The sequence below is a fragment of the Myotis nattereri genome, assembly GCF_964212035.1.
Source record: "Myotis nattereri genome assembly, chromosome: 3".
Classification (NCBI taxonomy): Eukaryota; Metazoa; Chordata; class Mammalia; order Chiroptera; family Vespertilionidae; genus Myotis; species Myotis nattereri.
In genome coordinates this window covers 31,052,135-31,105,397 of record NC_138077.1, presented here as the reverse complement: position 1 = coordinate 31,105,397, position 53,263 = coordinate 31,052,135, and the positions used below count along the sequence as shown (strand labels likewise).

Sequence of the window (53,263 nt, the reverse complement as noted above, 5' to 3'; positions counted from 1 at the left end):
AAAGGGTAGTATGAGGATTAAATGAAATCATGTGTGACATATGCTTTGTACTATACCTGGCCCAAAGGGAGGACCTAGTTAATGTTAGCTGTTGTTTTGTTTTTACTGTTGTTTTTTGGTTAATCCTCACCCAGGGATATTTCTCCACTGATTTTTAGAGAGAGTGGAAGGAGGGGGAGAGACACAGAGAGAAACATTGATGTGAGAGAGACACATTGAAATTGGTTGCCTCCCACATGAGCCCCAACTCCTCTGCTCCGCCCTTGCAGGGTCCTTGCACAGCAGCTGCTCCCTGTAGTTAGACCAGGGATCAAGCCTGCAACTGAGGTATGTGCCCTTGACTGGAATCGAACCTGGGATGCTTCGTCTTCAGGACTACACTTTATCCACTGAGCCAAACCAGCTAGGGCTTAGCTGTTGTTTTTACAGCAAACTCCTGTTTATTCTCTGGCTAATTAAATATTCTAACCTCTCTATATAATATGTGAAAAATTACCAATTTTCAAATAATTAGATGACTGGCTTTTCCACTAGACTCAGCTCTGTGAGGAAGGATCTGTGTATTATGTCAGTATCTAGCATAATGCAGCTCATACCCTTTTTTAAAAGTCATATTGAATGAAACAAAATACTCTTAATTTAAAGGTCTGAACATTGTCTGGTGGTTATAAAAGCCTGAGGACACTGTTTATCTGCAGTTCACAACATGAAATGGATGTAGCTTTTGGGTTTACTTTTCTTGGGGACCTCATTCAACAGATATTTATTATTTATTTAAATATATTTTATAGATTTCAGAGAGGAAGGGAGAGGGAGAGAGAGATAGAAACATCAATGATGAGAATCATTGACCGGCTGCCTCCTGCTTGCCCCCCACAAGGGATCAAGGCTGAAATCCGGGCATGTGCCCTTGACTGGAATCGAACCTGGGACCCATCAGTCCTCAGGCCGGTGCTCTATCCACTGAGCCAAACCAGCTAGGGCAACAAATATTTATTAAGTGCCTCCTGTAAGGAAGGTATTGAACTGTGTGCTGGGTGCCTCATCGGGGAATAAGACAAACACAGTTCTTATGCCCACAGAGTTTAATTTTAACAGGGGAGACTACTTGCATGACTACTTACAAAATCATGTGTGTGCAATTGGAGAAGGGCAGGGTACAGAGAGACCTGTGTTAGGGGCCTCTGGAGCAGTGGTGTGCAGGGTGACAGCAGAAGCAGGAGTAGCTGAAGCTGAGCAAAGAAGGTGAAAGAGGTTAAAGGTCAGGCTTTCTGGGCACTAGACATAATCCAGCCTGAAGGCCTCCGGACCATAAGGAGACAACATAAGATGATGGAGGAACGGAGAGATGGCTGCTTTGACTGGGTCTGCACGGGGATGGTGGGGCGGGGGGGGGGGTGAGGGGGGGGGTTGGGGAAAGCCAACTTTGATCTGTAGTTGGAGAAGTCAACAGGGATTAGATCATGGCAAGCCATGGGAAGCATTTAGAATTTTACTCCGAATGCGTGAAAAGATCCCCTGGAAAGCTATGACTTCTGGAATTTGCTTCAAATAATCTGAGAACATAGGAGAAAGTGGGTGGGGTACACATGAAACTAAATTGGCCAATCACTGATCATTGTTGAAGCCGTGTAATGGGTACATGGAAGTTGATTATACTTTTCCTTTTTGTGACTATTTAAAATGTTTCATAATTAAAAAAAGAGAAAAAGAAAAAATCATTCTGGCTACAATGTAGAGGAAGGATTACAGAGGAGTAAGAACACACGTGAGGAGATTTAACTTTGCTATAGGCCAAATGGAAGAGAAGGTCGTTTTGAACTAAGGGGGTAGCAGTAGGATTTGAGGAAACTGAATAGACAGACTTTGGTGATTGATTAGAGGTGAGGAGGAGGAAGAGGTGATGTCTCAAATGGGATTTGTTTTCTGGCTGGAGCAGTTAGCTAGAGAAGCTCTCCTGAGGAAGAGTGAAGTGCAAAGGGGAGGATTGTGGTATAATCTTAATTCTCCCTCCCACTGACTCCATCTATCACCTCAAGGTTGAATGTAAGTCAACAAACAATTGTTGCATTCTTTCTATATGTGTAGGCACTATACTGGGAGATACGGAGTGGGGTAAGGAGGCATATGCAATTATGAATACAACAGCTATTGCCTTCTCTAGCAGACAACTAGACAACTGCCTATTGTCTTCTCTAGCAGAGAGGTGTGGACAAGGAGCCCGGAATGCTGGTGACCCTTGCGCCCTGGCAAAGGTCAGAGACAATGGTAGCTGAAGCAACTTCCCCACCAGATAGTCATGTAAATCCTTACTGATAAGATAGTTTGTTACTGGAACTTGTCTGCCTAAGGGCTAGAGGCGTATCCCAAACTGAATAAAAGGATGGCAAGGCCTGAGCACAAGTGGAGTTCTCCCTCTTGGGATGGGCTCCCGCCTGGCCTCCCAATTTCCAAATTTTTTCTTGTCCCATCTTTCATTTGCATGCGGCCCCTCTTCCAGAGCCCGAACCCTGAACCACTCAGGACGTGGGATCATTCACAACAAGCTACCATGAATTGTCTGTGATGTAAGAGGCATTTTGCCTATACTATCCATAATCCTCATCACACCCCTGCAAAGTAGATATTTATAGGCCCATTTTATAGATGAAGAAACTGAGATAATGTGTCTTGCCCAAAGTCACACAGCAGCTGACTAAGAAGTCAAGTTTCTTGGCACCAAAGGCTGTGGTCTTTCTGGTACATAATACTGCCTCACAGGAGTGCAGAAAGAGCAGGTGAAATCGATCCAAAGAAAATTCTCTCCATTTCACAGTTGTTGTTCTCAGATTTGTACTGAGATGAAAAACCACAGTTTTCGCCGAAACCGGTTTGGCTCAGTGGATAGAGCATCGGCCTGCGGACTCAAGGGTCCCGGGTTCGATTCTGGTCGAGGGCATGTACCTGGGTTGCGGGCACATCCCCAGTGGGGGATGTGCAGGAGGCAGCTGATCGATGTTTCTCTCTCATCGATGTTTCTAACTCTCTATCTCTCTCCCTTCCTCTCTGTAAAAAATCAATAAAATATATTAAAAAAAATAAAAATTAAAAAAAAAACAAAACCACAGTTTTATGATCCAAAGGGATTTGAATGCTAATAGGCTGCCTGGAAATTAGTGTATGAAAATTCTGATATAGGCCAAGCCAGTTCATCATGTCCATCATACAGAACCATAATTATCTCTTAATCAAGTTAAACTATCTTTTTCCAGATGATATCTTTAGCCCTCTGAATCCAATTACTGGATAGCATGCCAGTGTTTCTGTGCTTCCTCCCTGGAGGACTGTACTGTTGGTGTTTCGAGGTGAGCAGCAGGCAAGCCATCTAGCACTGTCTCTTCCCTGCTGTGACTCCAGTGACTGTAGAAAATGACTGCTTTGTCACATATCTGCATGCCTGCATTTATTTCCGTTTAAAATCTAGGCAGTTATTAAACAGCAAAATATACTAAATGTTAAGTTTGCTTCAGTGATATAAGGTGAAATATGGGAACTTTCTTTCTCCAAACCTTTTGTTTTTATTTTAAATTTGCAAAAACAAATAGACATGAATAGAAGAGTATATAACAAGCCCCCATGTTCCCATTGCCCAACTTCTGCAATTATTAACTCATGGCCAGGCTTCTTTCACCTGTACCCACCCACCTCCTCCCACAGGTTTTGTTCAGAAGTAAATCCCAGACTCCGCGTCATGTCATCCGTGCATATTTCAGTGTGTATCTCTAAGAGATCAGGACGCTGGGGGCCGAGTGCTCTGCCAAGCATTTCCTGAGACTGGTTTGTGGGAACATTTGCCAAGGAAAGGCTCAGGGTCTCCCAGAAAGCTGCCCCGGAGAGGCAGGGAGAGAGGTCAGAGATGATGGCTGGGCGCGGTGAGTGTGTGAGGGGCCACGGCAGCACCAGCGCCCGCTCAGGGAGAGTCAGTCCCACCCTTGGTGTAACCCACGCCTTCAGACCTTGGCCCCTGCTCTGCACCGTTAGCGCTCTCCTTTTTCTGGAGCATCCGTTGAGGCTTCGAGGGTGTTTTGCCGACCCCAGCGGTAGAGTCAGCCGGGGTGGCAATGTGGTGACTGCCATCAGGAGGGACTGCCTTTTGGAGCGGCTGCCTCCTTTGCAGGGTCCTTGCACAGCAGCCGCTCCCTGTAGTTGAACCAGTGACAAGGCTCCCCAGGAAAGGGGACAGGCGACCCTGAAGGTAGAGTCTGGAAACATATCTGTCTCCCCATTGTGCCTGGCAGAGTGCTGAGCATGTGGCATAATCTTTGCATAGAAAATGCTTGATGAATAAAGGAAGGGAAGAAGGAAGGAATGATCAACAAGTGGAAAAAAAATGCTAGAGCTTTAGAAATGATTACATGTGACAGTAAGGAAAGTAAGAAGGACATAAAAATCTATAGAGAGTGTGGTCGGCAGAATAATGGCCCCCTCAAAGGGCGGGGGCGGGGATCCCCACAACCTGTGACTATGTTGCTTTAAGCCGCAAAAGGGGCGGTGCAGTGTGAAAAAGTTAAGAATCTGGCCCAGCAGGCGTGGCTCAGTGGTTGAGCATCGACCCATGAACCAGGAAGTCACAGTTCAATTCTTGATCAGGCACATGCCTGGGTTGCAGGCTCCATCCCCAGTGTGGGGTGTGCAGGAGGCAGCGGATTAGAGATTTTTTTTTTTATTATTGATGTTTCTTTCTATCTCTCACTCTCTCTCCCTTCCTCTCTGAAATCAATAAAATCTATCTATTTTTTAAAAGTGAAGGATCTGGAGGTGGGGAGGTTACCTGGGATTATCCGATGGCCCATGCAGTCACCAGGGTCTGTGTAAGCGAAAGAGGGAGGCGGGCGACCCAGGGAGGAGAGGTAAGGACAGAAACAGAAGCAGGGGTGATGCCAGTGCTGGCTTTGAAGATGCAGCAATATAGGCAGCCCCTGAGGCGGAAAAGCAAGAGCCTCCAGAAACCAAGCCGGCTGACACCTGACGTCAGCTCCCCCTCACTCCCCCCCCCTCCCCCCGCCCGCTTCACTTCAAACTTCACCTCCAGAGCTGTAAGAGGAGACACATCCTCTGTAACTAAATTGGAGGTGATTTGTCACAGCAGCCCGAGGAGACTAACTACTAGTACATTTGGAAACTCTGGGCCTCAGTTGCAAGGTAAGAGATGAAGCCGTTGCAACTGAAGGCTCAGAAGACTCTAGGGAAGGTGTTCCGTGCTCCTAAGGCTGGCAGACCTGTGGTCCCTGCGGTAAACGCCCATCCTGGCCTGCCTCCTCCCTGTCTCCACGCTGTCCTCTGATGCACGCGCTCCTCTCTCCTGCCAGCGCCTCCTGACTTGAGCCACTCTTTCCACGGAGCACCGGACTCCTCTGCTCCAAGCCTCCCCTCCGCCCCGGCACACGAAGCCCTTGGTGCTCTGCCCCTGTGGCCCCCTCACTCACAGGCCCTGCCTGAGGGCCTTGGCTCTCCCTGCCCCCTGCCCGTGGGCCATTTCCCGGGATCTTTGTGTGACTGGACCCTTCTTCTCCGTCGTTGCCATCTGTTTAAATGTCACCTCCTCTCAGAGGCCTCCCCGAGGCCTGGTCCGCGGTACTGGCCTCACCCTTCCCTTGCTCTCTGGGCCACTGGAATGTATTCAAGAACACATCACTCTCTGAAATCATCTTGTTTATTGTCTGTTTCACCTCGTTGGAAAACAGGCGTGCCAAGGCCGGGGGGCCTCGCCTGTTGTACCAGCTGAATCCTCAGTTCTCAGGACTGCCTGCCTCATTTACATGGATCAGCGATTTGTATTTACTGAGCAGTGAACGGATGGGTGGATGGGTGGATGCCTGGCTAGCAGTGCTGAAGCTGGGCCACAACTGGGTCATTGCTACCACTCCTTAGCTTCAGGGGGTCCCTGATGATGGAGCAGATCACCCACACAATACCTGGTGGGCACCCGTGTGCCGGGAGAGTGCTGTGTGCATCCCTGGCGGTGCTGCTCACCTCACCTTCCCGCCCAACCCACCAGGTGCCTGGCCTCACATTCCTGGAAGAGAGGGAGACGCTTCATGAGGCAGAGTCCGTCAGTGACAATGGATGGACCCAGAGAGCAGGAGGCTCCGGGGGGCAAAGCAGTGACCACTGGAGCCAGGCAGAGGGCGGCTAGGACCAGACAACAGGACATCGAGTGGGCAATGACAGGGACAGCAGCTATGCCGGGAAGGGAGACCGCAGCAGAGCAGGGAAGGGTGGGTCTCGAGAGCGGGGCTTCTTGAGCAGGGCGAGGGGCCAGGAGCAGGCTGGCATCACAGAACGACCATTGTGGCTGCTGGAGAGCACTTCAGCTACCACTGGGACTTCCTGAACAAGTCGGAGGGATTTGGGGGTTGGCGTCCAGGTTATTTTGGGGATTGAGTCTGTATCAGACCACCTTGTCCCTCCCTATCGACACTGTTTTTGTATTTCAGCCCTGGAAAGAAGAATGGAGTAGAAGAGGGGTCCAAAACCCAGTAGGAAGCCTTTGGTAGAGGGGCTGAGCGTCATGACAGAGTGCTGTCTGGTTCTGAGTGCCCGGTTTCCGAGGTGGATGCTGTGGTTCTGAGCCAGGCCTTTATATCAGGAGCTCGGTGACCTCCGATGGCTCAGAGGAGAGAGATGGTGACTTAAAAACAACAAACCCATCCACACGGCACATGTCATAGCTGTTTTCCAAATGAACACCCAAACTCTTAAAGGTGATTATGTGATTTTCACCCCCCAAAAGACAGGAAAGTTACTATTTCAGAGCAAGAAACCCAGCCCTTTAAATCTCCTAGCTCTGCAGAAATTCAATAAAATACGGTGGCTTAGGGCAACAGCAGTTCATCCAAGTCACATGTAGGATGCTTGTTCTTGCTGGCAGCAACTCTGGAGGAATCGCCTCTGACTTGCAAGAAACCAGTTTACTTGAGATCTGAGCTGTGAAGGCATGAAGGGGGCTGATGCAGACCTACTAAGCTTGAGTCCTGTATGAAGGAGGCGCCTCAAACACTTCTCTTTCCCTGCAGAGAAGCCTCACAGCTGTGCTCTCAGACCTGAGTTGAGCGGCAGGCCCTGTGAGGATCAATCATTTCTTCATTACTGGGCACTTCCCATGTGCTGAGCAGTGTCCTGGATGCTTGGGGGTAGACAAAGCACTGGATGGGAGTTGGGAGACCTGGGTTTTATCCCTCCGGCTCCACCATAAGCAGCAGCAGGACCTTTGCAATGGCCTTAAACCTGTCTTTGCAAATGATTCTTCATCTGTAACACGAGAGGGGCAGACTCTGAAGGTTTAACATCTCCTCAAGTTCCAAAATCCTAGATTCTAAGAAGTAAAAAATCATACCTAGAGATTTTTTAAACTGCACATCCACTGTAGTAAGCGCAAGACACTGTAACGATGTTAGATTCCCCACGTTCCTTGGTTAAAACATTAGGAAATCTAGGCTTGAGGTTATAATAGGAAAGGAACTTGGAAGATGAGGCTAATTAACCAAGTGCTCTACCCAGAAAAGACCTGACATAGGAGGTCAGGTTTGGTGTCATTCTAGGCCCTCTGCTGTGGGGAGGAGGAGGGCTGCCCTGCCCATGCCTTGGAAGTTGCGTCTCATGGACGATCCAGTCTTAGATCTCTGGATTCATTTCCAAAAAGCAATAGCCAATTGAAATTGAGTTAAATAAAAAAGCGAAATACATTGGCACAGGACACTGAAATGGCAAGGGATTGGCAGGGTGTGGCATAGTTTGATCCAGGAATTCAATGATGTCCCCAATACTGGGCTTCTCTCCACCTCTTCGGTCTGCTCATCTCCATGTTAACTTCATCTCAGGCTCCATCTGGTGGCAAGACAGCTGCCAGGAGCTCCAGGCCTCCAGCCCTGTCAGGGCTGATGGCTGCCACACAGGTCTTGGAATTTACTCTGATTAGGTTAAGTTGGGAATCACTTAAAATAACAGCATCCATACCCAATCTCCATGGTTTCTTAAAAAATATTTTTATTGATTCCAGAGATGAATGAAGAGCAAGCGAGAGAGGAACATCAATGATGAGAAAGAATCTTTGGTTGGCTGCCTCCTGCACACCCCACATTGGGGATCGAGCCTAAATCTGGGCATGTGCCCTGACTGGGAATCAAACCGTATCTCCGGGTCCATAGGTCCATGCTCAACCACTGAACCCTGCCGGCTGGGCCAATCTCCATGACTTTGACAAAAACCTTTCCTTCTACTCTACCTACCTTGTTTGATATGAGTTGAAAATATCACCAAATATACTGCAAAAGCTTGATTAACAGAGTCTCCCACCCCCAGAATTACCAAGTTATATTAAGTTCTTAGGAAAAGTAGCCAAGGACTTAATAGGTCCAGTCCAAGCCCTTGGTCCTCTCAGCGAGGGTGAATGTCACTGGAAGTTTCCATCCTGTGGGAAGGGGGTGATTGGAGGACCTGGGATGATGTGTGCCTTTTAATCTAGTCAGGCCCTGCTTGTTTGCCTCTCCTGGCTCTGGCTGCCCTGGAAGCAGGCCCTGAGATAAGGATTTGGTACACGTTGTATACTGGGCAGTGCTCTCAGGAAACATTAATTGGGGAACAGGAAAGTGAAACAAGGAAGATGTTATGGGTTGAACTGTGTCCCCTGCCCACCACCAAATTCATATGTTGAATTCCTAGCCCTCAGTACCTCAACATGTGTCCTTCTTTGGGGATGGGATATTAAACATGCTATTGGTTAAGTGAGAATGAGGTCATATGGAGAAGGGTGGGCCCTAAGCAATACCACTGATGTCTGTCCAAAAGGGGAAATTCAGACACAGACTTGAACACCAATGTGAACATGAAGGCAGAGATTTGAGTGGGTGCTTCTACCAAAGGTTTCAAATAAGGCACCAGAAGCGAGGTTAGAGGAATGAAAGAGGTATTTTTTCTCACAGCCTTCTGAAGGAACCAACATTGCTGACATCTTCATCTGGGACGTTTAGCCTCCAGAGTTATGAGACAATGAATCTCTGTCATTTAAGCCACCCAGTCTGTGGGACTTCGTTACAGCAGTCCTAGCAAACTAATACAGAAGAAGGTGCCACTGAAGCACATACCATCAAGCAAGTTGCCAATGTGACCAAAAGGACCTTTATCCCCGTGGAGAATTCTGTAGACGGTGTAGAACAAGCATGTGTAACTCAAAGGCTAACAGGGCCAAATAAACAAGGTGTAAGTTGATGTGGGCCACAAAAAACCAAAATCTTCGATTTTCATAGAAATGTATGTTTATTTCGATAGAGACATGCTGAATACAAAGGGCTGAAATAAATGACTAATCGTTAACATAAAATAATAGAACATTTTAATAAAAATTAATATTTTTTCTTGAACATCAACTTATCAGACACTGAATAACTGCACAAATTAATAAGCATAAGCAAATAAACCTATTTTTCTTGTTCTCCAAAAGCGAAACATTTCCTGTTGCGCACACCAAACAAGTCAGTACAAGACTAATGACGAGGCAATTGGCTGCTAAAATATTCGTTGCTAGTATTAGTGGAAAGAAATGGTGCACCTGCACGTAAGGAACGTAAGGGAAATGAATGCAACACGATTATAGTTATCAGTCATTAGCGAACGTTGTAGTTCATTATTAATAATTATGTATAACAGGATACTATAAAAATTAAGTTAGAAAATTTTTATTAAAACATTTCTTACATACTGTTATATTGGCTGGGCCGCAAAAATATTCATTGTGAGCCACATGTGGCCCACGGGCCGCGACTTTGACATGCTTGGTGTAGAACATGCACCTCAAAATTATCCTGCCATTTACAACTCAGCAGTAAAAAGACCAAATTTAAAAAATGGATGAGGATAGATATTTCTCCAAAGAATATATGCAAATGGTCAGTAAGTACAAGAAAAGATGTTTAACATCTGTCTTAACCTGTTTGAGCCGCTATAACAGAATACCATAGACTGGGTGGCGTAAACAACAAACCGTTATTTTTCTAGAGGCAGGAAGTCCAGAAGCAGGTGCCAGCATGGTCCAATTCTTGGAGAAGACCCTCTTTTTGGTTTGGCGATGGCTGTCTTCTCATTGGAGGAGAGAGAGGGAGGATCACTCCCTCTTCTAAACAGGACATTAACCCCACCATGGGCTCCACCCTCATGACCTAGTTAACACCCAAAACCTCACCTGCAAATACCATAATATTCAGGCTTCAACTTAGGAATTTGGGAGCTCACAGTCAGTTGTAGCAACATCATCAGTCATTAGGGAAATGCAAATCAAAACCATAATAAGATACCACTTCACACTCTCAAGAACGGCTCATAATGAAAAAGATGCACAATAGCAAATGTTAGAGAGGATGTGGTGAATTGGAATCCTCGTTTATTGCTATACTAGAGGTCTGGTGCACAAATTCGTGCATGGGCGGAAACCTCCAGTCCAACACCCCCTGCGGCTCCTGCTCATCTTGTCCCTGCTGCGCCTGCCCTGGGCTTGCGCTTAGTCAGTTGCAATTGGTAGAGTCTCACGCCACCACAGCGGCGCTTGCCAGCTGTGAGCCCTGCAACTGGTGCCAGTCCCGAAGGGGATGTGTGGGGGGGCAGGATGCAATTGGCCCTCCCGGTTGGTGGTGGGATACCCTTGCCGGCCTGGGATCCAGATCCGTCTCACTGACGTTCACACCGGTTGTTGGGAGCCACCTGGCGGCCGCTTTTATATCATTTCTTCCTTGCAGAGCGTCTAGGGAGGGGAAGTGGCTGCAGTGCTCGAGGCTGACTTCCAGGAGACAGCGGTGCAGATCCATCAGTGCCTGGCCCGTTCTCTGGAGATTGGACCTGCAGGACTAGATTGGACCTGCAGGACTATAGCGGGAGTTGAGTGGCTGCCGACCGGCTGGTGGGCTGCTGGGACGGGCTGGTCAGCTGAGCAGCGCTCCCGCTGTGGGAGCACACTGACCACCAGGGGGCAGCTCCTGCATTGAGCATCTGCCCCCTGGTGGTCAGTGCGCATCATAGGAACTGGTTGACTGGTCATTCAATCGTTCAGTTGCTTAGGCTTTTAATATATAGATAAAGAAGCGAAGGTATTTAGTTAATGTCTGAGTGGCTCTGAGGCTTATTGGAGAAGCTGGAGACTTGGGCCCCAACCCTGGGCTGGTGCAGGAGAAGCCACACTGTCAGAGCCAAAGCCAGAGTAACAGCACTTTCACATCCAAAACGAGCACCTGCAGAGTGCACGCTTGCAGTGGATGAGCTTCCACATGGCAATTTCTAGACGGAGGCAGGGTTAGGCAGGATTCTGAGTCCAGGGCTACCTGAATCCAAAGTCCACGCCCTTTCTTCTGCAAGTTTGCAATTTCCTTCTAAGTAACATGGACACATGGTGGCAGAAAGGTAACCACGAATGACAATGCCACCAGGAACTTGGACGGTGTCTCTGTGTGCCCGATGCAGTTTCCGTGGTGTTATTCTCAAATGCAGCCATACTCTGCAACCGTATCTGTCTCAAACAATCACGGAGGTTGCCGGGCAATTACACTTGCCAGGCACAACTGGTCTGCAGTGAGCAGGTAAATGATTTACACCCCTGAGTCAATCTCCTCAAAGCTTTTGCCCCTCCTCCATTTTGTATAAGCCTCCAGATTAAGATACTCTGGTCCTATTCTGTCTGCTTCCATTTCTAAAGCCCTGCCTTCATCTTTTTAAAATTTTAACCACATGGCTCTGGATCACAAAACCGTCCTTATTCCAGTCATCCATGTCCAAGGCCTTTAAATGCTGAGCTGCTCCGAACGGCAGCGTCGCACTTTCTGGTCTCAGGACTCCTTAAAGCAGCAGTTCTCAACCTGTGGGTCGCGACCCCTTTGGCAGTCGAACGACCCTTTCACAGGGGTCGCCTAAGACCATCCTGCATAGCAGATATTTACATTATGATTCATAGCAGTAGCAACATTACAGTTATGAAGTAGCAACGAAAATCATTTTATGGTTGGGTCACAACATGAGGAACTGTATTTAAAGGGCCAGAAGGTTGAGAGCCACTGCAGAGTCTTATAAATTATGGAGGATGCTGAAAAGCTTCTGTTTCTGTGGATTATTGCTATCAATATTTACTGTATTAGACATTTTAAAGCAGAAAAAGTTTAAATATTTATGGTAACCAGTAATTTCTTTCATTGTTATTTTAAAAATTACCATAAATAACATAATATGAAAAATACATTTTCAAAACAAAAAAATTATCAGAAGAGTAGCACTGTTTTACTTAAAAAAATTGATTTCAGAGAGAGCAAGGGAGAGGGAGAGAGGAACATCGATGATGAGAGAGAATCTTTGGCTGCTTCCTGCACGCCCCACACTGGGGTTGAGCCTGCAACCTGGGTATGTGCCCTGACCAGGAATTGAACTGTGACCTCCTGGTTCATGGGTTGATGCTCAACCACTGAGCCATACTCACTGGGTTGTTTTAGATTTTTAACCAATCTCTTGAATGTCTGGCTTAAGAGAAGAAAGCTAGATCCTCAGATCTTCCCCTGCATTGATCCCGCTGCCATGTCACACTGGAAAACTCCACTGCAGGTGTGAGAGAATGAGCATGGTAAGGCAATGCCATCTCAGCATTATTAGGAAAGTAATTTGCCCTTGCAGAGCTCCTGGAAGGGGCCAGCGGAGTTCCCAGACCATGTGTTGAGCACTGCTGCCATTTTTGGTGCAATTCATTCCTTTGTGTAGATCCATACTTCCATTTGGCATCGTTCTCCTCCTGTATGGATAATTTCCTATTACATTTTTTTGCAATGTGGGTCTATTGGCAATGAATTATTTCAGCTTTTGTATGGTTGAAAAGCCTTTATTTTTGAAATATATTTTCATTGGTATAGTAGAATTCTAGGTTGACAAGTATTTTATTTCAGTATTTTATTTTATTTTTATTTTTTTAAAATATATTTTATTGATTTTTTACAGAGAGGAAGGGAGAGGGATAGAGAGTTAGAAACATCGATGAGAGAGAAACATCGATCAGCTGCCTCCTGCACAACCCCTACTGGGAATGTGCCCGCAACCAAGGTACATGCCCCTGACCGGAATCGAACCTGGGACCCTTCAGTCCGCAGGCCTACGCTCTATCCACTGAGCCAAACCAGTCAGGGCTATTTCAGTATTTTAGAGTGTGGCTCCACTGTCTTTTCACTTGTATTGTGTTGTTTTTTAATTGAGATATTATTGACATATGTGAAACCTGAGAAAGAATATGGGGTGTATATTTATCAAGGGTACAGACAGGAGAATAATGTGTTTGTTGACCACTTAACAGAGGGGATACCCAAAAAGAGACTGTCTCTGTGGGTTAGAATTGGAATTATTGGTTCCAATTCTTCAGGCCTCCTTATATCTATGCCGTTTGTCATGTGACACGACTCTGGCCTCCCTCCACTAGAGAGAGTGAATGCTTGCCACCCCTTCGCTCTGGCCAGTGGGGTTCCAGGGATGTGGCCTGACCGGCACTTGACTGCCTGGCTTACTCGCTTGCGCTTTTGCCATCACCATGGGAAGTCAGCCCTACCTGGCTGCTACCCCTTTGGCCTGGGCCCCTATTTTTAAAAATATTTTTTTTATTGTTGATAGTATTTACAGGTATCTCCCATTCCCCCACCCCCTTCCTTCCAGCCCAAATCATCCTATGGATTCCACATCCTATTGACCTTCCACGGCTCAAACACCATCTCAAAGCCTTCTTCTGATCCCACAAATGAGAGATTTCCTGACTTTAAATTCCCAGAAGCACCTTGTGTCTCCCTTACCATCTCTAGTCAGAATGTGCCTTTGAATGAGAGTTGTCTGGGTACCAGTCTCATTGCTCCTTCTTTTCAGTGCAAGCTTCCTGGCTGGGGTTGTTATCTCTGCAGCGCTCACCCAGCACAAGGATTTACACATAGGAAGTGCTCAGCAAACACTAGTTGGAGTCGCAATGACAGTGGTCAGAGAGTTCTCCGGGAAGACTCTTCTAACCATGAATCCATTCTCAGTGGAGATCGGCAGTTCTGCTCGTTCAGGGTTAGGCTGGGGAGATAAGGACATGGAGCTAACTGCACTCAGAGTCCCAGTTTAAGGGAAACCTCACTCATCTGTGTTAGTTCTCTCTCTCATCCGGATGTTATTAATCATCCTGCAAGGAAAATGAAGGAAATGCTGCTGCAGACCACATGGATCCCACAATGTTGAAAAGTCCAGCGCAAAAGCGCACATAGGATGATTCCATTGGCAGGAAGTTAAAAAACAGGCAATACTAATCCACAGCATCAAAAGCGACCCTGGGGAAGAGGGGCGGAGCCAGGTGGCTGAGAGGAGCACGGGCCTGTAGGTGCTGTGTTCTGCTTCTCGGTCTGACCGATGTTGCATGAATGTGTTCACCGTGTGGTAATCCACAGAGCCATGCACGTACGATGCGCACTTTTCTTTAGGCATGCTACATTTTATTTTAAAATGGTTGTGGTGCATGTGTGCATTTGTAAGTTAATGATCCAATTAAGCTGTTCTAGTAACAGGACAGAAGACAGCAGCAAGTTGACCATACACGACCTCAAAGCAAGCAAGCCACCATCTCTAAATGCACAGTTCTTGACCACCTTGATGTGTGCGTGTGTGTGTGTGTGTGTGTGTGTGTGTGTGTGGGCGGGGGTGGGGGTGGGGATCTTATGTTGCTTCAGGAGGGATGGAATTTTATAGTACAAATCTGTTTCTATAATTATTTGTATCAAGAAAAAAACAGAAAGGAAATGGAATTGTTCTCAGCTGCACAGAACAATGTCTTGCGCTGCTTCCTCTTTGTAATGTGGCAGGTGGGGTTGGAGGAAACAGCAACGAGCATCTTGATGGATCTTATTTTCAGCAGGTTTAACGTGAACTAGGATAAACACAAGATTCTTACGAGATGTTGTCGCAGATGTGGAGGCTCCGTGCTGGAAGCCTCTGTCCCAAAGCGGAGCAAGATGTGTTCTTCGGTGCCCTTCCTTTCTACTCCAAACAGTTGGCTTTGTAAACTCCTGGAGGCCAATATTCCCAATTTTGGAATTTATTTGTTGATGATAAAAAGGAAACAGGGAGGAGTGATGGCAGTGGTCAAATCCTTGCTTGTTGGTGCATGCTCTGTCTTCTCGCCGCCCCAGTCTCTCCCTCAGGATCCCTCTCAAAGCCCCACAGCGCCAGTTTGGTCTCCATGGCACACAGGGCTCTGCTTTGCTGTATTCCCGCCAGGCTGGCAGCCTGCAGGTGGCAGAGACTGCAGCTCCTGGGGTAGACGGATCTCCTTCTGCATCATGTTTTTTCTTGGGTGGGAAGAGCTGGCCGCTTGCTCCTACCCGGCACTGTGAGGACTGATTGCTCATGTTTGTATGTCATTGTTTGGTGCACAGTAGGGACTCAGGTAGTGTGGGCTGCATGAAGAAAAGAAGGGATGGTGGGTCAAATCTCCCAGTTTCAAGATTCTTCGGATGACCTGCCTCCTGAGTGCTGCGGAAAACTGAAATTGCCTTTTGAAAAATCAGCCTGTGGTCTATATTGTGAATGTAAATGTCATTCCTTTCATCCTTACTGATCACCACACTCCTCTCAATATGTATGGGGGTGGGGTGGGGGGGTGGGGGGGGGGTGAAGAATGTGAGGTAGCAATGGGCTGAAAACTTCAGCTTATTTCGCAGGAATTGGTTCCCCGGTTAGGGAAATTACGTGTTTGTAATTGTGGCTCTGCATTGACGGAAACTTTAAAACAACATTCCATGCTCCCCTCCAGTGCTGTTATTTAATAAGTCACTTTGGTTAGAGACAGAGGGAAGCACTAGACATCCTCAGAGTCCTTGCAGCATGCTGTTTTAGGAAATCAAATTTGCAATCCACCCTTTGGAAAGAGACTAAATTGGGGGTAGGCAGGATGGAAGGGGAGGTAGAAGAAAGTGTATAGGGATTTGAGAAGTGGAGAACTCTGAGGCTTCTTTTATTAAAGATCAATCTTGTAAATCTTGCAGAGTAGAGTACATGCAGCTAGAGAATAGGGATGGAGAGGTGATGTGTTACTTTGTGCAGCATCCCAACAGCTCTTTACAGCCATGAACTGTGACAGGTATTATAGAGACTCTGTATAAATGCAGACCAGTTTCTACACACTCATTGCTCTTTTCCTCAGCTACAGACTAATTTGCTTGTCAGTGATCTTTATTTTTCCTTTGCAGTGGGAAGTGCCACTATTGTAAGAGGTTGAAGATGTATATTTGAAGATATGGGGATATTAATAATAAAATCTTCCTTTTCTAACCCCTCTTCTGTTGATTATCAAACACACTGTAATGTGAAATCTCTGTAATATGCATTTGGCATATTCTTAGCCTAGGGCTAACATCAATTTACATTTCGAAGCTTTAAGTTGATGAGCAGAAATACAATCCTATATAATAAAAGCCCAGCAACTGAAATGGCAGAATGACCAGAATGAACAGTATAACCAGAACAACTGCAGCCCCTCGCTCCTGCTGGCCCTGCCCCCCAGAGGGACCCCAACCCTGATCAGGGGTGGGGCTGGCCGACAAACTGCCCGTGGCCTCTCGCCCTGGCCAGCCCCACCCCAAACGGGGGCCCCCATCAGGGCAGGCTGGCCAGCCCCCACCCATGCACCAGGCCTCTATCCTATATAATAAAAGGCTAATATGCAAATCGACCAAACCACAGAATGACTGGTCGCTATAATGTGCACTGACCACCAGAGGGCAGTTGTTCAATGCAGGAGCTGCCCCCTGGTGGTCAGTGAGCTCCCACAGGGGGAGCACCACTCAGCCAGAAGCCGGGCTCACGGCTGGCAAGCGCACGGCAGTGGCGGAAGCCTCTCCTGCCTCCACGGCAGTGCTAAGGATGTCCGACTGCCGGCTTAGGCCCACTCCCCGTGGGAAGTGGGCCTAAGCCGTTAGTCGGACATCTCCCAAGGGCTCCTGGACTGTGAGAGGGTGTAGGCAGAGTTGAGACCCTGCCCCCGCCCCCCCCCCCCCCCCGAGTGCACACATTTCTTCCACCAGGCCTCTAGTCTATGAATATAAAAGCCAAAGTGACTGTTTGACCAGTCACTATGATGTGCACTGACCACCAGGGGGCAGACGCTCAATGCACAGGATCAGGCTCCCTCCTGTCTGGATCGGGCCTGCAGGGATCAGGCCAAAACTGGCTCTCCAACATCCCCCGAGGGGTCCTGGATTGCGAGAGGGCGCAGGCCAGGCTGAGGGACCCCCCACACCAGTGCGTGAATCTGTGCACCAGGCCTCCAGTTTAATATAATAAGCTGGTCAATGATTTGTTCTGCAAAATGCTTATACTATGGTTTCACAGAGCATGTTCTTTTTCCAGATCATCAATTCTTTCATATTCCAAGTGCAAGGTACATATGGTATAATCCCATTTATTTAATACCTTTTCCCGCCTCATTGAGTGCACAGTCACACATGTAAGGGTTTAGGAGGACACACACACACACACACACACACACACACACACACAGGCCCGTTGCAGGAAGATTCCTGCAAGAATAGGGCTTCCTGCGCCTGGAGCGAAGCAGAGAAGGGAGCTAAACCCGCGGGCTTCGCTCCCGCCCCGCCGCCCGGGTTTCCGCCTCCCGGGTTTCCGTCTCCCGCCTCCGCAGCCTTGGCTCTGTTCCTCTCTGCCGCCTCTACTTAGCTCCCTTCTGCAGCGCTTCGCTTCCACACTGGTTTCAGTCTTCGCTCCCAGCCGGTATATGCAAATTAACTGCCACCTGGTTGGGTTAATTTGCATATAGTCGCTCTGGTTGGCTGATGGGCATAGTGAAGGTACAGTCAATTAGCATATTTGTCTTTATTAGTCTAGATATGAGTTTTGACAGAGGTTGTTCCTGAAGGGTAGGTTTGGGGGTTTTCTGTTTCCTTATTTTTGCTTTTAAGTATTTTGAGTTGTAATAAGAAAAAAAATTAAAATTATTTGAAAACATTAAGAGGGGAGCTGTGGTTAGAATATGTAAATCTAATTACAATCAGAAATAGAGAATTTGATGGCCACTTCAATAGCCTCATTATTCTTCTTCCCTCTACACTTGCTCCTCATTTTAATGTGGTTAGTGTAGTCAAAGATGCAAATTTGATTATGGTGCTTCCCTGCTTTGAGTCAATTACCTCTAAAGGTACATCAGTGTCACTGTTTATACTTATTTTCTTGTATAAATCAGTCATATTTCAGTTCCAAATGACAGAAAGCTCACTGAAAATTTTATCTGGATGGGAAAGCCCTTGGATTTAAGTTCAAAGGGTCTCTGGGCTATGTTATAAGAGCAGACCAACTCAGAAACTCCCAACTAAATGCCACAGACATTGGCTTAAGGGCTTATCAAAGAAGACAAATTAATTTTTGTGTAGTTATCTACATAGATATGCACTAGAGCGGGATTTTGGCTATCAAAACTCTTAGGACATGCTCTATAATGAAGGTGGTGATTTTGGTGATATGACCCGTCAAAGAGATAAACAACTTATTGGAATTCCTGTTCTTTGGTTTATTGGCCTTGGTTCTAACAGGAAACAGATGGTTCTTATATTAAGATACTTTGAGGAGACACAAACAAAGATGTGGGGTAGGGGAGCCATAGGAGCTTCAGCAACTCCATGCTAGTAGCAGTAGAGCTGGAATCATCTCCAGGCCAGAAGGGAAGAGAACAGGAAGTGGTGAAGGGAAGTTTGGAAGTAGTGACCTCTGACTGCTGACGCAGCCCCACTGGGTGAGAGGCTAAAGAATAAATATACTGACCGTCCTCAGACCTCTGGTCATCCCTTGGCCAAACCCACCCAGAAGTCAGAAGGCAAAGGAGCTGTGGTTCATTCATCAGCCTCATGGGACAGGGCACAGAGAGGAGCTGGAGATTTAGAGATACCCAGCACATTTGGCAAATCCCCACCATAGCACTTACTACACTCTTTGATGGTCTAAAAGGGCAGAACTGTATTATTTATTCATGGCCATGCCTAGTAAAATTCTGGCACATGGTAAGTCAGTATTATTGAATGGATGAACAAAGAACTGAAATACTGTTGAAACAAAAAGTAAAAGCAAACTATCTGCCACACACAATTAGGAACTAAGTATTTACTTTCAGAGCAAATATTTACAATGTTCCAGAAATACTGGAGCATGACTGAGCAATAAATTCTATTCTGTAGATATGTCACAACTTTATAATAAAGTACAGTCGATTCTCATTACTCGTGGATTCGGATTTGCAAGTTTTCCCACTCTTTAAAATGTTTTGTGTGCTTTCATGGTCATGTGTAGTGGTGAAAAATATGACTTGTCCAATGCTTATGTTCCCAAGTTGAGGTTGGTAAGGTGACATACCCTTTTCTTGTTCCAGCTCTCATAATTTTAACAATGTCCTTAGCTCTATTTAGTGCGGGTGTTTGTGGTGGTGTTTTTTTTTTGCATTTTTGATGTCTTGCTGTTTAAAATGGCCCTTCAATGTAGTGCTGAAGTGCTGTTTAGTATTTCTAAGTGAATGAAGGCTGTGATATGCCTTATGCAGAAAATACATGAATTATATAATCTTTGTTCAGGCATGAAGTTATAGTGCTATTGACTATGAGCTCAACATTAGTAAATCAATAGAACAGAAAGACACCTCAAACAAGTTTATGTATTATTGGCTAATGAAAATGAGACCAGATGCTCAAAGGACAATAGCCTGGGGAAGTATTTGTTAATTGCATTTTGGCGGTGACTTTACAGAACTAAACTGCCCCTAATAATGACCATCAACTGTACTTGTTATTTTCCAGTTCCTAATAAAGATTAAAAGAAAATTCAATTTACAAAAGATAGAAGATGATTTTTCTATAGTTGGCAGTTAATTGGTACTTACTATGTAAAACCAGAAAGGGCGGAAACATTAAAAACCATCACCACTGCAAACTAAAGTAATCAATAGAGATAAGGAGAAAAACAATCTAATACATTAACTTTAACAACAGTCACAAAAGCACTATTCTTATGTAGACTCAGTTGGTGAAGTCAATCCCGCTTAGTTCGGCCTATTTATACTCACTCCACAACCAATCAATCCTACACGATCCCAAAGCTTCATTCGTAGGCTTTTCAGTAGTATGGCAAGCCTGAAGTTCTTTTTTTTAAAATCACCATTTCATTGGCTAATATAAACAGTTCTCCAGGCTCTGGCATAAGAATATTTAATATTAGCCAGCAAAGACAGCCACCTAAGCTGAGGGAGGGATATAATAGTGGCAGCCTTTTGATTTTTATGTTTGTTTAAAGTACACAACCTTACATAGTAAGACACTGAGGTGAAATTTCTAACTTGCTTTCTAACCAAGAATGATATTTCCCCCAGGAACCACAGGTATTTATAAAAATTGTACTAACATTTTGTAAGAACACATAAACATCAATAAGAAGCTGATTTTCCTGCCATGCAACAAAGGTTTTTTTTTGTTTTGTTTTGTTTTGTTTTTTTTTAATATATATTTTAATGATTTTTTACAGAGAGGAAGGGAGAAGGAGAGGGATAGAGAATTAGAAACATCCATGAGAGAGAAACATGGATTCAGCTGCTTCCTGCACACTCCCTCCTGGGGATGTGCCCGCAACCAAGGTACATGCCCTTGACCGGAATCGAACCTGGGACCCTTCAGTCCAAAGGCCGACACTCTATCCACTGAGCCAAACCAGTCAGGGCCAAAGGTTTTTAAGAGGAGATATAATATATATATATATATATATATATATATATATATATATATATATATATATATATATATTATAGAGAGCTGTAAGATAAATGTTGAGTATTGTCATAGTAGTTAAAGGTTATTTTTTTTTCTGAGAAACACTTTTGATACCATTACCATACCCCAAAATAGGTATTAATGCTACTGGTGGTTAGGAAGCTCAGGAGCTATAATTATGCATCTCTTTAACTGTGGAAATTATGCAGGAGAGCTCTGAAAATGTGAGGAGAAAACGCCTCACACTTAAATCAATAAATATTTACTAGGAGAAAACTTTTAAAATGACTGCAGCCTTGGTAGAGTTGCATTAATACCAAACAGCCACACTTCTGCCTACTTACAAGAAGTACTATTAAGAAGCAATAAAGCTAAAAAAAAAAAAAAAAAAAAAAAAAGCAATAAAGCTATCCTATATAATAAAAACCTAATATGCTAAGTGTCTGACCATTCAACTGTTCGGCCAGTCACTATGACGTGCGTGCACTGACCACCAGGGGGCAGACGCTCTGACCAGGTTAGCTTGCTGCTGGGGTCCAGTCAATTGGGACTGGGCAAGACAGGCCGGACACGCCCTGTAGCCCTCCCGTGGTCCTTCTCTGCCCCGATTGTGCACCTGTGGGTCCCTCGGCATGGCCTGCACCTTCTCGCAATCCGGGACTCTTCAGGGGATGTCAGAGAGTCAGTTTCAGCCTGATCCCTGCAAGCCAGGTCAAGGGACCCACTGGTGCACAAATCCATGCACCGGGCCTCTAGTGTGTAATAAAATGTGTCAGTTCACAGAAAGTATATTTTTTCACAATAGAAAAATTTAATATCTCTAGTTAAACACTTAGATGGGAAACAGCCTAAAGAAAAATGAAGACCTACAGACTCCATCTATTTCAACTACAAAGCAAAATGCTCTCACTGTGACTGAAGGAAAATAATTTAATATTCATTATCAGTTTATGGGTATAACTCCAAGGAATGATTATGCTTATAAATAAACTCAAGATTTTTCCAAAGATTTTTAACTAAAATATGCAAGATATAAAATCAAACTGCAAACCTAGTTCAAAGCAATTAGAGTCCAATGGTTTTCTCATGTTTTCTTGTATGCTCTTTATTTTAAATTGATATTTTAGAACAGTGAATTATCTTTCATAGCAGTGCCTCCAGGTCTGATAATACAGTACCCACTTCAGAATGTAGAGATTGAAGATAAATCAAACTGAACATTAAGGCGTACAAACAGCTAATTTAAGTCTGTTCTTATTTAATAAGGATCATTTTAACTCATTCAAATACATGGAATGTTGGCACAAAACTTGAAGCTGCTGTAGAAAGATCACAGATGTTCTGTGAGTTATTGGAACTTCCATTTCTCTAAAAACATACCCTTAAATGGTCTTAATTTTACAAATTTAAGTGTTAGGAAAATGTCTAAATAATAAGTAACAATTAAAATAAAATGTTTATTTGTAAATTATATACAGAATACATTTACTTTACGACAAGGAAATGGGAAGAAGAGTCATCCCCTCCCACTCAACGCGCTTGCTTTCTCTGTTGGAGATGACCACCCCTCTCTGAATCCGATGTACAAACCAGTTTGGATTTCCTAAGCTGGAGAAGGAGAATTTGTAGCTAAACTACAAGTGCTGTTTCAGTATACTAGTTGGCTCGTTTCCACAGAATGCTTTTGAACCCTGTTAACTTAGAATCTTAGAAATTTCCTGATATAATTTTATAATCAACAAAAGTTAACTGTCAAAAACAGTGAGTTTAAGCATTTCATCTCAAAGAAACTGTGAAATGGCTACATAACTGCACATAATCTGAAATTTTGTTGTTTCTTTTTATCCATTTAATTATTTTGATTAGTCTAACAGTAAAAAGCCATACAACATCAAAAATGCCATTAATCTCAATGTCATTGTGGAAAGTGCACCTTTGACAACTATTAAAATTAATGAGACCTATGTACTGTAAAATTATCAAATAGATAAAACTTATAAATGGCTTCTGACTGTACCAATAATAGTATTCTATGAAATGAAGGACTGAATAGTCCCTGGATGTCAAATACATTTCAGTAAGTGGACTTAAAGAATGCTACAAATGTCAGGTATGCTTTATGATGATCAGCCAACATAGAAATCCAACCTCTTGCACTTTTTTAGTCCCCAAATTAGGCAGATTATGATTTTTCATGTAAAGATTTAGTTGTTTCTCCATCATTGTCATCTTCTTCCTCCTCTTCACAATCACCATCTGTTTGTTGTTCCAATTCCTCTTTTGTGATCATTTCAAAATCATTCCCATTTCCACTACTGTGCTGGGATCGGTCATCTTCCCTCCTGTCACTGTCTGTGTCAGAATGCCGTTCTCCACCTGAGCCTTCTGTTCCATGATTTCCTGGTCCTACTTTTCCCTCCTCATCTTCCTTTTTCTCACTGTCTGACTTTTCCTCACTGTCAGACTTCTGCTGCTTTTTGGTTTCAGACTTTTCATCTTTCTTTAAGTCTGCTTTTGGTCCTTTATATTCATGTGTGTACAGAGGCCTGAAGGAGTCAATGAAGCCCACATCAGCAGTCAGATTTGGCAAGAACCAAAAGTGGTGCCTTCCTCCAGTTATGAGCCAAATGATGAGAAACAGAATGCAACGAGCTGTGGGAGAAAAATTTCTCTAATTAAATAATTCAAGCATTGACTCTGACAGCAGGGAAGAGTTATTAAGAAAAAATGAGAAGACATTCAGAGTGTTATTATTTGCACATTACATGCACCCTAAATTAAACAATTAAATCCTGATTAGTTTAGCAGCTATCACAGTATTCTAGGCACAGAGCATTCTGTTCTGAACTTGAGGGCATAATGCTACAATGCCATTCAAAAAGTTACTTCTATGTTTTTTTCAGCTGGCTGCTTTTCATAGATAGATGCTTATGATTTATGCAATTTGCTATGTTAGAGTTCAAGAAGCACAGCCATCAGTTGCACATTAAGTATGGACAAGACCATCGTATAAGAAAAGAAAATAAATGCGAGTGAGGAATGAAGGTATCTTAAAAAGTCTCTAAAAAGGAAAACGCAGGGCTGCATGATGACTTTCCTAGACCCTAAGTACTTTAGCAATTCTCCATAAAAAAATTAAAAATTATACTTTTATGACCATATTGGCATAAATACAAATATAATCCTGCATAGAATCATTACCATATACATGTATACATATATTACTTCTGATTTTTAAAAAAGTGAAAATGAAAACTTTGGGTCCAAGGCCACAATGCCTACTCTGTCTACAGGATAAGTCTTCTAAGTGAAAACTTTTGAACAATAAGAGAACATTTTCCTAGAAGTTATACTTTTAAAAAATTAAATAATTCTGCTTTTTTAAAGGACTAAAACCCTCTCCCAATATTAGGAAATAATACAATGCTAATAAAAACCAGATCACTAAAACAAATAGGGTTTGTGGTTACCTCCAGAGCAATATTTGACAAAACTCATTAGTTAATAGAAGAATTAGAGAATTTTAAAGTTTATCATAATGAGTTATCACAAACACATTTAGTTTCCTCTTAATTTACCAATTACATAGAGCTGAGTGATTTTCCTATTTTTTAAAAAAGTCATAATGATTACATGAATGTTATAGAGTAGTCAAGTATGTTAGGTTTTTTGTTTTCTTTACAGACAATTATATCACTGTTTTCATATAAGGCCTAAAAGAAGCTCATGTATGCTTCTTCCATTATTTTGCTTTGGATAAATAAAAGGAAATGGTTTCAGCTGCCTTGACTTTTATGCAGCGGTAATTTCTTTTCTTTTTTAATATATTTTTATTGATTTCAGATAGAAAGGAGAGAGGGAGAGAGAGAGAGAAACATCAATGATGAGGGGAATCATTGTTCGGCTGCCTCCTGCACACCCCCTACTGGGGATCGAGCCTGCAACCCAAGCATGTGCCCTTGACTGGAATCGACCTGGGACCCTTCAGTCCACAGGCCGATGCTCTATCTACAGAGCCAAATCAGCTAGGCAGTAATTTCTATTTTCATAAAAGAATATACATATTCTAAAAGACTGTGCTACAAACAGAAAAGGCAAATATGTTGGAAATTAAGATTTAAGAATAAATTCCACTAATAAAAAATAATGAACATCTTTTAAGAAGGCTGCACAACTTTTTCTCCAAATATAATTATGATGCTATGATAGGCTTTATAGGGTTGTAAGACATATGGTTCACAGTATGAAATCTTCCCTCAAATCCAAGAAAAAGCAATATAGGAATGGCACAAATAAAATCTAAGTTCTCACCATATCTACACCGGGCATAGCAGAATTCTAACACGTTTATGGTTTTTCTCTATGTGACCTTAAATTACCAGGGTCAAAAGGGGAAGACTAACGGAAAAATCACTGTGACATACACTGGGTGGCCAGATTATTATGACCACTCTATCAGTACTTCATTGACACTTCCAAAAATACTGAATATTGAAAACTTCCTAAGCAAATACTCTCAAGGTTTTATTATTATTATTTGCATAACTAATTCACTTTATTGTACTGATGGGGTGGTCATAATAATATGGCTGGTCATAATAACCTGGCCACTCAGTATATATTGCCATACTGTTTCTAACACTAAGAGTGACACATTTAGAAAATTGCAGAAGGCTTTATTTTAAATGGCAATATTAACAATACATATTCAAAGTAGCACCAAATATAATTTTGACCAATATGTAATAGTTCATAGAATAATATAAATGAAATATCCAGTTTATAAGTGGGCTACAGATCAAAATTATTTGCAAGTAGGTTTGGAATTGTATTTTCTAAAACAACAAAATGTTGGGTTTATTTTCTAGTTTAATTTCACAAGATTATTTAATGCACAATGCTATTTAAATCCATAGTATATTTGAAATAAAAAATTATAGAAAATACACCAAACATTATTATTATTTTATTTATTTTTTTAAAAATATATTTTATTGATTTTTTACAGAGAGGAAGGGAGAGAGATAGAGAGTTAGAAACATCGATGAGAGAGGAACATCGATCAGCTGCCTCCTGCACATCTCCTACTGGGGATGTGCCCGCAACCCAGGTACATGCCCTTGACCGGAATCGAACCTGGGACCTTTCAGTCCGCAAGGCGATGCTCTATCCACCGAGCCAAACCGGTTTCGGCTATTATTATTTTTAATTTTTGTTTTTTAAAATATATTTTATTGATTTTTACAGAGAGGAAGGGAGAAGGATAGAGAGTTAGAAACATTGATGAGAGAGAAACATCGATCAGCTGCCTCCTGCACACTCCCCACCGGGGATGTGCTCGCAACCAAGGTACATGCCCTTGAGCGGAATCGAACATGGGACCCTTGTGTCCGCAGGCCGACGCTCTATCCACTGAGCCAAACCGGTTAGGGCGAAACATTATTTTATAATCTTTTTTTAAAAAATGTTTTTACTGATTTCAGAGAGAGTATGGGAGACACAGAGAGAGACAGAAGCATCAATGATGAGAATCATTGATCAGCTGTCTCCTGCACGTCCCCTACTAGGAATCGAGCCCGCAACCAAGGCATGTGCCCTGACTGGGAATTGAACTGTGACCTCTTGGTTCATAGGTAGACACTCAACCATTGAGCCATACCAGCCGGGCAAGAAACAGTATTTTAAAATGCAAAACAATATAATAACCATAAATTATTGTGAATAGTGGTTGAAGTAAAAGATAAGCAAGTGGCCCTGGCCAGTGTGGCTCAATTGGTTGGAGCATCATTTCATGCACCCGGTTCAATTCCCAGTCAGGGCATGTACCCAGGTTGCAGTTTTGGGGGCTCATACGGAGGCAACCGATCAATGTTTCTCTCTCACATTGGTATTTTTCTTTCTCTCCGCCCGCCTCTGCCTCGCTCCCTTCGTCTCTCTCTCTAAAACAAACAAACAAACAAAAAACCATATCCTCCTGTGAGGATTAAAAAAATAAAATGATAAGCAAGTGGGTTAATTCTATTCAGTGGAGTTAAACCTTTGCTGAAAATTTTCAAAGGGCTTCTCAATTTTCAAGCATTTGAGAATGGTGCCAGAAGACACCATATGATTATATATAATGTCAGATTAAAGTTATGGCTTCTCATTCTTGATACGCTACCACTATTTACCTGCTTCACAGTATGTCTTGGCCTACAAATGTGCTGTGTTACATGCAAAGCATCAGGGGATTTTCTCAAGGTGACTAAGCTACAGGAAGGAAAAAAAATGAAAGGCAGGTGGAAAGGCTTCACACAGTCAGAGATCTGATAGAAAAAAGAGGCCTGTAAACCCACTTGAGTGAAAACACTAGATGAGCTCCTGGGCCCACGGATGGAGGCACCAACTCAGAACATACCTTGATGTCTAGGATGAAGGCATATATAGAAGGAAATTGCGTAGGGCTGTAGGAGTAATGCTTTATAAACGTAAGAGTCTATTATTATCATAGAACCTCAGAATAACTTGCACTTACTTCAGATATTCTTGGTCAAATTATGTCCTCTAACAATAGGTACTAAGTTAATAATGTGGGTGTTGTTTTTAATTTTTATACAGAAGTACTCCTATACGTGTTGGTGGAAAGCTGATTTATCAGTTGGAAAAAATAATCTGAAATCAGTGCCACATGCTAACATAAACTCAAGCATGTCAAACTCTGTTTATTTGGCCTGTGCTAGCCTTTGAGTTTGACATGCTTGCTCTAGATCACTGGTTCTCAACCTTCTGGCCCTTTAAATACAGTTCCTCATGTTGTGACCCAACCATAAAATTATTTTCGTTGCTACTTCATAACTGTAATGTTGCTACTGTTATGAACCATAATGTAAATATCTGATATGCAGGATGGTCTTAGGCGACCCCTGTGAAAGGGTCGTTCGACCGCCAAAAGGGTTGCGACCCACAGGTTGAGAACCGCTGCTCTAGATGGTTCAGGGAATTATATTTAAGTAAAAAATCAGTAGACAACTTTGGATAAGCTAAGAAAAATTCCTTTTCCAAAGCGAAAGATTAAATTAGACGTGTCCGCCCAATGTCAGAAAATCTTCAAAGACTAGGATTTTAAGTAAAATAATATTTGTTGAATTTTTTCATGGTAAGAAACATGCTCACTGTAAAAAATAGACAAGTGTAAAAAAATACCATTAAAATCATTCATAACTATCACCACTATTTATATTTAGGTACATTTCCTTCCAGTCAAACCCTTCTTGGCATTGAGTGCTTCCATTTCAAAAAAATCTTCCTAATTAAATAGACAAAACCCACTTCATTATTTTATTATTGTTTGATTACTAGTGATGAGCATTTTTCATGTATTTATTAATCACTTATTTTTAATATCCTCTTTTAAACTGGGTTTTTATATCGTTTTGTTTTTAGCTATGAAAGACATCCAAAAATGTAAAACAAAATTACTTATGTGTTCTTGTTTGACTTTTAAAAAACATTTTAAAACTCCTTAATGCATCTAGAATTTATTTTGGCACATGGATACAAATTGATTTTTCCTAATGGTAAGTCAACTGTTTAGAATCATTTATTAAATATATACAAGGAATTTAAATATTTACTATGTTTCATTTGCTTAAGTCAAATATAAAAATGTTTTACTGAAAATATTATGTCTAACAAAGATCATGATAAAAATATTAACATTCTTGCAGTAGCTAATTTTTAAACCCTATCAATGTGCACATTAAGCCATATTAAATCTTTTTTTTCTTCAGAATAGATCAAATCTAATCAAGCATACACACTACTCCTTCAAGTCTGAGTCAGATTTGGGATATGACCCAAAAAGTAGGTCCATACACTTTTTTATTTACCAATTTTAATTGTGATGTTAATTACTGAAGCTCCAGGCTACAGTTCTAAATACTCAGTATCTACCTTATTGAAGTCAGTTATACTTACCAATAGCAAGGAGAAGAATGCTGGCTACAAAACAGCCTGCACCCACACTGAGGTAATAAACACCCACTCTCATTTCTGCTGGCCAAAGAGGGAAGAGGGTGGCTGCTATCACTGCAATCACTGGAATAAGAAATGACAAAGTTACATAGATAACTTTTAGATTAAAATTTTAAATGGCATGGATGATATAACAGTGAATATATTCCTAGGGGGTAAAAGTGAAACATAAATATATTAAAATAGAGGCCCTGTGCACAAAATTCATGCACTTGAGTTGGGGGGGGTGGGTCCCTAAGCCAGGATGGCACCCTCTCACAGTCCAGTCCAGGAGCCATCAGGGGATGTCTGACTGCTGGCTTAGGCCCACTCCCCACCAACAGTTAGACATCCTTAACACTGCTGCAGAGGCGGGAGAGGCTCCCGCCACTGGCGCTGCGCTCACCAGCTGTGAGCCCAGCTTCTGGCTGAGCGGCGCTTCCCCTGTGGGAGTGCACTAACCACCAGAGGGCAGCTCCTGCGTTGAGCATCTGCCCCCCTGGTGGTCAGTGCGCGCCATAGCATCGGTCGTTCTGCCGTTTGGTCAATTTGCATATTAGCCTTTAATTATATGATATATTAAAAATTGCCATTTTTGTAGGTAAAATATGGTCAATTATCAACCATTTCCCATAATTCTGTTTAACAATTTAACTACTGTTCCTAAATTAGGTTAAGATTTTTCTAGTATAAATTACATATAGTTAGAAAAAAAGTGCTGTCAAAAATTGTGAAATGATCAAGTGCTACTGTTTTCCAGCAATGTCTACTTTATTTTTTGGCTATAAGATATCTGTCTACTGAACAGGGGAGCTTAAAGAAACAACAACCTAACAACAACAAAAAAGATTCAACAGCTCCCATCCAGAGATTCCGATTCTGGGGTGGAACTCTGACAGAGACAGACTGAAAAGGTCACCTGTGGTAAGCGAAGAAAAGTTCCCACTTCTTTCCCAAAGTGAGAGACTGTATCAGACCTGACCCCCCATGTGAAAAAATCTCTAGAGACTAAGATCTTAAACAATATTTATTGGATTTTTTTCATGGTAACATATATGCTTATTGTAAAAATTACAGGCAAGTATAAAAAATAACATACAAATCGTAACTATCACCACTATTTATATTTAGGTGCATTCAGGTGTGATACAGAGGTTTTTGATAGGAAGGGAAACTGTATACAAGTAACTTTAGTTTTTTTTAAGTACAGTGGGACCACACTGAATAACTGTAAGAAATTAGAAGTCTGGTTATTAGGTCTTTAGAGCAAAAGAGCTCAGAATTCAAATTCTAGCTATATCATTTATAAGCTAAGTAACCCTGGGCAAGTTATTTAACCCCGTTGAGGCTAAATTACTTTATATATATATTTAATACGTGTCTGTTCCTATTTTTTAAAGGTTGCTGTAAGGATGAAATGAAATAATGCATATAAAATAATTAGCAACATTACTAGTACTTAGTCGGTAATCAATAGCTATCAGATATTTGTATTGGAATTACCTGAGTTTCAACTTTTTGAATGGGGTCCTATGATACCTTATTGATCAAGCTTGTTTAACTGCTCTTTTTTTTTTTTAAATTGTTAAATCATTCTCTCCCTGCCCACCCATGCCCCTCACCCTGAATAACACATACCCATGGTTAAAAATCCACACAAATAAAAACAAAGCAAAAGGTATAAAGGGGGGTCTTCATCAAATTCTTGGTTCATTCCCCAGAAGTTAATTAGTAGAGACTGCCTATATAAAATTAAATTTGGTACATAGAATTTTTTTCTACATAAATAAGCTTATACTAGTCTTACTCTTTTGCAATTTCTTTTTCATTTAATCAGTTCTAGATCTCTATCAGTACATTCTACCTAATTCTTTAAAAGCTGTATTGTATTCTAGTGGGCAGTTTCACCATTTTCCTTCAGAGTAATTTTCTACTGAAGAATAAGAATTATTACCAGTTTTATCCTATTATACACAACAGTTCAACAAATACCAAACTACATGTACATTTGTACAACTGATTACAGCACAAGATAAATTAAGTTGAGATGTAACTGTTAGGTCAAAAGGTATAGATATTTAAAATTTGAAACACAGTTGCTAATTACCCTCCTAAATATAATCTGAGGGATTTGGATTAGAATAGATAACACTGTCAATGCACACTTCTGAATAAATTCTTTGTGCAACTGTATTAAGAACAGCCATGGCCCCTGACTGAGTGGCTTAGCTGCTTGGAGCATTATCCCATACACCAAAAGGTTGTGGGTTTTATCCCTGGTCAGGATGCATATGGGAGACAACTGATCGATGTCTCTCTCTTTCAATCAATGTTTCTCTTGCTCTCTGTCTCTCTCCCTAAAAAAAATTAATAAAAATACATCCTTGGATGAAGATAGAAAAAAAAAAAAGAACAGCCATGGGGTAAATTTTGAGAAGTAGAATAGCTGGGTCAGTGTATATACATTTAAAATCTGAAAAGGCATTGCCAAACTGCCCGCCATAAAAACGTAAACAAGGGACATACCATCAACTGTTGGAGAGTGTTGGTGTTTCCCAAGTGTTAGACTAACTTCATTAAGAATAGATATTATCAAACTCTGTAATTCTCTTAATCACTGTTGCTTTACTTGGTATTTATTATGAGTGTGATTAAGTATCATTCATGATTACTGGTCACTGTATTTCTTTATCTGTGAGCTATCTTTACCATTTTTCTACCAGGTTGTTAATCTCTTAAATATCTTTGCTTTAATGTGTTGCAAATACTCTCCTCATTTTATCTTTTATCTTCTGACTTTAACATATATTTTAAAAACATAACTATTTTATATTAAATATTTTTCTTTATGGCATCCGCATTTTTATTTTCCTTTCTAAATTTTAGAGATTGTACTTACCAAGAATTAATCCCATGACAAAGGTTTTAAAGTGAACTGGGTCATAGATCCACACAAATACCTAGAGGAATCAAGAAACCACAGTGCTGTAAGTTTTAAGGTCACATTAGAAGGTAAGCTCAATTCTGTTTTAGATCTTCTACAAGAGTAATTTCCAACCTCTTGACACTTGAGAACTGCTTTTTAAGGTAAACAAATTTCAAATACCTTTCCTTCAGTATTATTTTGTTTCCAGTTAGAAAACTGTTTAAAAGACTATAAATTCTGTAATGCACTTAAGTAAATTTCTACCTATTTATATGCTTTTAACAATTTGTTCATGTGTGTAAACTATTATTTATTCAACCTGAAGACCAAAAGTTTACCTTTTTGTCTTTAATATAATTATGTACACTGGCATGAGCAGAACAGTCTGGGTTAAGAGCACAGTTTTCAGCCAGGCTCTATTACAGATCCGGCAGCTCTCAACCCTACCCTGTTCTTTCCCATGGATGATACGAAAAACCATTATTAAAAGGTCATGCTTAGTGAACATAAAGATGCTATGACCCCCTGCAATAATTTCATTGCCTACTTCCCCAGGGAAGGTCTGTAGCCCATACACTGGAAACCACTGCTTTAAAGCTTAACTTACTTTATAGAACAGAAACTGACTTCATTCAGAACAATCAAATACTGCATAATCATCAGCCACAAAACTCCTAGATTTATCTCTTAATTTCTATAAATAACAATACTCCTTCCATTTCCCGGTTCTATTTTGACCACAACTCTTTGGTATTGTCTTTTGATTTGTTTCTATTTTTAACACTGGAGGTTCCATTCTTCTTTTCTTTAACTCTGCACATTTCCCCTGGAAATCAGATCCACAGACATCGCTTCTGCCAGTTAGCATTCTAAAAAAACAAATTTTTAAAGACATTTCCCACCTCTGTACATTTGAAAGCCTGCTTCTTTGCTACATCTTTCTACAGAATAAAATCTAGCCTTTTCAGGAATGCAAGCACCATGGTTTTGCTCAAACTGCTTCATTTGCCTAACAGGTCTATAACACCTTCCCGGTGCACCTGGTAATGTGCCAATCATCCTTCAAGGCTCAGCTCAATTGTTTAGGATCTTCAGAACTCCTTATCTTCTTGATTAAATTAACCATCTCTAATCTGTATTCTCACATCATTACACTTAACACACTGTAACACAGTACCATGTTTAAAAGTTTGTTCGTTTGCTAGACAATAAGAGCATCTAAGAAGAGAATATGTATCATGCTATTCCCAGCAACTATAACAATGTTTTGGCATAATATTTTGGCCAATGCTTGATGTGTGGTCTTCAATTATGTGGCTCTTAAGCATGGGTTCACCTCAGAATCACCCTGGGACACGTTACAGAACAAGACACACACACATACACACATGAGATTCTCATGCAACTGTGTCCAAAATGAGCCTAGGACACATATTTTCTGAAAAGCTTTCCTAGAATTTCAAACTCATAGCTCCCAGAAATCACTACTTCTACTTTACATATACTATTTTTGTATTAGGTATAGGAAGAACAGATCTTGAAATTCACAACAATTTAATGGCCAGTATATAACTAATACTTCTGTAATGGTTTAATGACTAAATTAACCATTCTGCTCTTTTTCCTTTGATAGCAATGGAAATCCTGCATTTTTGGCTGGGCAAACGACTGCCCAGTACAAAAAGCATATTTCTAAGATTTTACTGCAGGTAGGCATGACCATGTGACTAGGTTCTGGATAATGGAATCCAAGAAAGGAAACTGCCAACTGGGAGGTGTCCTTAAAGAGAGGGCAGGTCCCTCTTTCTCCTTCCCTCCTTTGGATGCAGATACAAGGCTGGCAGTCATCTGAGACCATGAGGGAATTATTCTTCACATAGGAGAGTTCAGACCTACCATGGAGCTGCCATTATCTGTAGTGCTTATCCTTCAGATTTCCTTGATGACAGAGAAATAAGCATTTATTTTGTTTTAAGTAACTGTTATTTCAAGTTTCCTATCACCCATACACAGCTGAACCTAATTCTGACTGATTTTTCATAAATTTCATGTCTTAATTCAGATAAATTATTGATTTTCAAAATATGTTTTTTATTGACTTTAGAGAAGCGGGGACGGAAAGAAAGAGGGAGAGAGAGAAAAACATCCATAGGTTGCGTCCTGTACGTGCCCTGACTGGTGATTAAACCCGCCAGCCTTTAGTATACAGGATGATGCTCCAACACACTGAGCCACACTGGCCAGGGCCAGAGAAATAATTTATTTTTAAAAAGAGTAAATTTTATATCTACCTCGTTAGATTTATCTAAATTGTTTTCTTCACGAAAGCATTAAAGATAATTCTAAATATTCCTATGGAAAACTGGATTTCTACCTATCAGCTAGATACTCCCACCTCATTTCCATCCAGAAAAACTTGATCATCATGTGGCTCAAGCTTGAATTTTTTCTTAGTTTCCTTCTTTTTGGGAGTTCCTGGAGCTTCCTCCTATTGAAACACAAGTTAAATAGAAGAAAAAGCACTTATAAACAAGCAAACAAGCAAAAAGCACAATGACATTCATACAGTAACAAAATTTTAATCTTTGAGATACAGAGATAAAAATTCTCAACCATGGTATTTATAAAAACCCAAACATGCTTATTTTAAACTAGATGCCCAGTGCACGAATTCGTGCACAGGTGGAGGTCCCTTGGCCTGGCCGGCAATCAAGGCCTATGGGGGGCCAGCCAGGGGAAGGGACCCCATGAGGTTGGTGAGCTGGTCGAGGGGCTGGCCGGCTGGGGGGAGGGACCGTGGGACATTGGCTGGCTGGCCCTCTCATCAGTGCCATCGTGGTGGCGAGGGAGGCTGACTGGGGGAAGGGGCTGTGGGAGGTTGGCTATGGGAGTGCACTGACTACCAGGGGGCAGCTCCTGCATTGAGCATATCTGCCCCCTGGTGGTCAGTGCACATCATAGTGACTGGTCGACCGATTGTTCGGTCTAACGGTCGCTTAGGCTTTTATATATATACTAGAGGCCCGGTGCACAAAAATTTGTGCACTCGGGGGGTGGGGGGGTGTCACTCAGTCTGGCCTGTGCCCTCTTGCAGTCTGGGACCCCTCGGGGGATGTCCACCTGCTGGCTTAGGCCCGCTCCCCAGGGGATCGGGCCTAAGCTGGCAGTCAAACATCCCTCTGGCAGCCCAGGAGCCCTCGGGGGATGTCCACTTGCCAGTGGGGAGCAGGCCTAAGCTGCAGTCGGACATCCCTAGTGCTGCTGAGGAGGCGAGAGAGGATCCCACCACCACCGCTGTACTGGCAGCCGTCAGCCTGGCTTGCGGCTGAGCAGAGCTCCCCCTGTGGGAGTGCACTGACAACCAGGGGGCAGCTTCTGCATTGAGCGTCTGCCCCCTGGTCGTCAGTGTGTGTCATAGTGACCAGTCATTCCCAGTCGTTCTGCTGTTAGGGCCAATTTGCATATTACCCTTTTATTATAATAGGATGGTTGTTACATAGCATTTCAAGATTGCTCATATGCCAGTAATCCTGTGCACATAATGACTTTTGATTTTTACTTAATCTTAATTGAAATCACCTTTTTGGATTCTTCCTTTTCACCATCTTTTTTTTTCTCTTTTTCCTTTTTGGTCTTTTCATCCTTTAGATTTTCTTTCTTGCTCTTTTTATCTTCTTCTTTTCCACTTTCAGCTTTTCCTTTTTCTTTTTCCTTTTTAATGTCTTTATCATACTTCATTTTCATTACTTTTAGTGCTCGGTGAAAAAACTGTTTCTTTAAAAGCCTTTAGAAAAAAAGGTATGACAATTATAAGATACAGACTTTAAAGCAAAAATATCAAGACCTGAATAAAATGAGCAAGGAAAGACATACATTGGCAACTCACAGAGAAATTATAATTAGTAAGCCATGGAAAATAAAAATCAACCCCACCTCTAATAACATAAAAAAACACTACATAGCCAATCTGGGTATATAAAAGGTATCAATCTAATTTTCATTTTTTAAACTACATAATTTAGATATGAGATTGTATAGATTTGGAATTATCCTTATGAAATTTTCTCTACATTCATTAAGAGTAACCATGACTCTGTTTTATTTAATGTTGTCTCAAATTTCTAACCTTATCATCCCACTGAAAAATCCTTACATTTGTCACCTCAAAGCCATCTTTTCAAATCCAGTTTCAGAGTTTCTGATTTGTGCCTTCATTTCTGCCTGATCAAGTACAATCACCAAAACACAACTCACTGCCACCATCTGTGCCTGGTAATGATCATTACCCACCTTCAGGGGCCTGCACAAGCACATCATACCACCTGCTAACTGGATGCCCCTCTCCTGCCAAATGATCACTTATTTCTGGTATTATGCTCTGCCCTCCAAGCACCGGTTTTTACCTGCCTGGCTGGGCTTCTTTCTGCTGCCCCATCAGTACACCCCATGGACATCTCCACAAAGCTAACTTCTAGGTACCCTCACCTGGCCTTCCACTTGTTCAAAAGATCTATATAGCAAGTAATTGTGCAACTGTCTGAAATACCCCCAAAGACTCCACCGTTAATATCCACTACACATATACATATGTATGTAAATGAACAAAAAATTGAAATGAGTCCCTTAATAATTAACTACTTATGGGTAGAAAGTGAGATTTAAGAGTAGTGGTAGGTATTTGAATATGAAGGGGGATTTCAAAATTTTACTCTACTTCAGAATTTCTTATAAAAATTTATAATGAAAATATTCTAATTTTATTTACTTCTGTACTTACGTGATTTCCAGATTTTCTATCAGGAACATTATTTACCACTTAACATGAAAACAAAAACACATCCTATTCAATGTATATTAGTTACAAACCAGCATTTCATATTACAGTTCATATTATGGATTTCCATATATGAAGCGTACATATATATACACACAGATACTTGAGTACACATTCTCAAATGGTAATGTGTTTTATATAACTAAGTTGGATTTTCTTCTATATCATTTTAAGTGGAAAAATTTGTTCTTAATAAAGTAATAAATAACTTAAAAAATCAAACAGAATTTTAAGAGAAAAAAATCTTTCCCTTAGTGAGTAGACACAGAAGTGCACAGAGCCAGTAGAAAAATCAGCTCTGTCACCATTCCTACACAGTTGCCCCACCCCATAAAAGGAAAATAGACTGTAAACCAATCAAATTGTTGAAAAGTTCATATTCAGCCCTGCTGGTGTGGCTCAGTGGTTGAGCATCAACCCATCAACCAGGAGGTCACATTTGATTCCTAGTCAGGGCACATGCCTGGGTTGCAGACTCAATTCCCAGTAGGGACATGCAGGAGGCAGCTGATCGATCAACGATTCTCTCTCATCACTGATGTTTCTATTTCTCCCTCTCTTTTCCTCTCTCTAAAATCAATAAAAAAACACACATAAAAATGTTTTTTAAAAATGTGGTAGCTATTTCATAGGGGTTTCTAGGACTAAATGAGAAGCATGGCATATATGTTATATGTTAGCCATTACTGCCATAACAAAATCTTGAATTTCTTTAATAGTTATGGAATACACATACACAAACACATTTGGTCTCATGAATCACTAATTTTAACATCATTCCATTCTGTAATAAGTAATACTAGTAATAAGTAGATTCATTGACTTATTCCTTGATACGTTTCCAGAGAATTTCTACTTCAACTCACTTTATGCCTCAAAAGTGAGATGACATTTACTATTGTAATAATATCAGGGCCTCCATTAATTAAGCTTTAAGTACATCATATAGTGCAAATCACTTAAACAAAGCTTTCTGACACTTTCACATAACTATTCATATTTCCCTATCTTACTTCCCCATACTTCCCTGTTCTATGCCCTTTGCCAGGATCAAATGTCCTTTCTCCTAGCATTTGCTGGGTAATCAGCTATCTATGTTTCAAAATTTGAAAAAACACATTTTTCCTGTGAAGCCATTCTTGAAGTGTCCCCATCTCTGTCTTCCTTACGGACCACACTGCACTGCAGTATCATGATCTTCTTTAACAGACTAGATTAGGTGCTTTGGAGGCAGGAACCAAGTCACAGTCATCTTTGTATTTCCGGGGCCTGGCATATAATAGGTATTTGTTGAATAAATAAATTGGTTAAAGGCAGCAAGTTATTAAATTGCTTCCCTCACCTCTTAATTTTTTAAAATTTTTTTTAGGTTTAACAAACATTTATAGATGCCAGATATGTGTTCAGGACTTTCACTTATGTGACAATGGTGAGGTTTCATTAAATGCCCACATTGTGCTATCGAGTAACAATAAAGTATAAAACAGTCCTACAATTGCCTTCAGATTTAGCTGCCAAGAAGTTAAAAAAAACTAACACGTGCAACAATTCTAAAATAGTTTAGGGCTAAACTATATGATAGCACCTTTATAAATACTGTAGAACTTTAGATACAAAGATTAATGTGGGTTGGAGGACCTGAGGAATATCACATGGTGGAGATGGAACTTGAGAGATATTTATATTGAAAAGCAGACAGGAGAGAGGGAGAACCATTTGGGAAAAGTGGCAGGTTAGGGTTAGGTAAAGACTAGAAGAGAGAATGAGTGTGGCATATGAATAGGAGTTGGAAGGAGATTATTGGACTGAGCGCTGGTGATGCAGTCATTTGGGAGAGTTAGGATGGTGCTAGATTAAAGGCTGAAGAGCTCGTGCTTGAAATAGAACACACAGAACCACGGCACTAGGACATCTTAGATAAGTTTGTTTTGTTTATTATCCTACACTTTCTTGTTCTGTTGGTCTTCAGACTCCCTTAAGCCCACTTAGCAGCTTCAGAAAATGAGAGTGGAAAGGTGTCCTTTTGTACTTTTGTCTATAGCCAAGCAGGAATCCATGAGGGCTGGCCATCAGGAGGCCTCCATGGTTGTATTAGAAGTGGCTTTGAAGAATTTAAGTAGTTATGTGTCCCCATTTTAGTGCAGAAAGGAAAAACAACCTGACATGAATGGGAATAACATACACAATGAAAAATGAGTGTATCTCTAAGGCAATGGTCGGCAAACTGCGGCTTGTGAGCCACGTGACTCTTTGCCCCCTTGACTGTGGCTCTTCCACAAAATACTGATGGCTGCGCATGGGCCAAGAAGTTTCAATTGCACTGTACGTGTGCGCCCGCATGTGGTATTTTGTGGAAGAGCCACAGTCAAGGGGCCAAAGAGCCGCATTTGGCTCATGAGCCACGGTTTGCCGAACACAGCTCTAGGGCATTTTCTGTACTCAGGTCTTTTGGGCTTTTCATATAACAAGGTATCAATACTCCTAAAAAGCTAACAGATGTGGCTTAATGCTGGCTGCTCTCCTCAGAAATTTGGGCTTATAGATTTAATATTCAAATAGTTCTATTTTCCCTGCTATTTGAAAGTAAGAGAGTTCCTAGGAAACCTTTTGTAAGCTGAAAGGGAGGAAAATAAGGGTATCTCTTGCTTTTCAAAAATTTGCTTTATGTCACTTGACTTTAGTACCTATTTTTGTTAACCTAAAGAAATCTGAAGAGGATTTTTACTTTTACAAGTAAAGCTGTTACTGTAATAATGTAGGTCTTGCCCTAGCCCAGCCGTGGGCAAACTACGGCCCGCGGGCCGGATCCGGCCCGTTTGAAATGAATAAAACTAAAAAAAAAAAAAAGACCATACCCTTTTATGTAATGATGTTTACTTTGAATTTATATTAGTTTACACTAACACTCCATCCATGCTTTTGTTCCGGCCCTCCGGTCCAGTTTAAGAACCCATTGTGGCCCTGGAGTCAAAAAGTTTGCCCACCCCTGCCCTAGCCGGTTTGGCTCAGTGGATAGAGCATCGGCCTTTGGACTGAAGGGTCCCAGGTTCAATTCCGGTCCAGGGCACATGCCCGGGTTGTGGGCTCGATCCCCAGTAGGGGGTGTGAAGGAGGCAGCCAATCAATGATTCTCTCTCATCATGGATGTTTCTATCTCTCTCTCCCTCTCCCTTCCTCTCCGAAATCAATAAAAATATATTTAAAAAATAATGTAGGTCTTTTGCGAACTTTCGAAAGCAGAGGATACCTACATTGACAGGTGAATTCCTTAATCTTAATTTTTACTTCATTAAATGCATCATCATTTTGTTGGAGGAGACAGTATAGCATGCAGTGGTTAAGAGCATGGACTGTGGCCAGACTGGTGTGGTTCAGTGGTTGAACGTTGACCTATGAACCAGGAGGTCACAGTTCAATTCCAGGTCAGGGCACATGCCAGGATTGCAGGCTCAATCTTCAATGGCAGGGGTGTGAGGGGGCAACCGATCAATGATTCTCTCTTATCATTGATGTTTCTATCTCTCTCCTTCTCTCTTCATCTCTGAAATATATATATAGCACAGGCTATGGAGTAAGACTGTTGCATTTAGAATTCTGGCTGATACTTTAATTAGCTGTGTGACTTTGGATAATTTACATAGCATTCTCTGTTTTTGTGTTTATTACATTGCTTAGTTTTTTTTTTTTGTTCTTTTTTTTTAATTTTTCAGCATTGCTTAGTTTTTATATCACATATAAAAAAAATCTATTTTGAAGCAAGGCAGGGAAACTTGTACTTTGGAGTGCTAAACATACAAGTGGCTGTAAAGAAAAATACCAACTATACCACTGTTAGCTCATCCCTGCTCCAACAATGAAAATTGTATTGCTTCTGAAAGGTCCATTAGTGACTCTAGTTTTTAACAACTACAAATTTTAAGAAAAAAATATTTTGAACGTTTTTATTGATTTCAGAGAGGAAGCGAGAGGGAGAGATAGAAACATCAATGATGAGAGAGAATCACTGATTGGCTGCCTCCTTCACACCTTCTACTGGGATCGAGCCCACAACCTGGGCATGTGTCCTTGATTGGAATTGGAACCTGGGACCCTTCAGTCCACAGTCCAATGCTCTATCCACTGAGCCAAACCGGATAAGGCAATTTTAGAAATTTTAAATAATTCCTTAACTTTACAGCTTTAGAAACAAGGCTGTGAAGTAATGGTTTTTCAGAGGAGCCCCATGTGGCTGATACTTTAAATGTCTTTAGACAATATACTAGTAAATTGCTATGTGTACCTCCCTACCATACGTATAAAATAATCTAAAATGTCAAATTCCCACCTACTATAAACTATAGTGTCATAAAAAAAAAAAACTTGGTTCACCAATATCTTAATAAATATGCTGAACTATTTAAACCAAAGGGAAAAAATGAAAAAAAAAAAAAAAACACCAGCGTAGTTATTTCCAAGAGGACACTGATTTTTATATACCACTCAACATCAAAAGTTCTTCCCAAATGAGTACTTATTATGAAAAACATGAATACACTAGAGGCCCGATGCACGAAGATTCGTGCAAGAATGGGCCTTACTTCCCCTGGCTGCCAGCACTGCTTTTGCTCTGGCTGGCCAGAGCTGCCTTTCCGCCTTCCCACGCTGCCCAGAGGCCTGGAACGGCTGGGGCAGTGAGGAACACCTGCGTTGTTGTCCTGCCCTGCTCCAGCCGCTCAGCACCTGTGCATGCAAATTAACCCACCATCTTTGTTGGGTTAATTTGCATACTCACGCCTGATTGGCTGGTGGATGTTGCAAAGGTATGGTCAATTTGCATTTTTCTCTTTTATTAGTGTAGATTACTGAACTGTCTATTCTTCATTTTGGAGTCAAGAAAATAGATGTTACAGCTGCCTTGATTTTATAAGGAGTAAATCAGCAATCACTAAACAAAATATGGAAGGGTACTGGCTAATAGGTCAGTGTGTAGGCACTAAAAGAACAAACAAGCAAACAAAATCCCCAGGAACAACAGGTCTATTAGGAATCCCTGCCAAAATTTTAGAAAAGACTCCCCAACCATTTGCTCTAGAAAAGAAAGACTTTTTTGTTCACTGTAGGCACTGTTGTATGATTTTTATTGCTGACCTCTTTGGTTTAGTCAGCCTGGCAAATGTACAAATGTTAATAGAACACAAATAAAAATCATAAAAATATGATAGTATAACCAAATAAATGTACTTCTAGAGGTACTGAAGAAATCCAGTTTGCATGTAAAAGCTATGTTTGAGCTATGTTTTAATATCATTATGTTTAATGATGAAAATGGGTAAGAAGCTTCAGAACTATGGAGAATATTACTAAGTTACTATTTAGTTATCCTTCACTAAGAAATAAACACTACCTGTTGCAGTAGTCAACCACAGACTCCCTTGTTGTAAATAAAGCTTCCTCTCCTTTCTTGGCCTTTGCCCACTTTGAATCCAAAAGGCAATCCACTGCTTTTGAAGCTAAAGAAGAAATTTATTATTTTACATTTAGTATACATAGAAATTTATGTCTACCTAAATAATATTTTCTAAGGCAAATTTCAACATAATGGCATCAGAAAATAAAACCAAATTCAATAGAAAATTTAAGTCTGACATGATCATGATAAATAGTTCCTCAAAACCTCAATTTGTGAAGCATATCAGTAAGCATCTTTTTAAAGTAATGCTGGGAAATAAATTATATTTTAAAACATTAACTAAAGCAAGATAAATTAATGGGAAAATATTCTAAACAAAGAATTCAAAATAAATATCAATCATCGAATAATTACAATTAAATGAAGGCTAAAGAAACCAAAAATCTTCCTCTCCTCCAGTAACAAATTCTGTCATTATGCTTTTAACTGTAACCCACTGAGGAATAAGTTCTGAACAAGCTACTTCTAGAAGCAGCTAAATATATTAGTTCTGAAGCAAATAGCACATCAATTTTTTCTAAACTCTTAATGAATATAAAAATTAATCATTATATTAAAGAAAGGCAAGTAAATTTCTTTTCTATAATGGCAATTCAATCTTAATGGATCAGAGGCAAACTCAACTACTGTTTATAAGCTATGGGACTATGTTATAGATAACATTAGCTTACAATAAGAGTGTTGGATTATGTGAAGATCCAAAGCTCCTAAGGTGGTTCCAACAGGATTTGCTTCACACTGAATTCTACTCCAGAGTTTTATAAATGGATTATCTTTAAGTACAAGTACTATCTGAACAAAAGGTAGTATTAATACTGAAAACAAATTCTATTTAAAAAATTTCCAAGAAATGTTATTACAAAGTACTTCCTTTTATCTTATTGATAGTTTCAATCATAAAAGGAAAGAAAAGGACAATCAATTGTTATCACCCAGCTCCCCTAATCACACTTGGAAAACACTTTTGAAACGTCTACATATTCCAAATGTAGGTATCTTCATAAGGTATATACACTAACATATACACTGACAGAATCCTACCAATAAAATAGTCAACCCGATGGCCCATCATATTGGTAGATTTTGTTGGACAGTTGAATCGAAGATATTTGGCTACAGCCTTCTCTTCTTTAGATGGCTCACCAACTTCCTGCAAAGTAAGAATATTAATTTAATGCAATCATTAACTTGAGAAATTCATGTACTAAAGAATAATTTACAAATATGTTCTGCAAATCTTTTTAAGTAGAACATAGGACTTTCTATCAAACTTTCTCTGGAGTAGATGTGGTAATCTAGACAAAAGACAGGATGGAGAATTTTTAAAATTACATGTCTTTCAAATATAAGTTGATAGAGCCAAAACCTGACTGCCTCTTGGCCTCAGCTACAGGCATTTACTTTGAGTTGTTTTTCCAGTATGGTAACTACATTGTACCAGTTCACCTTCACTCTTGCCTGGTCTCTTTTTATAAGCCACAAAGCAATAATTCAAAAGGTTAAGCGGTTGCTAACAGTGAGTGTCCAAATGTCAAAGTAAGTAGAAACAGGTGCCATAAATAAATATTAAATAACAACCAAAGCCATGTACTCTGAACAATGGACAACAGACCTTAGGAGCAGTTCTCAGATTAACCAAAGATAGCTGCCCCAGTGTGGTAGCCATAAGAATTATCTGAGGTCTGAAATGCTGAAGATTTGTACTCTCTTCCCTTTCCTCTTGTGATTCCAAATCCCAGATACTGTTTGGGACTCCTTTCTCACCTTGTCTTGCTTCTTTTTTTTCCCTTTTAGGGGTAAAGCAAAAATAAAAATGCAATAGATAAATTACACTCTTATATGAAGAACTGTTCATGGAAATACATGGAGAGTTCTGGAAAGGCTGCTTTAATCCTTCCCTCTTTTCTTTCTTCCATTTCTTCCTCTAAATTTTCTCTTACTTTCTTCATTGTTTATCATTCCCCATCTTCCGTTTATTTCCTTATATTCTAAATGACTTCTTTGATAATTCCTTCTGTGTACTTATTCTCCCCACCAATATACTGAAGAAACTGTAGGCAGTCTACGTTTGTATCATGTATGTATGTGTATGTGTGTGTGTGTGTGTGTGTGTGTATAAATATATATAAACTTTTAGAAGTTGTCTTATTGCTATAAGCTATTGAAACAAAAGTACTGCCTTTAATTACATGTTTAAGCATAATACATAAAGCGCACAAACAATATTTCTAGCAATATATAATCTAAATGTGACTAATTTCAGGAAAGTCTGTTTCTAAATGAATAAAGAGCCAAATAATAATAAAGAATTATTTGCTAAGAATCTAGGATGCTGAGAAGAATTAATGCTAAAGATACCTACATTTCAGGCAAGGCATTCTAACATGAAATAGAAAAAAATAAACTACTTAAACCATCTGTTTTTTGAGTCAGTTTTCCCACATATTACAGATAAGACTGAATTCAGCTATGTTTGATGATGCTAAGGAACAAGTAACAAACCAAGGTTTCAGCTTTAATTTTGTCCTGGAAAGGAGTGATTTGCTACATGAAGTAAAAGCCTGTGCTTTGGTTGAATCACCTGGCAGCTACTACTCATATTTCTTCCTTTGAATTTCCCAGCTCTACTTCCAGTAGCCCAACTGACGGTGTATGATTCTTATACTCTGATACTACCCCATTTGTGGATTATAACTTGTGTCAATAAAAATTAAAAGCCCAAACCATTCAATACAAATAAAGACTATAGTAAAACCCAAATATTTAGATAACTATAAAATGTTTTTGTTTTTTGTTTTTTTTAAATATATATATTTTATTGATTTTTTACAGAGAGGAAGGGAGAGAAATAGAGAGTTAGAAACATCGATCAGCTGCCTCCTGCACATCTCCTACTGGGGATGTGCCCACAACCCAGGTACATGCCCTTGACTGGAATCAAACCCGGAAACTTTCAGTCCACAGGCCGATGCTCTATCCACTGAGCCAAACCGGTTTTGGCATATATAACTACAAAACTTTTAGCTTTATATATAAAAATATGTATCACAGAAAAATAAAATCTTTAAAATATTTCAAAATCTAACACTCCAAGCTCACTAACATCTATGAGGTTCATAATGATTTGGTTTGGAGCCTAGTCACAAAATACATTTCTGACTTGCTAAACGGTGAAATTCTATACTTCAATTTTTGAAATCACACTGAAATATACTAACATATGTTAGTTTCATATGTTAAATGATAGTACTTAATTATGCCTGTGTAATACACTGGACTTCCAGAAGTCTCGAGTAGTAATTAATATCCTGTATATATGTGATACAGTAAAAAAAGTAATATTATAAATAGCTGAAAATAATACTATAATTGGCTTATAAAAAATTCTATTTTATAATCATGTCCATTTCCCCCCTACTTTGATATATCTGTTGTAAATATAAAGGTTTATCTAATTAACTAATAAGTTGTTACAGGAATATGCTTAATTAAAAATTATTGTGGGTGAGAAGTCTCAATAAACAAAAATCATTCAAATAACATACTTACTGAGTGTTTACTCTATATTATCTCTGGGTGCTACACTTAATGCCAAAATTCTGTAAAGCATGATACCTATACTTTGTTACAACTATCCAGGACAGCAATTATTATTTTTCAAAATAAGTGGTAGGAAAAAATATTCTAGGAGTAGGATTATCAAAGTGGATGAAAATATCTATGAAAGACCTCTTGGAAGAAGGAGCATGATTTTGAAAAAATAACAAGTTTGGGGTAAGTTGAACAGACAGCATAAACATTATGGCTAAGAATGAGCACAAAATTGGCTCCAAATAGAAACAAGTTAGGAAGCATTGTGAGGCTAAGTATGTAAGTAAGTTAGTAAGCAGAACAGGGCTAAAGATTCTTCCTGACAGTTTGAGAAATTTCAAGTAGCTAGTATTCAAGTAAAACACGATGTGATACTGGACTAGGAATGGGAAGAACTGTGGACATTTGAAACATTTCAAATGTAGAGGAGATAGGACTCAATGATAAAGGATGGATGAAATGGCCGAATCAAAGATGTCAGACCTCTAATTTGATCAACCGAAAGTACAGTTTTCCAGTAACAGATATTTGGGAGGAAGGTGATTCTGGGGGAAAAACAATCATATCAACTTTAGGCATGACAAGTCTACACTCCTACTAACACTCAAACCATTTACTGAGCACAGGCATAAACGCATTCATCTACTGATTGTTGATGGAGGCATCAACATGTAAAATCTCGTATTAAGATACACAAGAAACTGAAAAGTCCATTCTAGTTTTATACAGTAGGGAATCTGATACTACATGAATTTACATTTTTAAACCTCATTTTAACAATTAACTTAAAGTTCACCAAAATCATTTCCACACTGCAAAACAGATTTAAGTACAGTTGACCCTTGAACAATGCTAGGGTTAGGGTAGCAGAACTCCCATGCAGTTGAAAATCCGTATATAATTTTTGACTACCCCAAAATTTTACAGTTGTCCCATGGCATCTATGGGGGATTGGTTCCAGAAAACCCAAAGGATACCAAAATCCCTGGATGCTCAAGTTCTATATATTAAATGGCACAAATCAATAAATGCATATAGTCAAAACTGTGGATCCACTGGTTGAATCCACACATGTGAAATCCAGGGAAACATATTTATTGAAAAAGATTTGCGTATAAGTGGACCCACACAATTCAAATCCAAGTTTTTTAAGAGTCAGCTGTAATTTATTTTCATTCCTTTCCCCTCCTTAATAAAGCAACAACAACTACTAAGCAACAATGAACAGAACAGACTCAGAAAACATGGGTTTGGATAATCTCTCCCAACTAGACACAGTTACTTATCCATTTATACTTAAAGTATCAATATCTTCCCTTGAAACTGTAACTAGTGAATTCTATCAAGATATTGGTTACAGTGGTTCTCAACCTGTGGGTTGCGACCCCTTTAGGGGTCCAACGACCCTTTCACAGGGGTCACCTAAGACCATCCTGCATATCAGATATTTATATTATGATTCATAACAGTAGCAAAATTACACTTATGAAGTAGAAACGAAAATATTTTTATGGTTGGGGGTCACAACATGAGGAACTGTATTTAAAGGGCCAGAAGGTTGAGAACCACTGATTTAACAGCCCTGACACCTTCCTTGCTCCTTGAAGTTCAAATCCTAAAAAAGTTTCTATTTTCCTTTGTGAATTATGAAATAAATGTTCATTATACCACATATAAGTTATATGTATCGTAGGCTGTCTTTAATGAAAGTATAGCATTTGTGCCATCTGCTAAGGCTTTGAAGCCAAAAAGACTGAATGCTATATGAGTGCCAAGGGAACATGACCAAGGGGAAATGACCATGCGGAGCTGGTAAAACAGAAGATCCTGCCATGGAGTCTTCACTCTCACTGCTCCCCTACTGCAGCCTGAGAGTATAAAAGTCTTACCCTCTTCCTGTTTATGTCCTAGAGACTACAGCATGTCCCCTTTTATTCCCTTTTGATCTGAACAAATCTTCAGAAAATTTCCTAACTTTTCTAGAAACCTAAAAAGTGAAGGCCTTTTGAGAATAGCAGGACCCATTAATAAGAGAAACCAACTCATCAACCCTCAAATGAAAAGAACTTCATACAGCTCAATGAATGAGCTCAAATGTCTTAGAATGAGGAAGCGAAGAACCAATGTTTTGAGGCTGGACTACCATCTTTGCACTCAAACACCAAGATGCTAGCTGTTGCAACTCACAATCCAAAATTATATAAACTGAAAGTTTGGTTAGAACACTCTCAAGTTATTTAACAAATACTATTTTTACTTTGTACTACATCAACACTCAAATACTATAATTAGACAGGAATTACCTTTTCTATACATATAGCCAGTATTTAAGAACTTAAGATAACCTTTTTGAGAAAAAAATATTAGATCAAGTCAGTAAGCCTCAGGCCTCATTCAATCTTGTAGAAGTTTTAATTTAGAAGAATTTTAAAAATTGCTAGTCAATAGAAATCAACTGAATTGAGAAAAAAAAAAAAGAAAAGAAAAAGAAAAAGGTTAGTTCACAAACTGAATTTGTATCTTCATACAAGTACTATGAAAATATTGGTGAAAATGCAAACAGGGTTAACAGAATAAAATCTGAAAGCTGGAGGGGACCTTAGATAAATCATTTGCTTAAAGTTACACAGCACATTACTAATAAAGTCTGGCAAGTCTCTGTATCTTTTTTTTTTTTTAAATATATTTTATTGATTTTTTACAGAGAGGAAGGGAGAGAGATAGAGAGCTAGAAACATCGATGAGAGAGAAACATTGATCAGCTGCCTCCTGCACATCTCCCACTGGGGACATGCCCCTGACCGGAATCGAACCCGGGACCCTTCAGTCCGCAGGCCGAGGCTCTATCCACTGAGCCAAACCGGTTTCGGCAGGTCTCTGTATCTTAACTCTACAGTGCCCTTCTGTAATGCGCTCTTTGCTTCACTCCTATTGGAAGCCCTCCATTAAGCTTCTGGGGAGAGTTCTCACGTAGGACCTGCTTCCTGGGTTTCTTCTTTCTTCAGAGGCCCCAGGGAGTCAGACTGTAGAGTCCTAAACTTTCTCTTTTCTGAAATTAAGCCTATTGGCCCAAGATAAGGCAGAATTTTATTGCCGGGGACAGTTGGGTGCAACCAAATTAACTGAGATGCAGGTGATAAAAGTTCTAAGAATTAGTAAGCCATTTAATTTTCCAAAACTCAACTAGATATTTTTCATAAGCAGAATATTAATTGGGATAATTCTATCACTAGCATGGGCAAGTCATATTAAGTAGGTTATACAATTTAATATAAAGATTTCAGGATTAAAGTATTTCAGAACAATTTATTCTTATTTTATCAATGGTGAGGCGGAAAGAATATTCAACTAAGAATTAAAAGAATTGGGCTAAATCTGGTTTTACTCTCTCTTTTTTTTAAAAATATATTTTATTGATTTTTTACAGAGAGGAAGGGAGAGAGATAGAGAGTTAGAAACATCGATCAGCTGCCTCCTGCACATCTCCCACTGGGGATGTGCCCGCAACCAAGGTACATGCCCTTGACCGGAATCGAACCTGGGACCTTTCAGTCCGCAGGCCAACGCTCTATCCACTGAGCCAAACCGGTTTCGGCTGGTTTTACTCTCTTGATGGGTGATCCTGGGTCAAGTCACATAACCTCACTGAACCTGTTTATCTGTACAATGAGTGTAATGGTTTAGAGCAGTAAGTTGTATACCTAGTAATATTTTTTGATTGAGGTCCTGAAAATATTCATCGACATTATATTGGAAAATATTTAATGATTGAGATTCTCAAATGAAAGTGATCTCAATCTAAATTGATGAAACATTTAAAAATAATTGTTACTTAATGCAATTATGTAAATTTTTAAGAACATGCAGTAAGTGCATACAGGTTAACAGAAAATGCCGCTTACTAGAAAGGTTGATTTAGAATCCTTAAAGGACAATGGGATGTAGGGGTGACGGTAGTGAGGTACTTACATGATAGGGCTTTGGGGCCAACACTCTGCTTTTATATAAGAACCGCATTTGTGCAAGAAGATTCCTAAAAAACACTACTATTTGAAAATTCTTTTGAACTCTAAAATTTCATGGTACAGTACTGGGATTCTAAATCAACCTTTCTAGTAAGCGGCATTTTCTGTTAACCTGTATGCACTTACTGCATGTTCTTAAAAATTTACATAATTGCATTAAGTAACAATTATTTTTAAATGTTTCATCAATTCAGATTGAGATCACTTTCATTTGAGCATCTCAATCATTAAACATTTTCCAATATAATGTCGATGAATATATGTAGCTTACTTCTGGTTTTCAGTGACCTGTAAAGTGAGTCCAAGAAGAAAATGTGACAAAATAGTCCTCTTGCTTCCAACTTTGATGGGATACAGAATCTGAAATTATGCCACACTAGAAAAAAGCAAATGAATTAGCTATTTTTTAAAACCCTGAACTTATCTATATCAGTTATTCCCCCCAATGTACAAATTACAATTCACCACTAAATCTATTAAACATAAAAATCTTTTCTAAACGAAAAAACATCAAGTAACAAACAACAGGAAACTCAGTGGATATTACAGACCTTTTTGCCCACAAGTCTTACAATAGAATCTTTTCGGTAACTTAAACTCTGAACTTTGTCACTACATTTGATCTTTTTGTCTAAAGTGATGCCAACAGTATAGTTTCTGGGTCTCTGGGATAAATAAGAAATGGTAGAAGATATTGTCTATTTTGTTAAGACTGTACAATAGTCTTCCAAGTAGCACTCCCAAGATCTTCACAACATTCTAGCACGGCTATATAGAAAACTATGATGAAAAAAATGTTTGATTTAGCAGCATGCCAAGCTGATTTTTAACCATCAGATCCTCACATACTTATCTGATCCTCAAATACACAATAGGAAGTAAAAATCTATACGTCATATTCACAGCCTAATGGTTTACTTAATGAATCGGCAGTTCATCTTTCTTCAGCATATCAGATTACTTAACAAAAACCCAAACAAGCCATCATAAATCCTTCCTACTTGGGAAGAGGGGAAAGGAAGGAGTTCTGTGCCAAGCACTCTTTTAATGTATTTTTTCACAACCACCCTATGAGGTTCCTTTTTTTTTAAGGTACATATTCCTTTTTACAGATTTGGAAATTGAGGTAAAAAGTTAAGTAACTTGCCCAAAGTTACGCGGCTAACAGTTTGTGAAACGGGTACAAACGGGCAGTCTGGCTCAAGTGTTAGTTCCTAGCCACTAGCTAGCCACTACATCACAGCTTCTTAAATCTACCTTTCTGTTTAATATAAAAATCACAATTGAAATAGAGCAGCTATTCAAAAAGGGAATTAAGATCATTTTTACAATAGCTGGCATAGTAAAAACAGTGTTTATGAAAAGGCATAAAATGCTGCATATGTGTAAATACAAGGAGCCTAGTATGAACGAATTTCACAAATTCGAGACAAATGCTAATAAAAACCCTATATATTTATACCTGATGAATACCACTCAATTCTGAAAGACTACAAATAGTACAATTAGAAACTTCTCCCATAATAACCTTAGGCCTTGGTTGTTAAGACCTGCCTGCACTCGGGAGAACTGCTTACTAGGTTGACCTCCTTCTGCATTCCTGCCCAACTCCCAGATTCCAAAGTTTTCAGGAGAATTTTAACTTGCGTAAGGCCCAGGTCACCTGTGATGTAGGCCGATGAAGTGATCGTTTATGGGTTTTTTTGTTTGTTTGTTTTTTTTAACGGGGGAATAAAAGATTCGACAGAAAAAGTCACCCTGGGCAATGCAACAGCAAGGACCAGAACGACCACAGGTGTAACAATCCGTGATGGGGATATTCACCACTTGCAACACACTATCCACGTATGGTGACAGCGAGGTTCGCAGGCACCAAGCTGGTGAGACAAGGCACATCCCGCGCCTCCGGGGTGCCATTGACCTAATCCTCTCGGCAAAGAGCAAGAACAGGAAGGGGGGTGGGGGTGGGGGGGCGCAGGGATGAAATGCCCAGGTGACACCGTGTGCACCGGGGGAGGGAGGGATGTTATGCAGGTTCCCAGGATGACACACCGCAAGGTTTCAGGGCGCGACCAGCTCGCTGCGGGGCCCACGGGGTTGTGTTTGTTTACCCCGCGCCGCCTGGAAGGAGGCCGGGCAGCTACAATGGACACCAAACGAATAGCACAGAGGAGAACAGGGGGGTAGACGCCACCGAACAGCTGGGTAGGAGAGATCGGCGCCCGGCCCCGGGGCAGCGGCCCCGACCCAGGCGACTGCCCTCCCGCAGCCCTGTCTGCGCACAAAGAACCGGCTGCTCGGGGCAGCCTCCTCGGCTTCTGCCCCATCGCCGGGGCCTCATCGCCGGGGCCTCATCTCCGGGGGCTCCGGCGGGGGGCCGGGTGGAGAAGGGAGGAGGGGAGCCCGGAGGAGGCGGCACTCCGCGCGGGGCCTCCTGCCTTCCGCGCCGCCCAGCGCCGCAGCCTCGCTCTCCGCCGTCGCCGACCCGGCCGGCCCCAGGCCCCTCGCAGCCCGCAGCCCGCAGCCCACAGCCCGCAGCCCAGGCCGGGAGCAGGACCCGCCCGACCCGCCCGCCCCGCCGTCCGCCCCGCTCGCCCGTCCGGGAGCTTCCCCCGCTCCTTCCACTCCTGAGCGCCCGGAAGCCCCCGGCCCCGAGACTCGGCTTGGCTACCTGGATCCGCTTCTTGTGTCGCCTGCGCTCCGCCATGTTGGCCGCTCCGCCCGGTTCCCTCTGACGTGGAGCGAGGAGGGGGCGGTGGAAACCTCGCGAGAGCCCTCCGCGGGGCCCGTTATGTAACCCGCGGGCCGGGGGGCCGCGCCGGGGGGGGGAGGGGGGGAGGGGGGGAGGAGGCGGGCGGGCGAGGGGCCGGGACCGAGCGCCCCGCGGGCTGGCGGCGCCCTCTCTCCCCGCCTCCCTCGGCTCCTGTGGCGGCGGGAGCGGGAGGCGCTGGGACCCGGAGGAGGAGGAGGAGGAGGAGGAGGAAGAGGAGGAGGAGAAGGGGGCCGAGAACCGGTGGCTGTCAGACCTGCTGGGGCGTCTGCGCCGCCGGGGAAGCCGCTCAAATACAGATTCCCGGGCCCCGCCCCCTGGGAGTCAGGGCGTTTGCGGCGGCGCCTTTCGCGGAGCGAGTTACGGGGACTATCACCTAACTAACCCCGCGACAGCCCTGCCCCACGCATTCTCCGCCCCCCCCCCCCGCCCCCGCCAGCAAATCCTCCTGAACCCATTTTACAGATGGGAAGGCCGAGGCCGAGGGCCGGCGACCTGAGCGGAGTTCTCTGATGCTCCACGGAGACCCAAGCCAGTGCTTTTCTATACGGTAGACGGGGTCGTGGGCTCGTCGGGAACCAACCTCGGATTCCCCACTCCGTTTCCCGCGCTGCTCTGGAAACCCACCTGTAGAATGCAAGTCAGGGAGCGCCCAGAGCGGACAAGCAGCCAGTGAGAGGGATGGGAGAAGTGGCCAGGGAAGAAGACCGGGGTTCTTCACCTCTGGTGAATTACTATTGTGAATAGTTTTTTTTTTTGTTGTTGTTGTTGTTTTTAGGCACCCACACCAAGGAGAATGGGCTTAGAGTGCTAGTGTTTACAAATTCCCGTGACTTTGTGGAGATTTTAAG

At 41.3% G+C, this 53,263-nt stretch overlaps 1 protein-coding gene across 1 annotated transcript; it reads right to left on the bottom strand.

Annotated features, from left to right (window-relative positions):
• Positions 1 to 22,262: 22,262 nt before the first annotated feature.
• Positions 22,263 to 52,672, bottom strand: SEC62 (SEC62 homolog, preprotein translocation factor). The gene is made up of 8 exons (XM_081085924.1): positions 52,314 to 52,672; positions 43,068 to 43,176; positions 41,961 to 42,066; positions 35,323 to 35,527; positions 34,139 to 34,231; positions 31,717 to 31,777; positions 28,782 to 28,901; positions 22,263 to 23,477 (listed from the first exon to the last, which is right to left on the bottom strand). The coding sequence occupies exons 1-8, from the start codon at positions 52,347 to 52,349 to the stop codon at positions 23,008 to 23,010; spliced, it is 1,200 nt and encodes a 399-aa protein (XP_080942050.1). The 5' UTR covers positions 52,350 to 52,672; the 3' UTR covers positions 22,263 to 23,007.
• Between the last annotated feature and the right edge of the window lie 591 nt (positions 52,673 to 53,263).

Coding starts and splice junctions, on each gene's coding strand:
- SEC62 (XM_081085924.1), bottom strand. CDS start 52,349: ATGGCGGAGCGCAGGCGACACAAGAAGCGGATCCAG. Junction 34,232..35,322: donor AAAAGGAAGAATCCAAAAAG/GTGATTTCAATT, acceptor GTGTTTCAATAG/GAGGAAGCTCCAGGAACTCC. Junction 28,902..31,716: donor TGTCATGGGATTAATTCTTG/GTAAGTACAATC, acceptor TTCTTATTCCAG/TGATTGCAGTGATAGCAGCC.